Below are 72,089 nucleotides of genomic sequence, written 5' to 3' on the forward strand. Positions count from 1 at the left end.
CTGCAGTAGTCACTGCCATTTATTGGCTCCATCTTCGATCAGCAGTGATGGAAACATGACACCCGGGTGAACACGCTAATTGTATCCCCTGTTGACGAGGTGCGACAACTCTTTTTTTCAAATAGTGTCAGTGAATCGCTCTGACCCCTTGAGTCACTTTGTCTTGGGGACCCTACCAGGGACCATTTTCCCAACAAACCCGTCCACCACGTTGAGGTGAAGAGTAATTGGAGAGGAGTAAATTGTTCCAAATAAGTCAGAATCGAGTTTGAAGTGAGACAGAATAAGTAACGGAACATTTTCACTGGCCTCGTCTCATTGCCTATTTTTAAGGGGTTTGTCAGTGAAAACTGCGCAAACGACATTGTGTGTCTATTACAGGTCAGGCTTGAATGCTTTTCATTATCTTATTGAGACAGTGAGAGAAATTATTTCATATTGGATTTGAACAGTTTCTGTGTCCCTGACTTTTTGCCCAAATGACTGTATTTCCCACTCCCATTTGATGTCCAAATTCGCTGATGACACTCCAGTAGTGTGTTTAATCTCAAACAACGATGAATCTGCTTACAGGACAGAGGTGTTATCTGGTATCATGGTGGTGGACTGGTGTCACGACTTGGAACATTTCCAAAACTAAGGAATTAGTTATAGAACTGTTGGGATCACCTACTTTTTGTCATCACAAACCAAAAATTTGGATCGCTGGACAAATTCCTGGGAGTGAAAATGTCATCCACCACTACTATTCTCAAGAAAACACACAAGATATGTTTTTATTTTCAAGACAATTGAAGAAAAAAAAGTGTAGCACAACCAGGGATGGTTTGGTGCAGTTTTATAGAGCAGCGTGGAGAGCATCCTTACACAACAACTGTGTGATATTGCAACATGTCAGCTGAGGACTGCATCCAGAACTAGTGGATGTGCTGCTGCTGTATGTGTACAGATTATAAAGCTCTCTTAGGCACATTTTTTAATGCACTTGGAGCACTTTATCTAGTGGGTCATTTGATGTTGCTGCTAATTTCCCTAAAGGTGCTTGTGTTTTATCTATGGTGTTCTTATGTGTTGGATTTTATTTTACCCATTTGTTTGATGTTTTTATGATAATGTTATGGGTATGGATATTACCTATGTTTTTATTGCCTCGTTTTATTTATTATGTGCTTTATGATTGAGTGGCTTTACTATTTTTCTTTCTCTGTCTTTGTTTAAGTGAGGTCAGAAAGTGAATTCTTATTAATCACGATGATGTCAACCAAAGATATTTGGTATTGTTTAGTCATCGAGAAACCGTGAGTCAGCATTATCAGAGAAAGGGTTAACTGGAAATGTTAGCTGCTGGTTGCAGGAAGCTGTATGGGTGATGGCTTGGGAATGATTCCATTTAAAGCAGCGCTTGTATCTCACAGCAGGGATTGAGTTTTCTCCTCTGATATCTGCTCAGAATGCACACTGCAGACTTCCCTGTGATCTCACTTTGCAGCTGTTGTCATGAGCCTTTTATGATTTGGAGTGCAGATAGCTGGAGAAGGACCCAAACACAGATACAGATGAGGAGGCAGCCGGAATGATTTCATAATAATGAATGGCTTATAGGCATGGAGTCCAAAAAGCAGTCAGTGACTTACTAATGAGGAAGTGGAAACAGGTGAGCAGGTCTGGTGAGCTGCAGCTAATTACAAAAGACTCCTGTCTGGGAAAAGGCCCACTGATTCCACCCAAAAAACACCAGCGCTCCAATTAATTAAAAAGATAGGGGAAGCACAATGGCACACTTAAGGTGAATGAATTCCAAGAAAAAGAATGAACAGGCACTTGCTAGATAACACACCCCTGTGCTAATACCGCTAATGCAGGTTACAATTAGTACGTGCAAACAGCGCCTTTGAGTTAGTGGTTAATTTACAAATCTAAATTATGTCAATAACCAAAAAGAAACCAAATAGTTTTTAATAATGATATATTCAAATACTAATTAAAAGCGGTCTAAAAGAACAAACACTGAGGGCTTAAATGCAATAACAAGTATAATAGAAATTAAATACTAACTAATCAAAGGTTAAAAAGCAGTATACTGTAGCTGAAGGCTAAGCAGTAACAATTTAGCAAGTAAGCCAAAATTGGCAAAGCAAAGCAGCAGGGGATATTCAAACATTTGTCAGAAGTTTAGTAATACATATGTAGGCATTAGGCCAACCAATAACTTCCTGCCTGAAACACTCCCAGTAGTTTGGCAGTGAATGTCTCAGTGCCCAAGCTGAAAATCTGAAAAGCCTGGTGACCCCACCTTGGGGTGCACTTGCTCCATAAGCCTCGTAATTCGGAGGCTGGCTGGAAGGGTTAATTTTATCTGAGTTGTATGCTCAAAAAAGCAAATTGGTCACCTTAAGAAATTGTGTGGCCTTGCGTGCGCATGGCCGCCTGGCAATCCTAGCGCTTTAATGCTGCACAGGGCACGTCTTGCCAAGAAAAGCATTGGGATTCATAATCACGTGTAGCAGAAGAACAAGACCAGAGCTTCCCTGAAGTATGTATTTCCTGTCTGCCAATTAATTGAATCAGTCGCATTGCGCAAGTGGGAGTGTATATTTAACAGGACTGTTACAGTAAGAATGGGTTTGAGGTCATTTAGAAACAGTGTTTCCTTTTTATTTTTCCCCATGTAAAATCTCTCACTCACTACTGTAAAGATATTAATAACAAAATTCAACGTGACTCTCATCAAACAGTTTGTTTATGTTATGTGCTTTTGATTTTAACATCATAACAATAACCACGAAAAATACTTTCATTTTGTCACCATATAACATTTTCTTGGCCATGATGATCGACTGGAGCAGAACGTAATTGAGACTTCCTCCACTACCTATTACCCTTTCACCATTTTAGTTCCACTGATCCATCAGTTCATCATCATCATAGTTTCCATGATCACTACTTTGTCTTTGACAACCACCAGTTCTATTTTTGGGCATTGTGTAAGTGTGTGTAAGAGGATGTTAACTCCAGGAGACTGGATATAAATTCTGTGTGGACAAAGAAGTGTCGCTGTGGTCCCACAAGCAGTCACACACATCAGCGGTTTCAGACACACAACTTACCTGTCTTCTTCTTCTTCTCTTTGTTTGTTTTCTCCACTGTCTGTCTGTCTGTCCACACACACACACACACACACACACACACACACACACACACACACACACACACACACACACACACTTGTATGCCACTTAGGAGGACATTGTATTGATTTACTCATTCCCTGGAGACTTAACTGTACCCTGACCTTCTCCAGAGATATTACATTCCTTACCCTAACTATGACCTCAGGAAAACTTGCTAGTATTGCTCAGCATGTGATTTTGTCTTAGTTAGCATATCCTGGTGTGATACATTTAAAAAGTATTGACGTGTGAAAATACACTGAAATCTATAAGTTGTATTTGTACATATAAATATTTGTAATGGACAATACATGGCTTGAGGATTCAATCGTTCAATGAGATTTCCAGTTTACCAAAATGGTATATATTTTATATAGATATGGGTTAATGTCCAATGATCAATATGACCTCATTAATTGGCCCACAATTTGAAAATTTATCACAAAAGCAAGGCCGTCTACAGTGATGGCAAATTAAATGCAATGTAGTGTTTGACCATGAGACAAATTAGTACAGGAGAGCAACATCTGTATCCTCAGGTAACAGGTGCAGCAGAAGCTGCATTCAATGAAAGGCTCAGATTAGTTGATGGAGGTTGTTGAGGTCGTATCCAAGATCACTCTTCCTTCCCATTCACAAGGTTAATTTTGCTGCATCAAAATAAAAGCTTTAACAGAACAAAAATATGTGGGGAAGAATTGATAGAAAATGTTATGTATCACTAAATTAGCAAAGCTTTGTTGGTGACTATTATTCAAGAAAACAAGTCTGAAGGGATGAAGAATAAGCAGCAAAAATGATAAAAAAGACGACTTTCACTGAGCAAAAGTTTATAGGAAATTAAATGTTTTTGTCCGCCGTTTTACAGCCGCTCCTTTCGACCACAAAATCTGTGTAATTACCATCCGATTGGGTGGTAATGTTGAAGTTTCGACACCCTGAGCTTCGATCTGGCTTCACTGATCACAGAAGTCTCATTAAAAAGAAAATATTTAACCATTGAAATCGGTTTCAGGCCCCGGCAACCTTCAGCTAATGGATGGATGATTGGATATATTTTAACATAACAGGAAGGGATGTCCAGGTTGTTGTTTTTTTGTTATTCTACTGAGTTGAAATAAGTCCATAAAAATTTATTAAGAATGTAATAAATTGATATAGTGTGCAGAGAAAGTTGAAGACATATGTGATGAGTATTTTGCAATTAGACCGCATCATTTTTTCCGGGGGCAGTCGCAACATAAGCCATGGATGGATGTGATGTGGAGTGGGATTCCTCTGAGGGACGCTTTGGACAGCTGGTTCTGATGAAACTGGAGGGGAATGAGGTGGAGGTGGGTCGCATCAACTCTTACACTGAAATGAAAACTGACAGCAACCGAGAAAATACTTGTTGTTAAAGCTTGACAGCAACGAGACGATTGGCTTTCAGAGGTCATGGCAAAAGCTGGTTGGTTGGAGGGAATAGTGTGCTCTCAGGCCGCTAATACAACTTTCTACAACACGTGTCAAAGGTTCAGGAGCATTTCCTGTAGCAAGTGGCCCTTTAACCAAAAAGTTTAGCCATATTCTTCATAGTTTGTCTGTGTGTGCACCTGCTTTTTTGTCCTCAGATAGGAGGTGAGTCTCTATGACGTCTCTGTGGGAATATATCTTTATTCTCACAACACGGCTAATACAACTACACACACACACACACACACACACACACACACACACGCAGTGGGAGCTGTGTAAATCCATGTCTCAGGGCTATAACTCATTTCACATCTGTATGTGACAGGTAATGGTTGGCTACTTATCTCCCTCTTCTCTCTCTCTCTCTCTCTCTCTCTCTCTCTCTCTCTCTCTCTCTCTCTCTCTCTCTCTCTCCCTCCCCCTTCATCTTCCTCATCACTCACACCATTGCCTCCTCTCCGTCCTTCCACCTTCTCTCCCTCTATCCATCTGTTTTGCCCCTTCTCTATTTCTGTCTTTCCTCTTCCGCCCGGCTGAATGGTGTCTTTTCCTGTCTTCTATTTCTGTCCTGCTCCCTGTCTCCCCTTTTCTCCGCTCCTCCTCCTCTTCCTCCTCCTCCTCCTTCCCAACTCCTCCTCCTCCCTTGTCTCTCTCCTCCTTCTCAGGGGTCCTGTTCTAATTCAGTACTCATACTCCAACCTAGTTTTCTGCTTTCTCTAATCCCCTTTACACTGTAACTGGTTGTTAGGACGTATCCTACTGATATAGTAGTAGAGGCCTTCCCCCACATATCTAAAAATCTCTCATTTGGTCTCGTACCCTGTAACTTCTAGTCACCTCTTCCCATCTTTACTTCTCTCCTATTTCCTTCTCCTTCCCTCTCCCTTGCTCGTCCCTTTTTTCCTCTGATCTTCTTTCTCTCCTCTCTTGACATTACAAAGTCATGGCTGGCCGGAGGGGCAATTAAGAGAGTCTTTTGACAAGAAGTTTCAGAGAACCAGACACACTTTCTCAGCGAGGTATTAAGGAGCCGGCTGCTTATCCATCCTCAACACAGTAAACAACTGTGAGTCTCCTCTATTCTGCTCTGCTGCTGCTATCAGCTTGTCCAGCGTGACAGGGCTGCTCAACACACACACACACACATACAAACACTAACATCTGTCAGACATCGCATAACGCCTGTCAACAAACGTATACATTTTAGTTAGTTCTTAGTTGTAAAAACTGTAGTCATAGTTTGGTTTACTTGCAAAACCATTTTCCACCTTTTTTGTAATCACACTCAGGCACTGTTGATCAAAGCATTTCCAACCTTTATATTAGCTACAAAAGCATGTGTTTCTAAATCTTGTTCAGTTATGCATAATGGTGAGATGGCCTTGACTAATTCTAAACAGCTCCGGCTGCATTGTGAACCAAATGCTGAACTTTATCACACTGAGACTGCATCGTTCCACCAATGTGTTACTCTCACGTTTTCTTTTCTTGGTAATACGAACCACAAAATGTAATAAACATTCCCACTTTTTGCAGTGAAAAATGTGTGTCACACAGCACACGATATTGTATATCACTTTTTGCATGTAGTCACAACTCCCAGCTCCCCAGCAATTTTGAAAAGTAATGGTTTTGGAAAATTGGCCTCTTGCCAACTCTTAGATGAAAATATTGACACCACTCTCTGTGCGTCAACTATTGAACTAGGGCCAGCGTGCAGTTCGCTTAGCTTAGCATAGATTCTGGAAGCAGGGGGAATTAGCTCGCCTTGCTTTCTCCAAAGCTGAAAAATCCATCTACCAGCATCTCTAAAAGTGCAAAATAATACATTGATAAACAGTTACTTAAAAAAAAAATTTATTGCGGCAGCTGACCATGAATTGTGCATCACTTTCAACGCTATCTACCCCATCTCACGGGTTGATTCACAAGAGATTGCCCAAACATTCATTTATAATACACATTTGTTTCTTGTGTTTTTCCATTTCTTTTTTTTAAATGACATGTAGGGGAGCTTTATTTATTTTTTTATGATACAACTGTATCCTCTCTCTGTATCCCAAATTAAATGAGTTTCACCCTTTGGTGGTGCTTTGAGAATTACATGATGTCTTTTTGTTCTATTAGTTCAGGTCTAGCGGCTGAAAAATACGTGCAACCCTTTTGTGAATTCACCCCTCAATCTTTGTTGTTTCATCTGTAGAGAAGTTTTAGCACACATAGACGTTGATGACGCAATAGACATCTCTCACACAACATGATACATGCACATACACATGCATGTACACAGAGTTAGTTTCACACACAGGAGGACATGTCCGAGACATTGGCCTGCATTCTAGGCGACACCAGGCAGATGTGCCCATTTTAACCCTCTGGCAACGCCACAGAGCCAGGGACACACACATACACACACACACACACACACACACACACACACACACACACACACACACACACTCTGTGGCAGAGTAGGTCATTACAAAGGTGCATGCTTGTATGTATGTCTGTATACATGTGTATTGCAAAGTGTGCCTGACCTCTTCACGGCATCATACAGTCGCATCTGACTCAACAGGCTTCGCATGCACATCACCCCCCTGCCACCATCAGCAGCATCAGCAGCATATTTCCTGATGTGCAAACAGCAGCTTGTTTCAGTGGCAAACACGAGCCACTAACACCACATACAGCCAGTCCTCAGAGCTGGCTAACCAGTACCCGCGGTGCTATCATTTCAATGTTGTCACCAGTCATTCATTGTCTAAGTTGCTGCTTAAGCAATCGCGGCCTCTTGGCATAAAGGGCCCGTGACGATGTGTCCTGCCAGCGCTGCCTGTTAACTCAAATGTAGCACGGTGTCCTCCGTCTCACCCCCCACTGAGCTGGGACTCAGAGGCAGACACATAAGATGCAGCCGAATAGCTTCAAGAACTGGCAGGTCCTCAGTGGTTTTTGAGCCAGACAGAGAAATGGAGCTAGAAAAAAATGAAAATGAAGAGAAAGAACTGAGAGTAAAGAAGAGAAGAAAAAAGAAGGAAGAGAACTGATTGAATAAGAAAGAGTCATGATAATGAGCAGTTCGCCCTTCCTAGAGTTGCCTTGGTGGATAGTTGCCATCTCCACGAGAATGGCCTGGCTGATTAGCCAGACAGACAAATGGGGGGACGTTCATGCATCGCTACAACCAAAGATGAGGCTCCTAGAGGAGAACCAGCGACCGAGGGTATCTGAAAGAAAGATGATCATGTTCGAAGTCTAGTCAGAACCCTGTGGCGCACTCATTTCTTCCTTAATTAGATGGCAGTTTGAGCTAAGACATCCCCTCCCTGACTGAGGGAATGCCACGGGAACAGATTGATCTTGGATGTTTCGACTAAAATATATGCGTGTGTTTGCTCTGCCTCATTCGTGAAACTTTGGATGAACAGAATACATTTGAACCATGTGCATATGCAAAAATCCAAAGTTTTTCAGTGGATTCTTTGTCATCACATAAACCGTTTTGGGGAAATTAAATCCCATTTCAGGAAAACACAAAAGGTAACCTCTGGTTCTGAAAATTGAACTCAAATGGCTACTTGAGGCTGGCTCCGAAAGTGAGTTGGTCTCCTTAAAAGCCTAAAGTTATGCATAATTAACATTCCTCTTGTGTTAGCTTTCTGTTACCATCTCTTGTGTTAACAGGTCGGTTTTGACCCATGCCTTAAATCAGCTGTAAAATACACTAAAAACAATTATCTATCATCCAATGTGTTTCTCATCTCTTGGTTACCTTGTTAGGCTTCCTTATCCATGAACATTTTGTTGTATGTTTTAATATTTTTGGTGTGGGCCTCTGGGACTTTTCTTTGTCAGAATGCCCTTCGATTTCAATTAAAAAAATTGAATAGAATCATATAAATAAATATAAGGTTGTTGTCTTACCTTACTATTACTGAGGGGTTTTAGAACACATCTCTCAAATAAATTTGTTTTATTTATTCATTTAAATGTTATTAACTATATTAACATCTATGGTGTTATGGGTCAATTTCGACCGATGTATATTTACTTCAAGAAAAAGGCTAAAACGTTGTTGTTTTCAGCAATAGAACTTTAATACAAACACAAAATGAAAAGCAGAACAAGTCATAACATAAAATATAGATTTGCAACAAAAAAAATGAAATGAAGCACTCTTATTTTTATAACTGGGTCGAAATTGACCCTAACAACAAAAAGGTTCTAATTTCAACCAGAGCATTTTATAATTTAGTGAAATAGAGGTTCCTGACAGTCAAAAAGCCATGATGCAATAAACACATTTGATGTGGTTCTTTTATGCATTCAAACCCTAAAACGGGTCGGTGCCGACTCTAACACTAGAGGAAGGTTAAGGGAGCGGGTGTTTTGAGTGGCATGTGCTTTCTCAGGTTGCTAGCTGCTTGCTGCCTCTTCAGCTGTGTCAACCGGGCCTGCCTTTTTGCACATTTTTAGGATTCAGCGGGCGTTAGGCTGTGTAGTCACTGCCACTTTGAGCTTCAAAACAGCTCTTCCTAAACCAAGGATGAATTCAAGGATATGGCGTCCATATGTTATACAGTCTATAGGAAATATTGTGTACTTTGTGCTACCATTTGCTATTTTGCAGAAACACAAAGTACAGCTGGGACTGATGGGAATGTCAATCATTTGGCAGGTGTTTGATCATAATGTATTGGACATATTCCCACATCCTGTGGGATCCACAAACTTCTGTAGTAAACACAATGTCAGTTAGTTTTGGAGACATTTTACTCTGAACCAAAAATGGCATTAAAAAAATGGAAATGGCAATAGGTCACGGTCATTATGTTTCATTCACTGAGAGCGATGAAGTATGTAGTGTGTAGTTGTGAAGATCATAAACTTTTGTCTCGCTCTAATACAATTTCTTCTTTTTGTAATTGTCAGCTGACGTGAGCTAAATCGCTGTTGTTGTGAGTAAACTGCAGAAATGCTTCTTCTTATGGGTTATAAAAAAGAGCTTCAGGTGCATTATCACCTCCATCTATAATTCTGATTTGATTTTATCCCAGAAAACCGAGACATTTTGCAATCAGATTAGCGATCTGGCCAACAAAGACGCATGGTGAAGTGTAAATGAATCTCATCTGGATTCTTTCCAGATACAAGACACTTGAAATGACAAGTAGAAATGGGGACTCTGAGTCATTTTCTGTATTTGGACATTTTCCCCTGGGATCTTACAAAGTCTTGGTGGCATGTTCAAGTGGAAAACATCCTGTGACAATCCCAGGAGGGTTGGGGCTGCTGGAAACTTTGTGTAGTGTCCATTTGGTGATTGATCTATGACTCAGAGTGGCTTAATTGCTTGTCTTGTCCATCAAGCTGTAACTGAAACTGTGTGTACTTCATACTAGGTTTTGGTTGTCAGTGCCGGCCATATGGCTCACTCTCAGTGAGGTGCACCTAAGTAGCCAATCATGCATGCATCCATATTCCCTACATAACCGTGATGTGCTTATGTGTGTATTGTGTGTGGGAATACTTGCCTGTATATGTATCATTCTCAGACTCCTCCGCTGTGGTAATGATGGTGGGAATCTGGCTTTGAAAGCAGCTTGTCGGTAATAGAGAGCCATTCATAGTTCAGATATCCTTCCCAGCAGCCCCCTGGGACCAAAGAGAGAGAAGAAGAAGAAGAGGAGAGAGGGGGGAGAGACCGGAAGTCTTAACAATCTGCATAGAGATTGGTTTGACCTCAGCATCCACCCCCTCACCACTCTGCCCAAAGCCTGACTGGACAGAACAGATGTTAGTGGAGGTGGAGTCAAGGCAGGGGGGAGGGGGTAGAATGACAGCTGTACATTGTCTGTCCACGCCAGCTATTGTCTGGAATGGAAAAGAGGAGGAGGGAGAAAAGAGAGAGGGAATTGTTGATTACTGGTGATTGAAACTGCATTTTGTGCAGCACTTTGGCAGAACTGCCAATAATGTGATTGAACTAATTGCAGAATGAAGCAAGAGAGAGCAGAGAGGAAAATAAAGTGAGGGAAGAAAGGCGATGTGGAGTAACTGACTGCTCTCTGGACACGAGACTCCTCAAAAATAATAGCAACGGAGGCAATTAGAAAACATTTTTGAAAACCTGCATTCTATTGCCCATTATAATGGAAGGTCAAATGATGGATTTTTTTTAAAATTTGATTTAATAATATAGTTTTAAAGCCGTTTCTCCAAGGTAGGATTACATGCTGTTGATGTCAGAAGGTTAACACAGCAGTTCTGCTGAGTGGTTATTCAGTATGGACCAATTATAGGGGTTGAAATCTGATTAAAATACCAGTTTTTGCAAATTCATAATATAAAGCAAACATGGGCTACAGCTATTCATATGACATGGTATACTGTTATCTGCATTGTTTTATTTGTGTGATTTCTTTCTATTTATTTGCTTTTAATTCAAAGTGAAAATGCTTAGAAACATGCAAAGATTGGCCAGTAAAATAAGGTCTATACGCATCTATTCTTCCGGCTGTCCTCTGCAGAAGTAGATTAATACCAGTGTTCAAAACTGATGAGAGCGAAGAAAGAAGGCAGGATTAACAGAGTAAGAGAGACAGAGACAGATGGGTAAGCGAGAGCAAGCATACTGGATGGTGGACAGCCAAGGCTGACAACTTGATATAGGATGCAGAAAAAAAATGCTAGGTCAGACAAGAAACCCCAAAGGCAAAAGAGAAAACGCATGACATCCACATCACATCAGCAATATCAGTTTACCAAAAAACCCAAAGCAAGGCATAGGGAGAGATTGGGCAACAAAGTAGATGAGGAGACAGAGACGGAGTGGTAATATTGTTACTGATGCTGGGAGAAACTATAGTGGAGAAACGTCTTTTCCAAATGGCCCACTGCTGCAGCCAAGGGAGGGGGGCAAGTCAGCAGGGCTCCTGTCGATGCAGCAGAGGCCTGGAGAGATCGAAAATGACACAGCCAGGCTTCTACCGAGGGGGAAAAGTGGCGTGAGTTGTTCCAAAATCAGCTGTGCAGACACCAGTTCTGACCAATCCTGACCAACAGCACCCAATTAAAAAATAAAAAGTACAGCCGTTTTAAGAGGGCGAAGGCTTAGTCAGTTTATGTCTTGACAGAGTTTACAAAATTAAACTGAGAATTTTGAGAGATTATGGTCAGGTCATTTGTTTCGCGAAAAATGTTTATGACACACAAAGGTGGACGGTGCTGGTTGTAGAGACATAACCCACAGAGAATTATCACATGACTCTGCAAATCCCCTCAGCTCTATAAAGTGTTTCGACGTTGAAGCAAACCAATCTTTACCTTGCACTTTAACAACAACGACGTATCAAATAAAACACTGACTTTAGACACAGAAACTATATTTGAAACAAACATAACCAATGCAAGAATCTCTTGTTGAAACAGTTGATTTGTCATTGCCTTCCAAAAAGCCATATTGGATCTAAGGAGCCCGATTCGGCCCCAATATTACAGTCAGATTCTTACAGTGGCGGAAAAATGTGGTTATGAAATAAAGGATAATTCCATTCAGGCTATATGGGGGTGCTGAATGCCCAATTTTACATAGAATTGCTTGTTTTCTCCCAATAAAATAATTTGAAAATAACTGCTTTATATCAATCTCTTTTGTGTGCGTGAATAAATCACCATGTCGATTAGGTTGCACGATCCAAATTTGCCGGACAGAACAAAATGCGGCCACTGTTTCAAAGCACTCACAAGAACATAGCATTATCAGAGCGATTCATTTATTTTATTTTAAATTTCTGAACAATTCAAAGATAATTGCTGCACGTAGAAACAGCTTGTGGCTTGCATCTCTCTCTCTCTCTCTCTCTCTCTCTCTCTCTCTCTCTCTCTCTCACATTGACTGTCCCTTTCTGTCATTTCCCATTTGTCTGTGAATTGCTTGAATAGGGCTAAAACAACCAGGCAAAGAAAATGTGTTCTGTTTGTCTGTCCATCAAACTCTGTTTGAGTACAATGGACAGCGACTCCTTACACTCAGCACACGCAAGGCACGGTGAGCAAATCGATCAATCAATATTTCTTTTGAAGATCAGTCGACAACAGGTAAGACTAGACATATTAGATTCAACTATGTGCATTCTTAATCAGGGACACTTCGAAAGTGACGTTTACAAAAGGCTTCTGTCATCTCTTTGGTTTAAATGTGGCCAAGTTTAAACAAATGGAAAGGTTAAGATCATAATCATGGTTGAAAGAAACCTAGTTGTCTGTCTGGTAGGAGAAGGGAAGCCATTTGCAGTCTTAGAGGCAGGTCACACACTTGGTAGCCACAACCATCCACTCCGGTTTTTTAAGGTCAAACCCAGTTTTTCCTAAAAGCTGATAGTGACCATCTCTATTTCTTATCATGTATTATGTTTACCCAATAATATCTTGTCAGTCATTGCTCCTGTATCTAAAGAAATCTCTCCAGTCAGCTATCAGCAGTGTTGGGTGCAGATAAAATGCAGGGACTTTGCCACAGCTTTCGTCAACTCACTGCTCACATCTCACCCTCACATTTTATTGCTCACTTTATTGAACCATTGTGCCTCTGTGCCACAAACAAAATAAATCCAGAGAGAGAGAGAAAGAGCAATTTTCTAGATTTATGCTCCCCTGCCCTTTTTTGTCTCTCACACGCTTGTCTGCTAGCCAAATGCGGTGCGACTCTGCCGGGTCATAAGAGACGGGTGTTCATTTCTGCCTCAGGTCTAATGCAGGGCAACGATAGCGCACGGACGACATTAAATATTTACAACTACATCTTCTCCTCCTCTCCAGTCGTCTACTCTGAGCAAACAGCTCACTAGCAAACACATACTGCAGACACACACACACACACACACACACACACACACACAAAAGAAAGGTTAACTGGTAATATACACCATCACTCACTTTTAAGGTGCCCATTTTTTTGCACTCACAATAACATGAAACAATGCACAATTAGGACTCATTGGTTTCCGTTTCTATTCAAAAAGAAATCCAAGAGGGTCCTCTTGCAACAGGAATCTCAAAAAATATGGGCGAGTGGAGAAATCAAATCTGGGTGAAAAACAATCTGTTTCTTTGAAAGGCATAGTTTGTTTGGGTGGGGGGAATAGGGTTATATGCTTTCTTGTTAGATGGAAGTTAGATGGAAGAATAATAGCCAACTACTTGTATGTGTGTCCATTAAATTTTGAACATACTGAAATACGTTAGCTTAAAAAAACAGTCTATGTGCCTCTCGCTTTCAACACAAAATAATAATAATTCTTCTGAAAACTGTAAAAATGGTGGTTGTGTTGTTTTGTAGGTACATCTAAAACAGCGAATATAAAATGTACAAGTCCTTATAGAGTGCATCTGTTACATTACGAGGCTGTTGCAATATGTAGCTCGGCTAGCATGTTTTTTTTACGTCCTTGTGTATTACAGTTAGTCAGCCATAAAAGTGTTGGAGCTAGTCCACTTTAACTGAGAGAGGTTTCTGATGGCTTATGTAGTCTAAAGTGGTCTGCAGCAAAGGAGGAAGTAAATTCCTGACAAGTGGGAAAAAAGCCGTGAGCGTCTCCCGACATCTTTACCACAGAAACTGACCAGACTGAATCATCAACCGAGAATAACAGCTGTCGCAAAAATGCCCTGATGAGGAGCTCAAAAAGACAAAATGCTCACTGGAAGAGAAAGTAATTTGGACCACATCTCAGAGTGTGTGAATATGTCACTGGTTGATGAATCATGTTGTACAATAAAATTGCAACAATTACCAACATTAGACATATCACCAAATTAATTAAAGTTTCTGTTCCTGCAGCTTTAACAGCATGCACCTTCTCAGGAATGTCATCAATATAAATTCTCAAATAAAAATGATGAAAAAGCATTGTAGACCACCAAACAGAATTTAGGGGTAGGGTTACACTTTTGACTGAAAAATGTTCTCAGTGAACATTTAGGATCTGATATCTAGAGGTTGGCAAGTATAGTGATCTCCCATACCTATGCATCACTGACCATGAATAGTGACTTAGCTTTTCAAATAAAACAGTTTGAACCACATTCCTGGTGGTTGAGGAGTGATGTCATTTAAGACCTATGCCTAAAATGTATCATCTTCACCGACAACGAATCTCACTCCAAACTTAACTGAAAAGTTACACATGAGTACACTCATATTAAGAGAGCAGAAAGGGTCAAACAAGTGAAATCTGAAAGCAGCCATTCACGTGAACATATATTTAAATGCACTAAAACACACACACACACACACACACACACACACACACACACACACACACACACACACACACACACACACACAAAGATACATCCCGCCCCTGTATGTGGTGATCTCGGGGGTGCCATTGTGCATGGCCACTCGAGCAGGAAATTCACTGACAATGAATAAAATGGGATGTAATTATTTTCAAGCAGTCACTTGTTGAGCAAGACTGAATGAACTCAGAAACACATGTTGCTCTCGGACTCCATTATTATCGCACGGACGTGCATTTTACAGTAGCCAGACAGAGGTTATTGCTTCGCAATCAAATTGGCATTTTGTGAGCGCGCAGGTTCCATTGGCTGGGAGAGTGGGTGGCTGAGGAGCGATTAGATGGGAGTGTAGTGGAGTTTGAGGAAGGGGGTGATTGGAGCGAGATGAAAAATAAGCCTCTGGCTATCATCACAGGAAATGGCCTGAGACATCCACTTCTCTGTCTCTGCCACCCAACCTCCTCTTGCTGTCTATCTCTCACGCTGTTGCTATCTCTCTTGTCCATTCGACCTCTTTCTCTTCCTCTGCCTCTTGAGATTTCTTTTTGTCTCCATCTCCTCCTCTATTCTTCTTCCCCTCTCATTCACTTTTCATCTCTATCTCTCTACACTTCTCTCTGCAGCCATTATCTGTTTTTACTGCTCTTTCCCCACCATGTGGCTCCATCTGACGCTTTAGACCTTTGATTTTTTTTCCTTTCTCCTTCCCCGTCCGTGCGTCTGTTTGAATCTCCCTTTCCTTGTATCTCCTTCTCACTCTTTTTTATCCCCTATTCATTCATTCTGTCTCTATCTCTCCAATGCTGCTTTTTTTTCCGCTTTGCTCCCTCCGGTGTACCAGAACAGGTGGAGGACAAGCTGATAAGTCTCAGTCTGACACTTTCTCACCGGCAGCCATCATTTGCCCTCTGATCCTGTGTTAGCAGAAAGGCACCGTTACTGGTATCTGTGTGTGTGTAAATACGTGGATCACACCATATCTATGTAAATATGTGGCTGTATAAGAGCTTTGAACTGTTGACACAAAAGCAGCTCTGCCTCTCACACCAAAAGGAGCAATTCCAGTCGATTTCATCCAGTCCATTCTTGGTTCTTTGCATCCCTTTTTCTCAGCTGCTCTCATTCCTCCATCTTTTTCCCTCTCTTGGCTCAGTGTTATTCATCTCAAGGCTGAGCTCATAATACACACACACAAATCTTGTCGCAGAGACATGGACACACACATCGCACTCTCATATCTCTTATTGCCGAGGCTGGATGAGGTTGAGCAGGACCGGAGTCAGATCGTTTAACAATAATTATTCATTATTGTAATGTGATCAAACAGAGAGAAATGCTTTCTCTTTGCCTCAAAGAGGTCCTAAATCGATACTACAGTACTTTCGTAGTAAGCAGAACACAAGTTGAAGCAGTGTCGCTGTGTGTGTTTGGCCGTTCAGCGACGGTAATCCCTGCAAACCCTGATTCCCGAAAATTCCTGTCCCCTCAGAAAGTGCTACCTCAACACCAGGGTGTTTTGGGGGCGTTTCCATGGAACATAATTGAGAACCTTATTACTGTGGTTGAAATGCATTGACTTCCTCAAAAGGTTCCGAATCCCTGAGTTAGAAAATGGGATTATGACCGCAGATAGCATCCCAATTCTTAGTTCCACCTTGAAATCTCTGGTGGGTCTCTCCCACTGCAGGAAACCGCTGTCCATATGCTCAACACCAGAACAATTTGATTTGCTGAACCAATCTGAGAACTCAAAGGTCTGGAGCCAGTCACCAACGATAATGTTACACAGGTTGCCATATAACACAAGGCAACCTGTGAAAGGAGCAAATCAATAGTTTGATTAATAGATTGTGTTGATTTTAGATTTTGTTGTTTTTTGTGATTTTTTTTTGTCCCTATACTAAAAGACAAAGATGTGTGAGAATTTGTGTTTTTTGGAAGTATTGTATTCAGTAAAACACATTAAAAAACTGTGCAATAAAATACATCAAAACTGACAATGTGTCAGAGAAAGATTGATTCAACTCTGTTTGTGATGTTGCTGTACTGTAGCAATAGAAGGCTTTACACAGAGGGATAGCTTTTTATATAGAACATCTCACTGAAGAAATTCTGGTAATCTAAAGGGTATTTTGAAATTGCACTTTTCTGTCATAATATGTTAATGTTATCCAGCATCTGTATTTGTTATTTCTGTACAGTTATTATAAAAATACAATTAAGATGACTGACACACACAAACTGCCCTCTCTAATATGTAATATCTAATAAGTCTCTAATATATCCATGCCTGCCCATGCAGGCAAAGCATATGGCAGACAACACACACAAACTCAGTCAGCGCAGACCGACCTTGTTACAGTAACGAGTCACATTGCTCACCACACGCGAGTCAGCAGTGCGTTCACATGCTCCTCGGTACAACAACAAGGCCTCTATGCGGCTGCGTCCGTTGGGAGAAGGGGTTCAAAATGTATCCAAAGGGCTCCGGCTGAGACAACAGAGGCCCGTGTTCTCCTGCTGCTGCTGCTCTGCTCCTGGCCTGGTGCAGGGGAGCACCGGGGCTGCTGATGGAGAAGAGTTTCAGATTTCAAAAGGTTTTTTCCCCCCCTTCTTCTACCTAACTGGATCAGGGCAAATGCAAACACAACACAGGGGTGGGTGGGTGTGTTTGTGTTTATTATAGCATTTTGAGCAGAATTTGAACCATTCACAAAGCGCCCACTGTGTTTGTGTTGTTGATATCCGGACCGCATGCTCTGTTCTCATCACCACCTGATCCCAGCACAGACTGTATGACAGCACAGAGAGCATTGTGTCTGTGTGTCTGAACACGTGTGCTTGTGTGTATGCACAGAGTAAAAATGTGTACATGAGAGTGGAAAAGAGAGCCATATGGACCCTGTTATGTCACACAGTCCCGATTTGTCCCATGTGTGCTGTGTTATCCAGCTCTCTACTCACTGAGCTACAAGAGCAGCCTGCTTTTTAAAACACTAGCACTATGTGCGTGAGTCACATGGTGAAACCGAGGCTGGTCAGGGGATACCACCCCAGGGAGTGACGGAGGGGGGATTTAAGTTCTGAACCAGGAAGTGTTTCGATGAAAGGGTCTTGGGGGAAGTTGCTCTACCCCTCCTTCTCCTCCATTTTACTTTCCCTGCCAGCTTAAACACATCTGTCCTGGCCTGACCACACACCTCACTCCCAAATCCCTACAGCTGGGGCTGCCAGTCAACATACCTGCCTTCAAGTACACTTTAATATGGAAATTAGATTTTCTGGAACTCATTTGAGCATTTTATATATACGATTAGAAAACATTAAGCTGATCGGATGTGAAAATTGTAGAGTGGGATAAAGAAAGCCGCCCATGCTATCATGCAGAACAACTGAAGGTATAAAACTCGAAGTGCCTTGCCACCTACTAACTATATCTTACTTTTAAAGTTATGCATGCATCCTATGAAAGTGGGACAGGTCTGGCTTTAAAGAGGGCCATTCTACCTTCAAGTGCTCCTCATAAGCCTTTCCTTCCAGTCATAAATATGACTGACAGCGTAACAGCAGTCAAGAAAAAAACGACACTACGCTGAGCTTTCGAAATATAGCAGATAACATGCAGCCCAAATCAAATTGATGATATGATATAAAATCGTAAATAAAAACAGTGGGATCATATGGCACTGAAAGAGATAAAAAGAAAAGACTACATCATATTTGCCAGGTGTTGGAACACAAGTTCCCTGCTTTCTTTCTCCCAAAGGTCACACCTCTGCAGTTCAGACTACCACATTTAATGTTCTTCATACTTGCCGTAGCTTAGAATTGCAATATTTCCACCGGCATATGAAGGCAGCATAATTACTGAAGCTATGCTAGCCAGGCCCCCAGCCCCCATTCACCCACTGCCCACCCCTCTCAGGGTCTTATTGGGAGGGTTGTTGGAGAGCTGGTTGTGTTTTCTTTGTGCGGCCAGACCTCGCTATCACATTACTGCACACATGCTGATGCAGCAGCTCCCGCAGCCCCCTTCATCCCAACGCCGCCCAGCCTTTTTTACCAAGCCACCCAACAATGGAGTGAAACAAATTACTATTTAAATTCAAGTAATGCCACATTACAGTTTCCAATCACAGAAATAAGTTGTTACTTTTGTTATCGCCACTTTTAAAGATGAGATTAAAGTTGAATGATCCAGGAAATACATCCCACCCACCCAGTCGCCCTGATTAATTTTCATAGAATTAGTCATCGTCCCCTCACACATAGTGCTGAGCTCAGATGAGAAATGGCAGAAAATTTGGCTTAGCCTGGAGGAAATATTCTCTCAACTTTGATTTTATCAAGGCACAAGGAGAGGGAGGGAAATTAAGTTGAGTCTCAATTTTAAGGATAAGAGGATGCAAGTGACAATGTTACAGCTATAACTATAACAAATATTTTTCCAAAGGGGTAATAAACTAATGAATATTATATTTTTGAAAGGAGACCAAGACATTGTGAGTTACATTAACTGGCCTATTAATCATACTCCATATTGGCAGTTTGCACAAGTAACTCTTTTGACCCTCTTGTCCGTGTTCAGGGGAACCAAACACAAACTAATATTCTTGCAATAGGTTCACTCAATAAAATTAGGGACTTTATAAAAGGGATTGGATTTGATAATGTCAGTTGGTCTATGCTTCGCAAACCTCCTCCCCGACATCTTTCTGACATCGGATTGGGGAGGCTGTGTCCGACAATCTCGGGAACTTTCCGAAACTGACAATCCAACATTAACTTCCAGTTCACGCTGTAGCCAGCTGTGCAAAGGTGAGAAAGGAGCTGATGTTATCTCAAGCTATTTTTTGTTTGTTATACCCATAGATAATATCTCTATAACCACCCGCTTATCACTTTCTGATGGAGTTTTCATTTTTGCTCTTCCAGTTCCCTTAGTCAATGATTTTATTTAAATGTTTTTTGGTTACATACCTGAAAAAAGGTATGTGGTTATTATCAGCTTAAGATATTTTAATGTTTTCTTCTACAACATAAAATACAGAAGCTAATACCCCACTAATGAATTTTGAAGCGTTTAAGTGTCTTAAAAAAGGTGCCGAAATGAAGCTTCAATGCGACCCATAGTGAAGTTCGTTCATGACCTAACGTTAGCTTCTTTCTTCTGGTGGTCATATTTACGCTTCAGAAATCGTAAAAGGGATTATCCTTTTTGAAGATTATCTTGGGGAACAAACGAGCCAGTATCATGAACATTTGTTTGCCACAGAGCTTACTTTCTGCAGTAATCCAAAATTGGCAGTAAATAATCCATTGGCTTTGTGTTGAAGGAACCAGCGATGCTGACTTCCGGGTTGGCCGATAAAAACATGTCGTCCCTCCAGCACTCTATTGTAACTGTCTGCGATAGCATAGCTGAAACAATGTTGGCTCTGTGACAAGCAATTTCCCACACTTTTTTCCACCCTCTGTCTTTTCAGACAGGGAAGAGCTCTTTAACTGTATAAACACATCTGAACTTGACCTTTTCACAAGATAAAGATGATAGTGGACAGGACAGGAAAGCCACCAGGTCTGGGTGGGAACTAGAGCGACAGTGGTTCCCTCTGTTCCACCAGACTGAAGCAAAAGAAAATGGATAAGTCAGGGTGTTTATTTTTCCTCCCAGCAGAAAAGGCTTTCATTGATGGTTTTGGATATGCTGCCCTTTTGGAGACACAGAGTGGTTTTGACCTGGCCTTTCTTTAGTTTTCCCTCTCTTTCCTCCCCCTCTCTCTCAGCCAGGAGCTGGAGGGGAGCTTGTAAAGCCAGCAGCCATACATTGTGTTATAAAAATAATCCAGGTTTTATTGGGATTGCCATGGGATGGTGGCAGAGGAGGGAGTGAGGGTTAAGTGGTTATACAGCTCAGTTCACCTTACTAGAAAGAACTACACTGTTATATACTGTTCTGACTGCTCCACACACTCCGACACAGAGGAGCTACTGGAAATAACAGTGGTGGTTTCTTGAAGATAGAGCACAAAGGTAGGATTGTTAACGTGTATGTGCATTTCCGTGTGCATGACAGGAGGCAGTATGTGTGAATCAGCATGTGGGGGTATTAACAACATGCTGGTATTTAAACTGCTTCTCTCACAATGGGTCTTAAGTCTCCAGCCAGTGCCTACAGTCTGTCTGCTAATGGTACCAGTTCACTCGCTTACCCAGCAGGATGGAGACACTCCAATGGCTCTACGGAGTGCCAGGAAATGCTAAATATCACTAAACAATACTACGGATCCCCATGCAAATCCCTGTAAACATCCCCCTTGTACATGTGCAGGAGTGTCTGATAGAGATTTCCAAGAACTTGACAAGCCCTATTTGCAACAGTGGAGCAGATATGTCCGGTTGAACTCTGGTAACATCTCACTCAAGGTGGTTTTGGCTAAAGGTCATTGAATAAATGTGTTGAAACTCTATCCAGGGCATTTTCAGGGCGATGCAATCACAGCTGCTTGCTGCAGGCCCACATGTGGCACTCAGCTTGAAGGACAAAGGGCTCTAGAAAAAATTGATAGATTAGAAAAGGGCACGGTCAGTCATTTGTCTTTTGTTTTCCCTATCAGAAGCCCTCAGTGTTGCTCTGTTCCCCGGGACAACATTATAAAGCATGAAAGATTGCCTAGCTTATGGGCATTTATGGCAAGTGTGAGTATTTCGACTGTTTTTCACGGCTGAGCGAGTTGCCCTTTGGGATTGCAAAGATGCCTCAGAAAAACATTCCTACTCCCATGCTCCAGAGAATGCGAGACGTGGCATAAGGCGGTGGACTTTAGCAGCAAGAGAAAAGCTCAGTGTCTGTCCGGTTGTCCAGACATCTGTGGGGTCACAGCAGTGGAAAATGCCCCCGCTGGGATGGGTTAGGGTGTGGGAGGTGGACGGTGTCTTGAGAATTCAAACACTGTCAACTCTTCATATCTGTCTCCTCTCTAACAAGATGAACCTGTAAAATTAGCCTGTTGAAATGGGTAGCTGTCACGGTGGCAGAGGAGCACCGTGACAGGGATATTTGTCAACAATTGGATTATGGCAGATGGCTTTCTGAAACCTCAAACCAGTGTGATTTGATTTTCACTGTTGAACACTGATTGAAGAATGATTGCATTAGATGAACAAAACAAGCTTGATTTCAGCAATGTGGCAGGATGGTAATCCTCTCTGCCTGTTGCTGACCAAACCACCATCTTCAGTGATCAAGAATGTATCTCAGTGGCATCTGAATGATGTGTACATGTTTCAGCAATATGCTAGTGGCAGGTGGGGGAACACCAGCAGTCAATCCAAATAGAAAGCGTTTTTAGAACACCACAGTTAGGGTGGCCATAAGGGGGGTCCAAGCTTTATATTACAGGGGCATTAGACCTGCCATTACCCTCTCACCCTCTATAGCCCCCTGCATGTTTTTCTTATGCTTTAGGTCTATTTTTGATGTATTTTGGTCACCCTAATCTGCATAGACAGCTGTTTGAATCACACATTGGTGATCCTCTGACTAAGTTTTCACTTATCCAGTGAAATATCTCAACATCTACTAGATGGATGGGCCCAAAGGAATTAACATATGTTCACTGTACCCAGGCCATGTATGTTGATGATTTTGCTGATCCCCTGACCACTACCATTAGCTTTACATTTGTAGTTTTGAATGTCTCAAATTGTCTCAACAACAGATGGATGGACTGCCATAAAAGTAGGTGCTGACTCCCATAGTCAAAAGAGCATCAGCCTCAGTTGTACTTTGTGTTTGTACTTTTATGGACGTTTGATGCTAACAGTTAAATTGTACAAAACGTGTTGTATTATGTCAACCAAACTGCAACTTCAGAATGTCAATCCAAATTGCATTTCACAAATAGACATACAAATATTTTTCCAAGATGTTAGTATGTTTGTTTCCGAGCTGTTTACAAAGCTCTTTCACATCCACAATTTGTTTATATTTTTTGCAACTGTGAGTGTCTTTTCCATTTCTTTTGTGTATTGCATTGAGGGAGAAAAGTGTCCATCAACAGCACACTCAATCACACAAATGAGCTTTTCTTAGTCTGAATACTGACTGTTTTGCTGCTTAGATTTAGTATTCATTATTCTTGTTGTCTGATCATGCATTCGATGGATACAAAATGCACAGTCACAGAAACACATTCTTAGTGCTGGAGTTGGTAGAGCTGGCTTTCTCCAAGCAAACAAGTGGATGTGATGATGTGCATTCATGGCCAACCTCTAACATGCCTGAGGCAGAAAATGGCCTTTAAATAAAAAGGGCTCCATATTGTTGAACCAAGGATTTGTTTTTTGTATTCAGATGCTGGCCAAACTTCTGGCATCCCAAATAAGAAAATCAACACGTGGGCATAACCAGTTAATTTTCCGATGTATCCTCCTGCAAAAAAAACAGAACAGTGTAGGAGTTAAGCTGTCCATGTATAATTTCTCTCATGTTTGCCAATGTGTTTGCATATGCATAGCTGCCGAAGAAGACTCAACAGGCAGAGTTTGTAAAGAAAGTGATGGAGTTGAGGGGAAGTAAGGGCACTTGCTGCTGTTTATGATATTAAGCCAGCCAGGGGCGCGGCAGAAGATGGAGAGGAGAGGAGAGATACAAGGGTTCCTGGGGTCCCATGGGCCCCAACCCTGCATCCCTCAGCAGTTTATCCTACTGCGCTGACAGGCCTCATATTCTCACTTGGGGACTGGAGTAACCCCGCTTTTTACAGTTTCCAGAAGAATTTAATAACCTCCTGAAGCCATTTCCCTTCACATAATGCAGTAAAATTAGCATGCTGTTATCCTATCAAGAGAGAAAGAACAGTGGTGAGTCAATCTATGCAGATATCAAAATTAAGCAGCAGAGATCCAGCACTGATTTATAGGCCTGGAGACTTTGTGAAATTAGGTGAAAAAAACATAGGGCTTATCCAGAGGTTTATCTCTGTCATCCAGCTGATCTATCACCCCGACTTTTTAGAAAATTAAGCTTCCTAGTGTGTAAAAAAAGCACACACTAGACACACCAGAACACACTCTTCTAAACTGAATTGCCTCCCTTTGATGAAAGCACATTCTTTTCTTTCTAATCAGATCCCCACATTTCAACTGTAGGTCAGATAAAAAGGTGAGGAATGTTTATAAAGCGGTAATGAAAAGCAATTTTTAAACTATTAAATTTTTTATCTCCCTAAAACTGCTCTGATTAAAACCTTGCGTGTCGCTTCATATCACCCTTTAATGAATATACAAGTTGGATGAAATGATGTTAGGTTGAGCTGTAATTTCCTTCCTCCATCAGTGGAAGGAGAGAGCTACTCATCATACGGAGCAGTCTTTAATACACTCGTCTCAATAGATATTAACCACCAGGCGATTGCAGAGGCAGTGAAACATTTGGGCGATTCATTTCAGATGAAGACAGGAGATTTCTCCACTTCGCTCCACAAATGTTTACCCATGAAATTGCAATGAGATAAAATGTGACAGATCAGCAGCGTCTGAAAGCGGTTTTCTGTCAAAAAGCTAACGTTGCGAAAAGACCTTTAGATTGATTATGACAACTCTGGTTCTTCGCGGTTTAGAATCAAACTGCCACGGCTGGGTGTTAAAACCATTCATTACTTTTCATTTCCATCTCTTTACGATCCAGCTCAAGATTTAGTAACCTAATTCTGTTATAAAGCCAATCCTGCCTGCTTTAATTGTCAAGTTGTATACATATCTATTAGAGAAAACGTAAATATTGTGTTGATAATGATTTCAATTTAGACACCACAGGCATCTTTAGCATCTTCCACAAGTGACAATAGAGTCTGCGACACATTTCAACATCCAGCTGTGATGATAATAAAGCTGTGAATTTCTCTGCGCTATGAGGTAAGTGAGGTAGTCTCTCTGAAAAACAGTTTCCCAGCTCTAATCGTTCCCCAGGATAAATCTCAGCCAAAGTAAACCTAAAGTCTCATTGTGATGGAAAAGTCCAAACAGAGCAAACCGAGAAGAACGATACAAAAAAGAGCAGAGGCTCGCAGGAGGTGACCTGTGCTCTGCCTCATAATGAGACTACCCCGACTTTTCTCACCGCCTCGCTTTCTACGTTTACATGTGAAACAATGTTCCTGCAACTGCCTGCCACTCATACAACCTTGGTACCACCAGTTCTGAGACAGGCGAGATCTGGAAGTGAAGCGAAACAATGAGTCCACCAGTTAGGGATATATTAAAGTTTTTTTTTTTTTTTGTCCTGACTTGAAGCTGAAGCTCTTTAGGGTTTAGCTCCCATCAATACCAGCAAAATCTCTTTCTCTGTTGTTGCCGGGGAAGATTGACCTGAATTGTGAATCACTGGAGTTAAGCCCTGCTACGTTTACTATATGAAGAGCTGGATTTTCCGAGCCCGCCTCATACAGACCGTCCTGGAAGCTAACAGTGTGGATTAAGCTGCACTCTGCTTTGGGTTGATATCTGCTTGCACACTGGAGACATTTTTATTTTGAATCAGTCCTGCTGCCAAATTGAACTGCCACAGGAACATTCAAGTGTCACAGCAGAAGAAGAACAGATCCATAGGTAAAGTAAATAAGAAAACGTTTTTAAAAACACGACTACTGTACGCAATGGTTTGGCTTTTGTCACTAGCAGCTGATCCAAGTATTACTTTGCAAAACGCATACTTCAGCGGACTCATTAGAAACTTATTTGTGATACGTCAAAAACAAAAGCAATCTGGGAGAAAATGTTTCCATCGAAACATAATTGATTACATTTTTCGAAGATTGGGCTGGTATAGAACTGAAGCATGCAAAAAGTAAAATAAAATGCAGTAAAAACTAAATCCCTATCATAAATAGTAACTATAAAGTGTATGGAGAAAAATTAAGTGAGTAGACTATAAAGTGTCAATAAAAAGTTTAATTCAAAAATTGGACTTGAGTGAATGAAATTGGGTGTTGGGTTAAGTGGCCACTCCAGATAGCAGCTCGAATGCACTTATTTCGCTAGCGGCAGCAGAAGCAAAGTGTGTGTCTGATGAAGAAAGAGAGTAGTGCAAAAGATTGCACTTGGCAGTGTGATTGATTTATAGTCCAGTCATGCTTTTAGTCTGAAAACAGTTGTGATTGAAGAGACCGACAGCTTCAGGACGATAGATCAACAATAGTGTTACTTCAGCGGCTACAGGTGGAGCAGGTGGAGCAGGTGGAGCATGTCATGCAGGAGATGTTTTACATGATGAGTTCGGCCATTATCCTACTCTCAGTGGACCAAAACTGAGAGAAAATGATAATAAGTATAATAACTTGGTGAGATTGGTAATGTTTTCAATGTTTTCCTAAATGACAATTTAGTTTGTTCCAGCTAAGATGATGTGGAAAAGATGAGAACAATCATGTCCGACACACGGCCCTGACTCACACACTGTGGTCTGTTGGTGAGGTAGTTAATGGAGCCTGATACGTCCATACAGGGTTTACTCACTGCAGTCTAAGGTACACAGACTAAAGAATCCTGTGATTTATTTAAATACTTAATAATCTCAAAATAATCCATTGAAGCTCTTCTGAAGCAACATGCAAATCTGCATGTTTTTATCCCATCATATTACTTTCCCCCCCGAAAAAAACTGCCACTGGAATGCTGTAATTACTTGCGTATCCTTGTTATTGTTTATCAGATGCTATGAAAAACTGAGTAAGCGAGCACTCCGAGCTGCTGACTTGCGATCAGCTGCTATCTTTCTTTGCCGCTCTGTCAGCCATTAGCCTATAATTTATGCTTTCACACTCTCAAGGCCTCATGCTCAAAGCAACGCCATTGCTGTATGCGGGGGAAAAACGTTGGCTTTCAGTGTGTTGACGGCTGTACATTCACTGATGAACAGAAATGCTGACAAATTGAGTGTTCCTTCACATACACTGCAGGTGTTTGAACAAAAAAGAAAAAAGAAGGGTATAAAAAAGCTTCCATTGGATTGGAGGTGCAAATTAAACTGGAGTGCAAATTATAAACTGATAAAGGTTTGAGAGAAACATCCAGAGTCAGAGTGACTCTGGATGTGTTCGTATGATACACAGTTCAAACGAACATTTCTGACCATCTCACTAAAAACCAAGTAATTAATATAATGGTGATGTATGATGAAAAAACAGAAGCTGGAGTTGCTTCTTGGATAAAGAGTCAAAGTGTGGAATAAAGACTGCAATATTGTCCAATCAGCAGCATGGATTTCTAAAGTAAGACCCGGGTGGCTTTCACAGGCTTGGGGGGTTTAAAATGTAAGCTTGTAAGAGAACAAGTAAAAATACAATGGAAAGTTGTTCAATGTACTGAAACTTTTATTTATTCCACACCGACTGCTGAATAGGCAGCGCAGCACATCAATAACAAATTGAACTTGAGGTCAGCCACAGAACTTCACACATGACTGCTTCTCCACATAATACTTCTGAAGTTTATTTTATCTAGCCTCGGGTGTGAATAATCCCTGAAAATTAATTTTCATCAGTGTTTCATTTTGAAGTGCTATTGACCCACATATACAAAGAGAAGGGTAGGGTCTGTTCAGGATTCCTTGTTTAAAAAAGCTTTTTTTATTTGAATTCCTAGAAGGCCATATTAAGCACAACTTTCTCGCGGGAAACCCACATGTTCTCAACAGTGTCTCTTGATGTGGCCCGAGGCCGTGCTACTTCTCCTTTTCATCACTGAGCTGTTTTTAACGCACTGCGGAATGAGAGTCCGACTCCAAATTAGTGTACTAAATCCAAACTCATTAACTCTTAAACCACAAAAATCTGTGCCAGAGCTTCTACAGCCTGATGTGTGCGTGGGATTATGAGCATTATAATTCAGCCTTGTTTATTTGGTAATCTGTCTGTGTGAGGATTTGGGCAACTATATTTACAGCGTTTCCATCCGGCAGCATGTGAATTCAGACGGCGCAGACAGTTTATCATCAGGCGGGGCTGCGAGGTGCGAGACGCACGCTTGCAGACGGCAGTAAACAGGAGCTAAAGTGCTGATTGTATTCCTGCAGGGAAAGTAATGACGACGGATACATAGTTGAAGATGTTTGGCTCTCGTCTTTCGGTGATGGCCGATGTCAGGCGTAGTTTATTGATTTGTGCAGAGGTTAAAAGGCCCCATGCTGTCAGGAGCTACATCAATACTGACACTGAGACCAAATTGAGTATTTTCTGTGCTAATCCATATAGATTGTCATTCTAATATTTGCCTTCTAATCTGCACACTTAATCTTTGGAATATGACCCCATGTTGTTTTTGTTATTTCATGTTTTTGTCTTCTCTGCTCAGGATTCATTCATTTCATGTCAGATCAACAAACACTGCTATTGTTCCTTCATTCTATGTTTTGTATTCCAACAGCCTGAAATTATCTTTTCATTCTTGATGGCAACCTAAATTGAGTAGTTTGTATGAGTTTACAATGAAATATACCACTGTGGGCCTGAAAGGACACCTCCCAGCATGCACCAGGGCAAAACAACAATAGACAATTGTCTCATTGTTCCTGCATTGTTACTGGTATTATTTTGTTTTTACAGTGTGTTCTACACAGCTTCCACAATACCAATAGTGTTATAGTTATTTACTAAAGGGGAATTCCACTGATTTCACTCATTTAGTTCAGCTCACAAGTCACATGGAGCAGTACTCGGCCTGTGAGAACAGTTGCGTAATGTCTTACTGATGGCTCGAGGGGGATTTGAAAGTCTGAAAAAATTACCCTGATGACATCATCAGGGTGATCTCTGTTTGAGCCTAGAGAACAAACTTTAAACAGAAATACTTGTATAAATTCAACTGCAAAATGTGTTTGCCTTCTTATATATAAAAAAAGAAGACATTTAACCCATAACCAGCCTCACAGTCTCCCTTATCTACACATCTCCACTCCAATCCCAAACTGCAGTTAAGATGTGATTGCTTCTGCAAGATGAGAAGTCTTTTAACTTGTCTTTTATGATAAATTATCAGTTCTCAGTTCTGTGAGCCATAGTTTCAATGTCGGTACTTATTTATTTTTCCAAAACAGTAGGATATGTTTTTTTGAAGGGATAAGACCATATGCCAGAACAACCAAAGCTCATGTGAAGATGTATAAATAGCACAAACATTCCCAATCGTTTCATGTCATTAGCACGTATTTTAGGCTTCTCAAAACTTTTCACGTGTCATTTATACGTCATTCATCTCAGAGTTGATGAAAACAATTTTGTACTCTTTCTGTGGTCCTCAGTCAGGACAATGAAGTTAAAATTGCTCTTGATTAACAAGCCAGAGCTTCAAAACATGGCGATGTAAAAAAAAAAAAAATCCTTCACTCTTGCAATGACCTATAAAGACTTTTAAGACGTAATATAAAAATACTTTGATACTTCAGCCGATGAATGTGAAAACTATGCACGGTGAAGCTCAATCATCCAAGTGAAAAAACAATAAGCAAAACACCTTTTTGAGTGGAGGAGGGGAGGGACTAAGGCAAGTTTATTTAAATAGCACATTTCAGCCTACAAGGCAATTTAAAGAGCCTTACATAAAACATCAAAGGACAAAGTGCAAAAGAAACATGCTATAAAACACGCATTTAAATACAATTAAAAACTGTAACTTAAGAGCAAAGAGGATACTAAATAAAAACAAGCTCAAAGAGAATATGATAGGTATAAAATACAAAGACTAAAAGTAACCGTGCAGTGTACGAAATTATTTAATGAAAGGCAGCAGCAAACAGAAAAGTGTTCAGCTTTGATTTTTAAAGAAGTTAGACCTGCAGTCTCTGGGTTTGTTCCAGATATCTGGTGCATAAAAGGTGAACGCTGCCCCTCCATGTTTAGTTTTTAATGTGAGGACAGAAAGCAGACCTGTCCCAGGACGACCTGAGAGGTCAGAATGCTTCATAATGTAGCAGAAGATCAGATATGTAATTTGATCTGAAACCATTCTGTGATATGAAATACATTATTTGACAGTCAGGAAGTCAGTGAAAAGACCTCAGAGCTGGTGTGATTTGGTCCACTTTGTTGGTCTTAGTGAGGACTTGAGCAGTTCTGAATAAGCTGCAAAGGTCTAATTGATTTTTTGGAGAGATCTGGGAAGACAACGTTACCATTATCGAGTCACCTGAAGACAAATGTATGGATACGTTTTTCCAAAAGCAGCTGAGACATGAATCCTTTAATCTTTGAAATATTCTGAAGGTGATAGTAGACTGACTTTGTAATTGTCTTGCGGCTGTTGAAATTCACATCGAAGACCGTAACTACAACAAGATTTCTGGCTTGGTCTGTCAGTTTTAAATCAAATTTGAGCGCTGACTTCTTGGCTCCAAAAACTATTACCTCAGTTTTGTCTTTGTTTCCCTTTATCGTGCAAGTAACCATATATGGTCATTTTCCTCACAAAGTATTTCAAAGAGTGCCCGATAAAGGGCTACTTAAAGAAAATTCTGGCATATCCAATTGTTGATTTGTTCAATGCATTTACAGAAAGCTACTGGTGATATGGGTATGTAAATGAGTGGGTCATTTACATAATTATGGTAACATACTTTGTGGTTTTGAGACAGTGTAAGCATATGTTAAAACAGAAGAGGCCCAAGAATGAAGCCTTGGTGATCTCCGTATGCTATTTATGCCTACTCAGATGTGTAATTAGTTTAAATCAGTCCCTGCACTTTAGGATTCAAACCAGTTCAGTATTGTGCCAAAAAGTCACACCCAGTTTTCCAGTCGTTATTGTGGTCAATCGTGTCGAAATCAGCACTGAGATCTAGTTATACTAAATCCAACATTCTGCCATCGTCTGTGTTTAAGTGGATGTCATTGAAGACCTTAACAAGACCAGTCTCAGTGCTGTGGCGTACTGGAAAGCCTAATTGGAAAATCAAAACAGTTAGGGAAAGAAATATGAAAGGGAAAGAAATATGAATACTGGAATTCAACCAGTATTTCAGCAGTGTGTTATTGCTGGATGTTGTTATTTTTACTCTTAAATCATTGTATTTTCCTTAGCTCGATGTCCTAATGACAATGAACACAATCATAATATTGCTGTATCAATACAGTATTGATTTATCGTGGGAGCATTTTCTCTGCCATAAAAAAAGATGAGTAACGAACAGGTTTTGAGCCGGTGCCTTGCTCAAGGCTTCGGGAAGTGACCAAGAACCCCAATCTAACAATGGCCTCTTTGACAGCCAGGCCACCCTGCTCCCCAGCCCCGTTAAAAAGGACCTCGAAGTGTCTCAGGTCAGGCCACACTTTGCCAAAAAACAGACCTTCACTTTCCACACAATGAAACTGTCTTAATCAAGCAGTGTAATGGCTGCTGGGGGCCCCTCGTCTGCGGGGCCCTTGTTGCGAGAGGCTAATGGGCGGAGACCTGCGTGTGTGCCTTTTTTGAAATCCTCCCAGGTCCCTGCTGTGCTGCGTACTGCAGAAGTAGGCTGGGGGGCTCTCACACACACGCTGCAGCACCACACACACACACACACACACTATTTCCAGTGGAGATTGGCACAGAGACGCAGCGCCACGACCACGCCGGCATGTCTGTGTGTTCAGTGCGGACTACTGCTGAAACTTCTGCGCAGAGAGGCGGACGGACTCATCTAGCTCGTCCCAGATAGTGGATTCAATTCACGCTTTCTTTTATTTCTTCCCCCTTTTTTCCTCTCTTCCTCCTCCTCCGCCTCCTCCTCCTCCTCCGCCTCTGGTTTCGTGTTACAAAGCCTTGGGAGGGAGTTGCGTGGAGAGCCTGTTCCTCTGTGTAGGAACTGAATGACAGGATCATATGGCTCGATTTGCTTTATAGTCCAACCATTTGAAAAGAAAGAGAGGAAATGAGGAGCGAACAACTGCGGGCGAATTCATCTGAAATTGATGAGGATGTGGAATAACTCGTAACTCCAATTCAGAAAACAAATCCGAGATAACGGGAAAGAAGAGAGGGGGAGAACGGGATAACTGGATCGGTCGTCAGAGAAAGACGGAGAGGAAAAGCGCAGGACGCATTCATTTAATCATCACCACCAACACCGTAATCACAAGGTAAGTTTGTAGCCCTTTATTTTTGTCGTAATGGTGGTTGCAGTTACTGCAAAAAGCCTGAAAGTATAAAGCCAGACGAAGGAAGCAGGCGCAGAAACATCCTGATCCGGAGTCTCCGGATCTCCAACTGTTGCCATGAAGCCTCCTTTTCTTGGAAATAGGACGCCGTCAGATACACCGCGACGTCTCCACGGGTCATGTCGGTGTCGTACGTTGTGCTTTTGGGGCTCAATGTGATGCAACTTTATCGCCCGTTTCGCGCGGAGTAAACAAAGCGCACTGCGGCCAGGAGAGGCTGGAAGAGAATCAACTCCGGGGTTTATCTCCAGCTCCACAATCACAGCCCAGCAATAAACTATAACGCACACCATCGCACTTATCATCTGTGGTGTGTGTGTGTGTGTGTGTGTGTGTGTGTGTGTGTGTGTGTGTGTGTGTGTGTGTGTGCGCGCGCGCGCTAACATGCCATGTATGCGCCACTTCAAGCCCTTGATGATGTGCATGTCTGTGTCTGGAGTGTTTGTGCTGCTGAACTTTTATGAGCCTTTATGAGCTTGTCAGTGTCTTTCATCTTCGATGGCATCAATGTAATATTCCCATCCAGGCTTACTTTGAGACCTGTGTTGGCTGCCGGAAGAGAGAAGTTTTAGTCAACAAATACTAAGAATTCTATGCTCACATAGATGCATGATTGTAGACAGCCTCTTACTGAGAACATACATACATGTTTTAATAGTTAATTTTTGTAGTGTATATATATAACAATCCTGGCTTACTTCCAATGCCATTTCTTGACTTGCTGCCTCCCTCTTGCTCAGCTGCCACTCAAAGAAATACAGCGCTTATGGTGACAATATTGCACTAACTTGAGATATTATGTTGAAGTGCTTTTTCACACATCCCCCCATTCCCTGATTTCTTAATGAAGTAAGTATTAGCTTCAGTTGAGTGATTATTGTAATTACTAAGGAGGAGGAAGAGGAAGAGGAGGAGGAAGTGTAGGAGGGCAGGCGTCCACGCTGGACCATAAGCATGGATTTGTGTAAAAAGGTGTGGTGGTTTAGGAGAAGGAGTGGGGGGTCTTTCTTTTCCTTGTCTTTATTTTTTTACAAGCTGGATGGTGCCACTGCCAGTTAACTCACAGACTGTACAGAGTGTGGCCCTCAATATAAAGACAGTAAGGGTTGTGGGAGAAGTTAATGGAGTCATGTTATTGCCTTGTGGGATGGCAGATGACTTTATACGAGTGCTTGAGGATCTTGCTTCGATATTTGTGCTATTCTCTCAACAACGTTTGTCGTACTTCTTTCTTATAAGGTGCGTTATGTCGGCAGATGGTTTGGTGTGTTTGTGTGTGTCACCGTGTCATGAAGATCAAGATTAATGTGAGTAATATAACTGGTAGAATTCAGCACATGAGGCGCACGTGGACATTTGCAGTATTTTTAAATTCACAAACCTTTAAGAATGGACATAATAATCCTTAAAATAAATACGCTGAGAAGATTATACAACACTGGTAGTCTAGTTTGGTTGTTGAAACATTCCTCCTGACATCTGCATTATTCCCAGGCAGAGAAAAAGCCATGGAAATCCAGTTTTATCCAGGGCAGTTGCAACAAAGACACACACACACACACACACACACACACACACACACACACACGCACATACACACATCGCGCAGCCCTCTGGCCCCAGATGTTAATGCCTCCATTGAGAGAGCCACAGGACTCCTGCCGACTCGATCGCTTCATTGTCGGACAGACAATGGACTCCACATCCTGACAGCCAGCCTCCTTCCCATCTTCCCTCACACACTTCTCATGCTCCTCACACACACACACACACACACACACACGCACACACAAAATTAAAAAGCACACAGTCAGGAAGACAAAGGACCACATGCACCCTACATACATGGTAACAGCGATGCTTTTACAGACGGATTCAGGCGCACACGTGTGCACATTCACATCTCATAATATCTTTTAAATGTTCTGTTGTGGCATTTTAGTACAAGTTAGACAATTCTGTTATCTACAGCATGTGAGTGTGTGTTTTCGTGTGCTCCTCTGGGTGTTGTGTTGGACATGTGTTCTTGCTGCCGTTCACTTGCCCCCGGGCTGCAACAAACGACTACTTTCATAAAAGACTAATCTGCTGGTTGTTTTCTCCAGTGAGTATTTTGTCTATTAAATGTCCAAAAACAAAGAAAATGCCCATCAAAGTTTACAAGAGCCAAAGATGACATCAGATGTCTAGTTTTGTCTGAATCGCAGCTTTAAGCCAACAGATTATCATTTCATTATCACATACAATAAAGATAAAATGCTGCACATCCTTACATTTGAGAAGCTGGTAAAAACATGTTGTTGAGTCAGGATGAATCAGTTCTCAAAATAGTTGCTGATTATTCAATGAATTAACCAATCACTTCAGCTCAGCGTCACTGTCTTTGTCAGTCTATGTGTTGGCACATCTTTGTGCATTCGTGCACAAATGTGACATAAACTCTGTTTATGACACCAAAGGGCCAACATTGCGTCACAGTCGTTACACCGTCGATGCACCAGATGTCTGCTGTCTGCTGCGTGTGCTTGTGTTTGTGTGTGTGTTTAATTGCCATCCCGGTGTCACATGCATCGCATCAGTGCAACAGATACTGTAGCCCACATGGTGTGCAGCTGAATGCACATTAAACCCCTGCGATAACGCGGTGATTTCTGATAATTTAACACAAAAGCTGCATGCAGGAACACACACACCGACCATTCGGGCTGTGTTCATGCATGGTGTTGTGGGAGCGTATGCATCTGAATTTTCTAACAATCACGTATTTCTGATGGTGGGAGAGGCTTTTTTTTTCTTCACATCCTCCGCTGAGCAACAGTTGATATGTCAGCTTCCCACAGTGAGCTTTTTTCCCTTAAAAATATCCTTTTCATTCCAGCAACGATTTAATTCCTTTTCTATCTGCCCTTCTCTCCTTTCAAAACTCTCTTTCAGGAGCAGATTTGCTTTTGTTTTTGCTGTTTCAAACTGCCCTGTGTTTCCTGCTGAGTTGAAGGGAGTTCACATCTCCGGCCATGCCCTCTCTGTTTTGATGGTTCGCAGTACGTGTGTATGGGTGTGTTTGTGTGTGTGTTTAAATGTGTGTTTGTGTTTAACAGAGATATGGTTCATGGCAGGCCAGATGCAAGGTCTGGAGAGCAGAAGCAGATGGGTCGTGTGTGTGTGTGTGTGTGTGTGTGTGTGTGTGTGTGTGTGTGTGTGTGTGTGTGTGTGTGTGTGTGTGCGTGTGTGTGTGTGTGTGTGTGTGTGAGTGGGTGCGTGTGTGTGTGTGTGTGTGTGCTGTAGGGGAACAAGCGGGAGGCGGGGTTGTGCTGGACAGGCTGATGTTTAGAGAATAAGGAAGAAGTTTGTTTACAAGACCATCATGGTAAATGGGCTTTTCATGCTTTATCTGCGTATGTGCATGCATTATTATTAATATTAATGAACTACCAAGGAGCTATAGAGACATGGCAATATATATGTGTGTGTGTGTGTGTGTGTGTGTGTGTGTGTGTGTGTGTGTGTGTGTGTGTGTGTGTGTGTGTGTGTGTGAGAGAGAGAGAAGGTGTGATATGAGCACAGCTGTGGACAAAAATTGTCACTGTGACACAAGAATGTAAAAGTCTGGTTCCCTCAATCGCATTCACACATGAACATGAAGGTTTTTTACACATTAGCATGTCATTGGCATATTGAATATATTGTGTCTACCATTATCAACTTGTGGCTTAGTTTCAGTGTTGTGGTTTTTGTCAAAATGAAGACTAAAAATCATGAATCTTGTTGCATCCTCGAACTAGGATGTTGCCTCTTGTCCTTCGTCCCTAGCCTCTGGTGTTGTTCCCTTATGTTGGGGGGGGGGGGGATTACAAGAATATTCAGACATAGAATATAAGTACAATCATGTGTAATGTTCACACTACATCTCACATGTGACTGCAAACGGTATGTGCTATATGGCAATTGTCTTAATGCAGTTATCATACAAACACATTAGTATCTTGTAATAAGGAAATGATGCACTACACACATCAAAGATTATCTATCAAAAGGATTTGAAATGCCACCGCTAATCACACTTCACACAGAGTAAGTGCAGTGTGTTTTAACGTTTAACGTTTAATACTTGTCTTCATGGAGCTGTCTAAACAGCACCTGCAATTCATATAAATGTTTTGCAAATGTAGCACCTCGTCTTGTGGGACAAACGTCTTCATCATCCACACACTCAAAAGTAAAAGAAATTATAGTGTGCATAGACTTCACATTTCTAGTGTGAATGCATTACGTGCTAAAAAACCTGTTCAGAATCTGCAGATGGAATCGTGACACAACTTATGACAACGCAGAGTTTCGGTATCAGATTGTTATTTTTTTTGTTTTTCCTTTTTCTGCGCATGTGTTGTGAAATTTCCCAATTAGTTTTTATACTTCTTATCGATGCGCCACATGTATTGTCAAAGTGTTGATGTTTGCTCATGTTTCTTTATCTGTCGTGCCTTCAGCTCTTCCAGCTCCTCTTGGCTCATTTGTGTACCAGAATCTTTCCAACATCTCAAAGTTGATGCTGCGACGTATAATTTATTGATGTTAAAATGCTCCTGAAGGCACTACTAATAGAGAGCACAAACAAGCCGAAGCACGTACACACACACACACACACACACACACACACACACACACACACACACACACACACACACACACACACACACACACACACACATCAAACTGCACAACCTCCAGCCCCTCTCAGTGGCTTTAAAGCCTGTTGAGAAGTTTCCATCAGACATTGAAAATGGATCCAGAGGGTTTTGGCAGCGGCTGTGATTGCCGTTGTTCCGAGACGAGAAGCGTTTTGCTCCTCTGCCGCTTAGCCCTTCCCTCTGAGCTCTGTGTCTCTCTCACCCTCTGCCTCTCTCGCCCACTTGTACACACTTTTTCCTCCCCTTTTTCTTCTCTCTCACTCATTTCGGCTCAATTCGAGTAGCATAATGAGGTCATTTTTGCATTGCCAAAGTGTAAGCATTACCACTTATATAGCTCAACTTCAATTGAACAGACAAGTCCATATTCAGCCCATTGTGAATGAAAACTATGCTTGGATAGAGAAAAGTAGTATAATCCTTTTGGTGGCAAAATAGTCATGTCAGTATCCTGAATGCCTCGGAAGCAGCCTCCATGGATCGTTCTCTCAAAATCAATTCAGTTAAATTAAATGAAGTCGTATTGGCATTATCGTCAAAAAATTAGAAAAGCAGTATTTCCAGAATAATAGAACACAAGGCAGTTATAAATATTTGCCACTCTCTATGAATGATGCAGCCCCCCTTTGGGGCAATCAATAAATAAATAAGCCCTGAGGAAGGGAAAGTGTTTCCAGTAAAGTCAGGCTAGTGGAAAATCCAATATGGTGCATATACTGACGTTCCTGGAGCCAAGTCTGTTGAGCAAGTACAGTTGGATGCACCGAATATGTTCACTCTTGCAATGCAGGAAGTTGTGTTTATCAAAGCTTTTCATTCTGAACTCTAATTTAGCCTCTTTTCGAGCTGATCGATGTAATTAAAATAGAAAAGTCAGAATCCTAGCAATATGAGTAGAATGGACATTGAACTGTTTTTAATCATAGAAAAAGAATATGGCGGCCAGTGGGGCCATTACATGTGGTTACAGCTTGCCGGGGAGAGAGTGGACGCAGATATTGAGGCCAAATTACAAATCCTTGGTTAGGGTTAAGGATTAGGGTAAAACTATCAGGGTAAGCCAATCACAGGCAGAGTAGGGCAGGTCCTGCCTTCGCCATGTGGGCTTTATAATACTGGACTCTGATGCCTTGAGCCGTTACCATTCCACTGCTCATTTTAGTTGTCACTGAGGCGAATCTCAGTGAGTTTTTGTCAGTTGGTTTAGTTTATATGGAAGATAGCAATGCATTGCAATACCAGTTGTACTCATATAACTGGACCCAGCTATGGCCATCCCGCTACGTTGTTTTGAATCCATTCTAATCCTATTCTATATCTATTGTCAGAACGCATCAGTCAAATCTAATCACTGTTGATGATGACATGACATAAAGGTCTTTTCTCTCTATCTGCCTTTATTTGCCTCTGGGGGTCTCGAGAAGAAGCTTGATGGATGCTCCGGGTGGCTCGTGTCCTCTGCATTATTTATGAGTGGTTGAATGTGGCAGAGGAGAGTCTTGACCTGCTTGTTTGTTACCAGCTGACCACTGTTGGCCATCTGCTGTCCGCCAGCGTCACTCTCTCTCTCTTTCTCTCTCTCTTTCTCTCTCTCTCTCACACTCTCTCTCTCTCACTCTCTATCTCACACTATCCATCTCTATGTTGATCTGCTTTATATGTAATGCTTTCATCAATAAATGGGTTTCCATCCAAGTTTGTATGTAAACTAGTACACGTACAATTAGTGCGATTAAATGGATTGTTTTGCCTACTTGTGATTGAGCTGGGTTTAATGAAAATAATGTCAGAGAAATTGATGACAACTCAGTATTTCACTGAATTCATATTCATGTGTATTTGAACATACAGCAGGTTTGACTGTGAGCAATTGTGAAAGTGCATGTCGTCTGAGGAAACATTTTGCAAAGCTAAGCGAACCCAAACCCACCTTCTGGCTCCACATACACATTTAACACTCGGGTGTATGAGGAGTATGTTATCAGTCTTCTTGTCTAACTCTCTGCACAAAGGAAGTTCAGCATATTTCCCAGAATTTTGAACTATTCCTTTAATGAGTTGCCATAACAGCCTTTCATCTGTTTAGCAGTATCCATCCATTTAGAGTATCTTTGGCCATGCAATGTGTTTTGATCTTTTAACTGAGTCAAAGGCAGACTCAGGGAGAGAAGTCATCATTTTGATCATAGAAATCATATTTAATACTTTCCGGTAATTTCCTCTTCAGATAGCAGCTGCACTCATCGTTCCTGTTTCATCCTGCCCATGCTGGCCGTGGTTGAAATTGTAAAGCTGGATCTGAATCGAGATGTTAATATGGTCGGCCAAAACCCCTTTGTCAGCGAGCCAACTGTGTTTCGGGGGCACTGTGTAAGGTATTTAGAATGTTTTCTGAGGCCCCCGATGCGCCTCTTCATCGGTTGCTTGTTGTTCTGTTTGTCCCGACTCAGCAGATGTTTTATAGCTCAGTCGTCTGCACTGTGTTTTGTGTACAGAGGACCGCCCGAATTGTTCTCTTTTATTATTATTCTGGTTTTGGTGACACGTCAAAGCTGAATGCAGAGGTTCCTATTGTTTACTGTCACTGGCAACAATGTGTGTGTGTGTGTGTGTGTGTGTGTGTGTGTGTGTGTGTGTGTGTGTGTGTGTCTGTGCTTTGCATCGAGTATATGTGTATTTAGCTCTTCCTTCTTGCTGTTTTCATGCATTGTTTACTGTGTGCATGCAAATGAGTATGAATAGCCAACAAAAGATAACAGTAAAAAATATCGGCTCATGGACTGGATATCTGCAAGTGTGTGTGTGTGATGCAGATGCAGTGGGCTTTAGGTGGGCTGCGGTGGGTATGTAGGCCCCTCCCCTCCTCTTCCCCTTGCTAACCAGAGCATGGTAGTTTGTTTTTATGACAGCCTTTTTTTGGCATTGTTCTGGTCCGATAGAGCTCACCCTCCCTACCGTGGGACTGGCCGTTAGTGGGCAGGAAGTGCCGGGAGAGCCCAGCTTGAGCCTCCACACACACACACACACACACACACACACACACACACACACACACACACACACACACAGACACATACTGTATTGCAGACTCCAACACGTCCAGCCCCTCCTAAGCTATCGCCCCACACTCACACATAAAGTTTTGAAAGGACAATAAAAAGTTGCCCTGCGGCTTGCAGGCTGGTAAGCTGCAGCTTATCCAGGAAGGAGCTGTGGCCGGGCTAATGGCTCTCTCCAGGGTAGGCACTCCAGAGGGGCCCTAGCAGGCATATCGGAAGCAGGAGGGCCCCTACATGGCCGCTCTTTTAGAGCTCAGTTGAGCTTGCGTTTGGGAGTAGCTTAGCTACTTAGCTTTTGGGAGACTGAGAGCTACTCTTGCCTGTGTCGTGCTGTGTGTCGAGTGTCATCTTGGCCTGTTGGAACTCAAAGTTAGTCGTTAGCCCTCCTAAATGAAAATGTAAATGTTTACCCAGTACAGCACCTCTAAATGGAAATTGAAAGTTAACTTAGCGTTGCACTTCCTAATGGAAACTCGGCCCATCAAGTCTATGCTTCCCTTTTTTGTTGAACAATCGATGTTAGACCTTTGTTGCTTTTACGACCAAGTATTTCTTTGCAGCACCGTGGGTCCCTTTTGGCAAGTGTGAAGAGGATGCCGGACAATGTGTGGAAAACACTTTCATTGGAGATGTCTCAGTCCCAAGACCCAGCATGATTTGTAGAAAACGATTGAAAGTGCCATGAGGAGGAGTGAGACGCCTTGTTCCCTGGCCAATCAGATTTGGGCTCATGGATCCTTTGTGACAAATGCATTCTCTAAACTCATGAGTCACTGCTCCTTTTCTTCATATACAGTGTTTACAGCTTCATATGCAGCTGCTAACTTATGAAAGACTTTCTTTTTTGCCTGGAATGAAAAGTAAAAACAGGCAGCACAGTATCATGCCTGAACATCCTGCAATAAATACTATGCAGCGTTAAATGTCCTCGCAGTGAGATCAGACCAAGGGCTGTTTGTTTTCAACATGTACATTTTAGATAAGGCTGCTAAATGTGTTCACCCCTGCTACCACCAGCCACCCTGGTTAGTCTCCAGGTCTATAGACCGCCATGGAAATGCAAAACAGTGGAAGGAACCTTTTAGTTCTTTGAAAGGTATCCAGGGACTGAAATTCTTCAGAGGAAATGCGGCTAGAGAGAGACAGAGCCTGTGTTTGCTCCCTCACCCGACCCTATCCCACTCCAGACTCACCTTTGACCCACCCGGCTTGCTGTACACCCCCCCCCCCCCCCCCCCCCCCTCTCATGCTGCTCTTTTCCAAGCCACTGCTCTCTGCATGATGTCTGGCTGTCTGAACTAAGGGATGGAAAGAGAAGAAAAAAAATCCAGAATTGCTCAATGGATGAGGCCACAATAATATGAAAGATGGGCATTGGGAAGGGCTGGCAAGAAGGGGAAAAATAGAGAAAGGCATATGGGTTGCCAGGTTTGGTCCACACCTAGAGAGAAAGAGAGACAGAGATTGGAAAGCGAGAAAAAGCCAGCCTGCCCCGGACAACAGACCTGAGAACCCAAGATAAGAGTCGACCAGCAGTCAACAATTACACCATCAATTTCCAACCTGGCTTTCACCTTCTTCTCTCGCGCTCTCTTTCAATCTTCCTCACTCTTATTCACTTTTCTCCCCTTTAGTCTCCACTGCTGTGCGCCCGCTGTATTTTTGTAATAGACCTCGCCTGTTACACTCACACACTTCCGCATATACTGTATAACGCTCTCACACATTCAGGCTTTCCAAGCATAAATAAGGTTGTGCAAATGTAATCTTGTAAAAAAATTGGCAGGAAACTCAATTAATTACAGTTGTTTGATGGGAACATTTTCACATCAAAATAAAAAGCATATTAGAGACAGAATTATAATCTGTTCAACTTCCTAACAATAGCTCAAGATTTTTATTATTTTACTGTGGTATCAAATTCGGTATCAAGAATCAAAGAATCTCTCAGGTATTGGTACAGACGCCTACATTTCTGTAATCAGGACGTCCTCGACACTGTTCACTTGCCGAGACAATTGTTGCTTGCTACTTTTACATCTAAAAAAACAAAAGGACCTGAACACTTCTTTTTTTACTCCTCAAACTTTCAAACACACACACACACACACACTCTCTCACAGGCTCTCAAACACACTCGTAGTGTTCAACAATGCAGACAAACAGCAGACAAATATGGAAGGCCACTTGCATTTTCTCACAAACACTTACCTGTACTCACACATTCACACATTGAGTGCCGAATCTATGCATTTCATCAGCACACACACGAACACACTTGCAGTACACTCACACCGTCTCAATCTTCTCTCTCACGCTGGTGGCATATGGAACAGTTTATCTTCCCAAATTTTTCTTTTTTTCGTACCTATTAGGCAAAGTCTTTTTTTAGGAACACCAGGGAGCAAGAAAGACAAACTCTTTATTATGATTTTTTCGCCTGAGGTAAGAACAGCCACGGAGAACAGACTCTCTCTCACACACACACACACACACACACACACACACACACACACACACACACACACACATGCATGCATGCACACACGTACACACGCACAAACACACACACACACACACACACACACACACACACACACACACAAACTAAATGTAAGCCCCCCTCTGCTTCTACGCGTCCAAAAAAATCAATAACACGTCTCTTCTTTTTTTTAAAGCCTGAAAACTAATGGAAAGAGACAGTGGGGGAGTGAGAGAGTGATGCTCATGTACCCCACAAACACACATACACACTTACTCTCTTTCCATCATGCTCACTTTATCGGCTGATTGTGCTTTTTCCTTTTCTTCAGTCCATCAGAAAATAGATAGATAGATAGGTCACTATATATATATCTATATCTATATATATATAGATATAGATATAGATATTGATAGATAGATAAATGGGAGAAACAGTACAGTAAATATATATATATATATATATATATTGCATATATATATATATATATATATATATATATAGATAGATAGATAACAATGAGAGAAGCAGTACAGTAAAGTAGGAAAAGCAAGTGCGAGTCGTGTCAAATTGAGGCCACTGAGTTAAATCACCTTCCCTTTTTAAAATTCATTGACCATCTATCCTCCGTCTCTCCATCCCTCCATTCCTCCACCCCCCCTGTCCGCTCATATCTCTGCAGCTGAAAAGCTCTGCTTTGTGTACCAGGATTAAATTCCTCAAATTTGTCTTTCACTCCCTGTGGGAGAGGAGCATGCTTTTTAATTAATTGATTTTGAAATTAAGTTAGCTGCTCTATGTGTGTGCGGTGTGTGTGTCTGTGTGGTGAACAGGGCATGTGTGTGTGTGTGTGTGTGTGTGTGTGTGTGTGTGTGTGTGTGTGTGTGTGTGTGTGTGTGTGTGTGTGTGTGCGTGTGTGTGTGTGTGTGTAGTTGTGGCGGAGTGTTTCTTTCTCTCTCGCTCCCTCCCCAACACTTAGCCAAACAAACAGCCCCACCCCTCCACTACCGAGTGTTTTCGGGTATTCATTTATCTGTGACTTTTAGGTTTATCTGTATTCTGAAAAGCTGCCAAAATGGAAAAGAAATTACTTGTGGTTTTATGGGAAGTTATGTTCTGGTATTTTCAATTTATTTACTCTTTTGTTTTTGAACAGATAGTGAGCTTTACACATTCCGATAGGATGGATTTTGTCACCTTTGGACAGAGCCTGGCCACATGTTTCTTAATGCTAAGCTAAGACGATCAACGGCTGGCTGTCGGTTGTTTCATCTTACTCTCAGCAAGAAAGCAAATAAGTGTACTTACCAAAATGTCAAACTAAATACATTTAATAAATGTGTGTAAGTGGAAAGAAACAAAGTGCATGTGTGTATGCCAAAAAAAAGAAAGACTTAAGGACAAAGTACCAAAGGGAAAGTGCCTTGTTAAGTCAGTGCTCAATATTACAGTTGGCTGATACTGATAAAAACAATGTTATTGGCAGCCGTTTGAAAACTCCCCATGTCCACAACACGCCACCATTGCCACTGCATGGTCACTATACGTCGGCACACAGCGTCACGGACAATAAAGTCACAGCTACACATGCACACAACGTGTATCAGTGTGGAAGTCTTTCAGCGTGACGGAAGAAGATATACAACTCGTAATTTGTTATAAATGCAACAAAAGGTTTATTTAAATTGTTACTCTGCAACACATCACCATCATAATGACACACCATGGCATTTTTGTTGAATATGTGCAACAGCCACAGTTACTGCTGCGGGATTACTGGTGTTGTGAACAGATTCAGACTTGACAAACACTGCTGAGCTGCTGTGATAAATGGTAATCAGAGCCAACATGAAAAAAAAGCTCCCTGCAGAGTAATTACATGCTTCTACATCTCTTCAACAAACCACTTCACCTGTTGGACCCATTCGTCTTTTTCCCAACTAATACCTGCTAAACAATGTAGTTTTGGCTCCAGCTGCTAAAGTTATTGTTAAGATGTAATGTCAGTCCTAGTCTATGCCATCCAAAGATCTACATGTTAAGTCCTTAAACCCCCTGAGTGTTACAAAGCCCTATAACTGAAAAAAAACAAAAAACATCTGTAATATAAAATCGTAGGTAGGTTAGTCATCTAATGTGAGGGATGTGCCAGGTAACTTTTAGACATGTCTGTGTGAGTTTTCACACTTCATAATTATCAGTGTGAGGGTGTGAGCTGTGTGCGTTCATGTGTGAGTTCTCTCTTCTGCAGCGGCTTTGTTCAACAGAGCTGCTGTGTTGCTGAACGTCTCTCTCAAAAGAGTCCTCTCTGGAGCTGCGTTTGCCAGCGCGGCGTGCTGCCTCAGCGCTCGTAGCGTGAGGGTTGTGTTGCTCATCAGCGGGCCGGGTTGTAGCCTCTGCGTCACAGCGCTGGTGCTGGATCTGCTGCATGTCGTCAGGCCCTCGTCGTCTGTCGCAGTGTGTGTTTCTTTGTCTGTTTAAGCGTGTGTGTGTCTATCTGTTTCTTTGTGTCTGTGCCAATGCCTTATGTCTGAGTCGGTGTGGCTGTTTCTTTGTGTCTGCATCTTTGTGTACGTGTGGTAACCTGTGTGCATCTATACCTCTTTGTGTCTGAGTGTGTGTGTGTGTGTGTGTGTGTGTGTGTGTGTGTGTGTGTGTGTGTGTGTGTGTGTGTGTGTGTGTGTGTGTGAGGGTGTGTGTATGTGTGAGGGTGTGCCTTTGTCTAAGTGCTTTGTGTCTGTTTCTCCTTTCATCTTATTAATTAATTATATATATATATCTGCTTATTGGTATGTGTGTGTGTCTCTGTATTTCTGTATGTGTGTCCGCCTGTGTGTGTGTGGGTTACCACAGCTGTATGACAGACAGAGATCGTGCTAGACTTTATTTACAACATTTACTAGAAACTCTGCTGGGTTTGTCTAAACTGGCAGATTAAGATGTGCGCGAGCACACACACAAAGACACACACTGAGGAGACTGACTCACAAAGGCACCAGGGTTTGGGTTTGGGAAAAAGAAGGGTGTGTGTGTGTGTTTGTGTGTGTGAGCGTGTGTGTGTGTGTGTGTGTGTGTGTGTGTGTGTGTGTGTGTGTGTGTGTGAGCGTGCCAGCGTGTGTGCCTGCGTGGGGGCGAGCTTTGCTAAAATCAACAAACACATGCGTTGTAGCATTCCGACACATTCATACACACTGCGTCCTCAAATTTTCATACATACTGCGTCACACCTCCCACACGAAAACACAATTTTAAATGATCCAAAACACACACCCAGACAAACACACACACACACACACACACACACACACACACACACACACACACACACACACACACACACACACACACACACACTCTCAAACACCTGAGAAAGCACACCAGGGTGTTGTTATGAAGACATCAATGTGTATCTCTGTCAGAGTGTGTGTGTGTGTGTGTGTGTGTGTGTGTGTGTGTGTGTGTGTGTGTGTGTGTGTGTGTGTGTGTGTGTGTGTGTGTGTGTGTGTGTGTTTGCGCCCTGGTGCAGTGTTAGCAGTTGGAGTGGGTTTATCGAATTATTGGTCCTAGCAAAGGGGACGTGGGATTGGATTCCTCATCACTCATTTAAATGGAGGGACTGCACAGTCGACACTATTCAGACAAGAATGAGAGAGAGATTCAGGGAGAAACCCACCTGAAACAATTTAAGGAATAGTTAAAAGTAAAAATAAAGGACTCAAATTACATGAAAAGACTGACATCGATCTCACATTAATCTCGTAATTAAACAAACATGATACAACATGGTAATTCTGTGTTATGAGTGTTTTTCAGAGCCAGATGTGTTGTTTTCTTCTGCTTTCAGACTTTCTGCTGAACTAGGCTAAACACATCCCAGCTCCAGCCTGGCCCAATATTTTCAAATTTCCTGTCTCATGAAAGGAAGCAAATAAGCGTGCTTCTCCAACTATTTAACTATTTCTTTGTAGAAGTGGTAGTTTTTCCTTTTGCTTCCTGTCTTTATGGTAAGCTAACCGTCTCTTGGCTGTTGCTTCATATTCAGTGTACGGACATGAAAGTGGCGTCAATCCTTTCATAACTCTTTGAAATAAAAGCGAAAAAGTGAATTCCCCAAAATGTCGTATTATTCCTTCAAATAAAAGTGACTGAATTGAGACAAAGAGACAATGTCAGGCAGCTAAATAGACTGAGGGGGAGCAGAGAGACAATCCAATACTCACAGAAAAAGAGAGAAAGTGCCAGACAGACTGAAGAGAAAGAGGGAGGCTGAAATAAATGAAAGAATGGAGAAAACTCATATAGAGCGAGTGGGAGCCGGAGAAGTGTCTAAGATGATGAAAGAGAATCAAAAAAAGTGAGATAGAGTGATGCAGACAGGAATAGGAAAGCAGCAAATACTGCAGATAAAACAGAAAGAGCAGAGAGTGTGATCGTTGTCGTCGGCCGCTCTCTGACTTCTGCTTGTTGACCACAGGCCTCCTCTGCACTTCATTTATTGTCAGACTTTATTTGATTTCTTTGAACCGCTGTCATTTTCCCCCCTCCCTGTTTGCTACCCGGGCACCCTGCCGCTTTTGTTTTTCCATTGCAGCAACAAAATGGCCTAGTTCTTTCCTCTAACCTTGACTTAAAGGGCCAGGCAGCGCTCTTTTACTCCTTTAGAGAGTTCGTGGAGTTGTGCTGTTGAGTATTTATTTTTATCTTCTTTTTTTAATATATATTTTCCATTACTGTTGACGTGATGTGGTCAGTTTAAAAAGCTTGACTTTTGGATCTGTTTACCTCCGTGACTTTAATTTCTTTTAATTTGTTTGAATTCACAAACATGTGTCCTTTTAGCGTCTCGGTATGTGTCCTAATTTTTAGGTAATATAATAAACAAAATAAGTAGCTGTTTCTAGACTTTGACATCCTTTTTAAAGATACCAGTATGTACTTGCACGCTGCCAGTCTGTGTAAACAGTCAGCCCACCACTGGGTTTGGTTATGGGCAGATGTGGCTTCAATTTGCCTGACTGAAGACATTTTTTCCATCTCAAATTGACTGCTGAGCTTTTGATTCGAGGGCTGACAGCATGTGTCGGCTACCAGTGAGCTTCGCATTCATTTAGAGGCAGGTTTGTTTATGCTGATGTTATTCAAAATGGTCTGCAATTAGTGACAGTTGATGGAAAGTTGAAAAAGCTCCCCAGCGACAAAGCTGCATGTGATGACAGTTTGTATGAATAAATTGCGGCTTCTAAAAAGCAGATCTTTAGGTTTTGGTGAGAATAATATCAAGCTGATTTGATTGAGTCTCCATCTGTGATTGTGATGCAGATTAAATAATGATTTTACTGTGCAGCCTGCAGTGAGACTTGCCCTAAGAAGCTTCTAACTCACCTTAAAGAATTATGTTTGTATGGTTTTTATTGTATGTTGCATGTGTACGGTGTAAAAGTAGCTTCAGAGAGTGTTACGCCCCGACAAGAAAGCTCTGAATCCATTTAGTTCTTCAGCTATTGTTCCATGTTTCAATGCTGAATATCATAAGAATAATAAGTGCTGACAATCTCAACCATTTAGAAATAAAAATCAAACTCCATCAGCCTTTCCCCACTGCTACTTCCTCACAACATTACAGGGCGAGCATTCTACCCATATCGAACGGCCAGCAACTGCATTTAACGGGCAACATTACTTTTTAACACGGTTTCTCACTGTCCATTACCACCATTGATTCCAGTAAGGCTCACATTGGAATTGGATAAGATGTAAGTGAGCCGGTTGGAGTGGAGAGCTTCACCTCCTCTCCTCCGGTCCTGACAGTTTAAAGCACATTGAGCGATTGGCTCCCGGCCCGCTGTGATCTCATGACGAGGTGATATAATCCTCGTTGGTCGTGGTGTCTGGGCTGCCAGTTGTTTACCGTTTACTGAGCCGCAGAACACTGAGATGAATATAAATGCATGGTGTCTCATCACTTCTATTCTCGAACGATCATTGAGTCGACATCTATAAGTACGTAAGAATATGTGAGCATTTGGTGCAATAGCAAATATAGTCTCCCTCAAGAGCCTGAGGACACTTCAGTTCTTCTTTTTGTAAGAGGGCAGCGTCTCAAGATACCCCTAAAAATAGTGTTTTGGGATGTCTACCGGCTTCAGAGGTCTAAACGCTATAAACCCAGCTGGCCACGTTTGTGTTAGTGCCCTCACTGTATGTGCCATTGCTCCACTCCGCGGCAACCCAAAGAAGCACAAATACCGTAAAACTGCTTCGTAGGGGTGGAAAAAGAGATCGCTTTTTAACCGAACGTTAATGCAGCCGAACCAGAGCGAATGGTGAAAATCACCAGCTGTTCTGCATTTACTGAGCAAGAGGATCCACTGATGCTGAAGTGTGTCACATGTTCTGCTCCTTTGAAGAAATGTCATGCTTTATAATTTAGCCTAGCACCAAATGTACATCATGCAATATATAACTTATTATGATTATGATTATACAGCAGGGAAAAATACAGTTCAGTTCATAAAGTTTGTATTTGTTTGTTTTACTTGCTTCAGCAAACACTCCGAGTTATGTAATTCATTCCAGAAGAATCCTCTCCAACACGCTGCATCATGGGATGTTCTGTGTCTTGTGTTTGTCAGCAGCACCAGCAGTTTATTTGGAATAACTAGAAGAAGATGCATCTTGTTTAGCGCGATAGTGACAGCCGCAGTGGCTTGAAAAGGAAACGAGTGCCACCTACAGAAGTTCGTGCTTCATTTGAACAACGGAGCAAAAATATATATATATATCATGTCGGTTAATGATTTCAATGAAGCAGAATCCTTCTTCGGTATCAACACTGCATGGACAAACACAGCCCCTTCCTTCATTTAAATGAGGAAACCGCTTTGGCACCGCGGGGTCTGGACGCAGAGGGCTCCAGCAAAAGAAACGGATGAACCCGGCTCCACAGGACTGTTGAGGTGAAGACAGAGCTGGACCTGAAGGCAACACTCTTTATTTACAGGTCCCAGACTTATGCTCGTGAGGTGTGTGTAGATCCAGAAAGCTCAAGCTTGTAGAATATAAACTGCTGAAATTAGTTTCATCAGCACACGTAAGGGACAGACTTAGTCCTTGATGCACAGATAGGTAGACGTGAGCCATCAGAAAGAACTAAGGACGCTGTTAGTGAGAAGGGCTACCTTGCTTTGCCCGCTGCTGCTGCTGCTCTTTCTTAGGCTTTGATGCAGATTTTAGTTCCTTTTCCTCCGCTCCTCTTCCTCCAACTCCCCTTACACACTCAGCACACACCTGTCCTCCTTCCTTAGGCGTGTCATGTAGAGAACCATCCCTCTCCTCCTGTCAGTGGGAACAAATGAGCCGGGGCATGCTTCTTAGTGTGTCGGTGTGCGTCTCCTCTGGCCTTCCTCTCTTTTGCTTCCCCCTAAAACACAAACACAGAAAGAGACTCGCACACATGCACACACACACACACACACACACAGACACACACCTGTTCTGCGCTGTTACTCTCTGACAGATCACTGACACGTCATGTCTAGGCCATCCTGCACTGTGTGTGTGTGTGTGTGTGTGTGTGTGTGTGTGTGTGTGTGGTTACAGACAACCCCCCCCCCCCCCCCCCCACACTGTGTCAGTCTGGAAATTGCCATTTCTCAAGGAGCTAAGGGAGGAAGGGAGGGTGGGGTAAGGATAAAGGGAGGGTGAGGGCCTTGATGTGAGTGTGTTTGTTGTCAGAGGGTTTATTAATAAAGATGACCTGTGTGCTTCTTTTTCTCCTTTATTTATGTGTTTCCCCTCTTTGTGGCTCCTTTATCGAGCCAGTCAAATTATTAGTGTTTTGAGAAGAATAATTCAATTTGTATGTATTCATACATGGATTTTAACGCCTTCTCCTGTCTTCTCTCATTCTCTTTTATCATCTTGTGGCAACAGTCTGAGGTTGTTGCACTCTGTCTGCACAGGCTCATAATGCGTCTTTACGTGCATGCAGGCTCATCTGTGTGTTCGTGTACGTGTGTGTGTGTGTGTGTGTGTGTGTGTGTGTGTGTATGTGTGTGTGGGTGTAACAGGGATAATCCGTCTTGATATAACTCCTTTGTGTCTCAGCGTACGTGGATGTGATTATGTGCTTCATTATGTCGGGCTAAACAGGTTGAGTCCACCGTGTGTGTGTGTGTGTGTGTGTGCGTGTGTGTGTGTGTGTGTGTGTGTGTAGACGTTGGTTACCTGCTGTGTGTGTGTTACAGAACAGATGTCCTCCTCACAAGAATAGGAAGATGAGTAATTCTCTTCAAAGTGCAGGGTGTTTCTGCCTGTCATCACCATGAGTATGATTTGGTTAAAGGGTCAGTTGACTTGTATTTTTTCTCCGTCCATTTATTTGCTTTCTGTTACTGTTGTGGCAGGATGGTTTGTGCTGGATTCAAACAGCTTCTCCAGCATTTTCACGACATACTCAAGTTGTAATGCAGTTTTCCTGTAAGAGCATTTTAGAATTTGAGGAAAATGAAGCCCCAAAATGCCACCTGCATGGCTCATGACGGTATCACTAGATAAAATATGTGTTTGTTCTTTGGGTGAACTGATGCTTAAAAGATAGAATTAGGATGAGCAAAGTTGGGCGAGTATGATATACTGTATGTAGAGTCAGGTTAGGTTGAGGCAGACGTGGTCAGTAGTGGAAGGTGATATCATTTGTATAGTTGTCAAGCTCCCCTTTGTATCGGTCCCCCAAGGCCGGAGCCGCCGCCTTAGCGGGACAGCCAGCCCTGCAATGGGCCCCCAGGGGTCCTGGCAGTTACCATGGAGGGGGAGGGTGGCCCTCATTTCTACCCTCTGTCTGCCTCACCGCGATGAACACAGAGGCCATTAGGGATAGGGCCCTCCTGTAGCCTAGGAGAGCCACGTAATGAGATAATGCATGGAGCTCCCGCTGTTACTGTCAGACACACACACACAACCACACACACACACACACACACACACTTGCGCAGGGACAGATGTGAGTATGCACACATGCACATATTGAGCTTCACAAACACGTACACCGCCCAATGGAAATATGCATGTGATGGATGAACACACACGTTAGGAGTAGATGCATGAATTGATCCACGCTCACATATATTAACCTTCCTCACCGTCAATAATCCTCCACCCATGTAGGGTTCCCTGGCTATTTGCTATTTCAGCTGCGGCTCCGAACCTCAGCCAGTTACATTTTGTTGGACAGACAGCAGCAGCAGTGAGAGGAAAGCTAATGAAACAGGATATCCCTGCCTCTGGTTATTCCACAGGAGAAGAAGAAGAAGAAGAAGAAAAATGACTCTGGCTTTGACCTTGATTGAGTCTATGATATCGCAGAGTATGCAGAGAGCTGTATGTTTACTCGGTTTACCTATTCACTGGCAGCCACCATTGTTCTTCAGGGCCCACGCGAGACCTGAAATACTGCGTACTCCCCCACAATGGTTGGGTCTCCTTCAAGGAGACACTGAAGGTCATAGAAGGTCAGTCGTCTTTAAAGAGTTCAATCACATGAGTCACGACCAATGCTGTGAAATTACGGAGGAGAAAAATACTTTTTCAAATATACTTTTAATGGATGCTTCTCTACTCATGCATTCAAGAAAATAAAAGCGTCTTTCTCCAACAGGCCAGAAAGTCATGAAAGTTAGCCGTTACATAAATGGGTAGGCGACCTGCAACCAAAGAAGCAGAGAATGTGTATTGTAGGCATTTATTATCGGTAGAGATATGGCATCAACGGGAAATGGAGGCTTAAAAAAGAAATAAAGAGATGCCAATTTCACCATTCAGTTATATGACTTTGCAACCATGTTTCATTGAGAGAGCGATAGCAATAGCAGGGCAACTGAAAGGGCTTGTTTTTGCCACTGACTCAGATTGTAATATAACTTTACAACATTTTGGAAATGACCCCACAGAGATTGTTATTGTGACTAACCGAGTCTTGCACATATTGAAATATTGCGACCTCGTCCACATTGTTGAAATTCACTAAATATTCAGCATTGACATCGGAAATATTCTAGATAACCCGAAGCTCTGATTGCTGTAGTCCATTAGAAACTCTCCAACTCTCGTGTTTTCAGTGTTGTCGTCTGCAACAGCTGACCTGTATTTCTAGATTTTTAGAACGAGACTGAAAATACTGTTTGACTTTGAGGTAAAAGTATCTCAGACCTCAATAAGTTTACTTTATTTATTTATTTGCGGTTCAGGGTCAGCGTATCAAGTTGTGAACACAACCGTGACATATTAGGAATTTAGTAAATTCAAATTTAGCAACATTTGTATGTATTTGGAGCCATGTTTCAGGTCCAGTATTCATTCTCTTTGTAGCTTTATTTTGGTCTTCACAACAGAAAGAAAGCTCTTTAGCTGCTAAATGCTCCACTGTGTTCTCAGTAGCTTGTTTCTATGTGTGCTGTTTGGTGCTAGACAGGTAGAGTTCCATGTGTTTAGCAGGGATTAAAATAGCTGCCTGATGAAAACAGAGGGGATGAGACTTGGAAGAGTGAACCGACACGGAAAAGTTGACAGCGGCCCTTTTTCAGCATTCACATCATTATCTGACATTTCACAAGATGGAAAAGTTGACTTGTGTTTTGACACCCATAAAGAGTGTGCTGGGAGAAAAGCAGAAATCTAGAGTGAAAGTGGTCCAGTGAAAAAGCCCAGTGTGGAGCGCTTTCATCAGCAGGACGGATTTGTCCGGCTTTACTCCTTTATGGGACAAATATTGGGATAAATCTCCTCACCAGCCTGGGCCTTGTTGTGAAAAGGCCACGACCCAAGCCAGTGCTTTACAATCACATCCTCCCTCTTATGTAAACAGATGTCTCATACAACCCCCCCACACATACACACACACACACGCAAGCACACACACACATGCATGCATGCACACGGAGCACTCACCCCAGCACCTCATTTTGCAGGGCTTTCCTCTTCTCATGTACATACACCTCACAGCTCAAGAATACTACTAATTCAGTTGAATGAACTCTCTGCCCTCATGTGGGGATTTCATCCCTTTTAACTTTCAAAACAGATTAATTGTCTGTGATAGAGAGCCCTTGTGGGTGTGTTGTGGATGTATTGATAAATGTTTCCTCAGTTTAGCTCACACTCCAGGTGCTGCTCAGTATTTTGTGTCCGCGGTGGCTCCTGTGTGTTCTGGCACAGTGAGAATAATAATCACGGCTCCTCAGCTCAAGCCCAATATCTTTTGCCAAAAGCATACAAAGCGGGCAAGCACAGGAAATGAATGGATGATAGTGGAAAGGTCCCACTTTACTGAAAGAAATTTAAAAAAATCACAATCACTTTATGTGTCGACATGCAGAGTTTTTTTTTTTTTCTTGTCACGCTGCAGAAACAAGAGGACTTCAAACCCTCTCGTTCACATTGCCAAAAACTCGGTCGGTGTGTTCTGACCGACTGCAGCGCCAGAGGCTTCGATAGCATCTGGGCTGTGGGCTGCAGTTGCAAAGTTCAGGGCTGGCAAGGAGGGCATTTTCCTCTGGTACTGATGATGTTAGAGCAGTCATGAAGTATAAATATTTTACGGTTCATCTTAACAACGGGCGCGCAACCATTCACCGTTTATTTTCCTGACGGAAAGATATTAGAAGCTTTGAAGGCGAATAAGCAACTCTTCATTTTATTAAATTATTCCCAGTTTTAGTCTGCAGTCCAATCAATCAAAGGCTATCTGGCAACCCAAAATTAATTCTTATTAATGGCTTAAAACTAATCTATAGGTTGAGTAAATTCTTAATTAAAATGGATAAAGCTATTTATTACAACTTATAAAAGTGGTATCAAATTCATCATCGATCAAACATCAGTCGTCTTCAATAATAATCGTCAAAGCCCCATATCTTTCAAAGCATATAAAAGGAATGGTAACACAGAGCAGAAACCATATTTCACACGCAGGGCAGAGCATGGAGAAGACAAATGGTGGACCGCCAGCTGAATATCAGTCATTTCTATAGCACACTGAATAATCGATCTCTCAGTGGAATATGGATGGACGTCCCTCATGAGGGATCTCAGTGGCAATTGACTCTGTCGTGCCTCGGCGCTGATAATGACCCCAGTAAATGGCGGCCACCTCTAATTTTAGCTCGTAAATCACATCCAGTGGGTAACAGGCTGCACTTAGAGGGGTCACAGTTTACGACCGAATCACTCGGGACGACAAAGACTGTAAAGTCAGGCTTTGCAGCTTTAAGGGGTGCGAGTGGTGGAGGTGGTGGTGGAGTGGGAAGGGGGGTGCAGTTGATGTTCATTGCTCAGATTTCACTCTGACCTTGGCCAGATGTCCACCAAGATGGAGTGTGTGTGTGGGTGTGTATATGTATGTGTGTGTGTGTGTGTGTGTGTGTGTGTGTGTGTGTGTGTGTGTGTGTGTGTGTGTGTGTGTGTGTGTGTGTGTGTGTGTGTGTGTGTGCGCATGTATGTATCTGTGTGTCGTCAGCCACGCTTTCAGAGAGTGCTCGGTGCTAATAGGGACTGGCAGGCATTTTGTTGGGCTTTATTGCCACATGCCTCTTCCAATCCAGCCGCTGATTAGAGCTGCCATTACTGGCACACGCACGCACACACACGCACGCACACACATGCACTCTTACGAGGCAAACCCACACACCTTAGCACACGCTTAAAGCTCGGGCCTTTGCATTCCATTAGCATCCCAGTGCGTTGTCTTGCGCGGCGATCAAACGGAGCACCGAGTTGTGCTCTTGTCGAGGCAGATTGGAGGAAGCGACGGGTACATCGTCCCTCCACTTTTATTCTGCTCATCAGGGTGCTGTCAGCTTAGACAATGTCAAATTTGGTGCAAAGCAATTAAAGGCCCGGGCTGTCACAATTGGGCCTGATGGAAAAGGCTCCTCCACATCAACACACATTTAGGCACACTCTGCCATGCTCACACACGGCGTGGGTATACGACACATCCACCCACACGCGCACACACACACACACACACAATGTATGCATTTACAATAAGCATGCAGGCGATTAGCTCAGAAAGTACAGGTTTAAACTGTTAGTCATTGCTGATTCATAAGCGGTTGGCTGGCTTCCACACAGCTCCTCAGTGTGCTGCCTGTCAAGCACACAGGCAGCCAGCAGCTGGATGTGTGTGTGTGTGTGTGTGTGTGTGTGTGTGTGTGTGTGTGTGTGTGTGTGTGTGTGTGTGTGTGTGTGTGCGCGCAGGTGTTCATGAAATCCTGCTTTTCAACCAGACCCCTCTACTCCCCCTCCACAACATCCCTCTTCCTCCTTTTCAGCCTTGTTTTGGGTTTTTGGTATATATAAGTATATGTGTGTGGCAGTGGTTTGTGTGTGTGTGTGTGTGTGTGTGTGTGTGTGTGTGTGTGTGTGTGTGTGTGTGTGTGTGTGTGTGTGTGTGTGTGTGTGTGTGTGTGTGGAGCCTTGCAGGCTTTTGGCTGCAGTGTTCCCCTGGATGAAGCCAATGGAAAGCTGAGGCCTGGATGACTTACTTATTTAGGAAAAATCCAGAGATGGCCAGTATGCTGCTGTGCTGTCACATAGTCGTGTGTGTATTTGGGGGGTGGAGGGCACAGTCAGAAGTCTCAGTAGCAGCACTATATTTCCTGAGACGAATTCATGAGATTTTTTTCCCCAACAGCCTTTAAAGTTATTTTGCTGCTGTTAAAGCTTCAGCAGACACACTACCGGTGCAGTCCCAGGTGGAAACGCTGAAGGGTTAAACACTCCACCAGAAGCAGTTAACACACACACATACACACACAAACGCGCACTCTTATGGTGAGTGACTCATAGTCGTGAGGGTTCTCATTAAGTCTAAATTCACTTTCCAGCACATTTAATTAAACTAACTCGATTTTTGAAGGACCTGCCATCAAATTGATTTTTACGTAACCTCCTTTTTTATTTTATTGCAACCATCAAAAGAGGATTCATCCAGTCTTTGGTTGCTCTCTTTCTTCAGAAAAGCAGGTCAATGGAAGGTTTCATATTGTCACTGCCGAGTGATGAAGGATTACTTGATTTCTTACGGGTTGAGAAAATCCTTCTACTTCTTTGGATAAATAGGCCATTTGAAACATGATTAAAACAGGGCTGTTTTAGTTGAGTTTGGAGATATAGTGATTTTGTTTTGTTTTCATGTAACACGGGCATCATGCCATTCACATAAATTTGCCTTGAAGGTCTAAATGAGAGACGCTTTTCAAAGATTTCTGATTTCCATGACGGGGCTTTATGGGGTTTCCCGCGTTCAATCAATAAAGTCTGATGGACGTCACTGCTTTTTCTGTCGATATATAGTGCAGGGCAGTGTGCACACAGTGTAGCAGTTTCCAGTGTCTAGTTTATTGATAGCAGGGAATGAACTATGATGGTGTCGGAGGTTTTTTGTTGGCTTTGTATGCGCCCTCTGTGTAACACTAGCTGGCCCATACGTTACAGACAGTATCTGCTTGGCTCTTGGCGCTCTCATCGTGATTAGTGAGCCATTGATGTGACATGAATCTTAGCCTCTACACACACACACACACACACACGCACACACGCACACACATGACCTACACACACCGGCTGAGACTTGGCAGTTATGTGATCTGCAGTGGGATCCAATGAATGTGAGCAGCCTTAAGGTTCAGGTGTGTGTGTGTGTGTGTGTGTGTGTGTGTGTGTGTGTGGCTTTGTATGCCAGAATGTGTGTTTCATGTCCGTATTAGAACCCAAAACAGCAATTATAACAGAAAATCAAGGCAATGTTTGCATATTTTCTGCATCAAATTGAACAGCAACATAGCTTATCTTTAAGAAAACAGTTCATGCAAAATGGAGGAAGCTTCTGTAGCTTGTTGGCTGTTGTTGTGTTGCATCATCCCCTTTTATATAACGGTTCCCACAGTTGTGAGACAAGAGTTAATTGTACAAGATGTTCTAGATAAAGTGTGAACGGCCACTTAAACCACTTGCAGAGGAAGTCGAGGACGCATTACGGTTAAATGGTAAATAGACCTGTACTTGTATAGCGCTTTTCTAGTTTTGTGATCACTTAAAAGCACTTTAACATGACATGACATCATTCACCCCCATTCATACACTGATGGCTGTGGTTAAGATGCCACCTGTCAATCAAGAGTAACTAACATTCATACACCGTAGGCACAGTTTGTATCCTTTAGTAATCCCACAGTGGGGGAATTTTTCTCTGCATTTGACCCATCCTTAGTAAATAAGGAGCAGTGGGCTGCTGTGAACCACTACGGGGGTTCAGTGTCTTGCTCAAGGACACTTTGACAACTGGAGACCGGGATCCGACCAGCTACCTTGTGGTTTAAGATTGACCACTCTCCCCATGAGCTACAGCCGCCCCTTAATGTAGGGTTAAGTGTCCAAGGACGCATTGACATGGGCAAGCGGAGCCGGGGATCGAACCACCGATCCTCTGATTGAAGGACGACCCCGCTCTAACACTGAGCCACAGTCGCCCAGTGCGCCGCTCTCCCTTTGTTCCTCTGTTTTCTCTCTGGTTCGCAAAGCTGGCTTCATCAATGACTTTAGTTATAAGTGTGTCAGACATCTTGTGCGATTTGGTATTTACTAAAATGGTCACTAAAGAGACACATTTGTTCTACTAGCTGCTGTAACTTAATGCCATCTATCAATTAGCATTTTTTTATTGATCTGTCTATTGTAGCTGAATATAATGGCATCTACAAGAGCACCTCGTATTAACATTTTAAACCTTTAATAAACCTAAACAACAATTTAATTCTTACCTTACAACTACAGCTCCCATAGAGATATACCACTTCATTACTTTGGTTCTCTAGCATGTCCCTGTCTGGCTGGCCAGCTTCAGTAGTTCACCAGCTGTCTGTGTGCATGGAAGCAGCACAGTTGTTTGCATGTGTGTGTACTTATGAGTGTGTACAGAATGGCGGCCAGGTCTTCTCTGAGAGAGACATTAAAATGATTAAAGCAGCCTTGCCAATCTCACGTGGACGTATTTGCACGCGCACACAAATATCCACCCCCGACACTCATTATCCTTCTCTTGTTCTTCTCCTTTAGCCCAATGTGACCTTCATCTGAGTCAAGTGTCTCAATTCAACATTCACAAAGACGAGAGAGGGAAAAAAACTAAACAACTGAAAGGGAGATCAAGAAGACGCGCGAGGGAGGAGAAGAAAACAAGTAAGTAAGGAAGAAAACTCTGAAGAAAGTGTGGAGAAGAAAAAGTGCATTATCTTTTCTGCCTCCTCTGAAACCTTCCTCAGCAAACAGCAGCACCGGTAGTGTGAATGAAAGATGAAAATGAGAAGGGAAAGAAAAACCATGCAGGAGGGGGTAGTCGTTTTCAAAAAAGGATGAGGAAATTACAGGCATTTTCAGGTACTCCTGGAAAGAAATTAGACTGGAGCGAGACAAAGGGAAAGCGTGCTCGAGCCGGGAGATAAGACGAAAGCTAACAAAAAGTTGAATTTGAGTAGGGTATTGGATTTCAGATTTCAGGGCATTTTCCTTCAGAAAGATGCTGAAGGTTATGGGTTTGGGAACGTGTGTGTGGGATGTTCGCACCTTTTCCTTTTCCTCTTGTATGTGTCAGTGAAGGGGAGGCGGCCATATTTCGCCGAAGGGTAAAAGTTGAAAACAAGGAAGAAAGGAGCGGGAGAAAAGAGAAATTTATGGATTGCAGCTCTGCTTGTAGCAAAGTGAATATGGCCGAGCATGCACATAATTTAAAGTGTAGTTTAGTTTATGATTTATGTTTCTTGTACTTAATTAATTTGCATCAAAGTCGATAGTTTTAATCTCAATGCATCAAAATATGTGATGTCATTTACACTTCATCTCTATATTTATATCTAGATTTAACATTTGAAAAGGTATAAAGCTAGATATCAATCAAAAAGATAAGGCATTGAAGGATTTACTTAGATTAGCGTCACGGTAGTGTTTTCAATTTTCAAGCAAGTTTCAATTTTGTGTGTAAGTGTTGAGAAGACTCCACGCTGCTCCTAGCAGAGCACGAAGGAGGACAAACTGTCTGCTGGCGCTTCCACTTCACCTCCATTTACTTCTGAACACAGGTCATAGTGGGACACCATGAAGGTGATCTCATACATCACCATGTATGTGTATCTGAGAGAGACTGGTGTGCCATTCAGTATGTCCTGTCTTCTGGACCATCAGTTGTCTGTTTGATCAAGCGAGTACTACTAGACTCAAGTCATTATTTGTATCCCAACTTCCACAAACAGAATACAGAGAGGGATGCACTTAAGCACAAATACCGCGACGATAACAACGGCCAATTCGTGCTCACACACATACTGCAAACACAGAGGCTTGAAAAAAAAACAGCCTTTGGCAATATTTCTCTATTCCTCAGTACTTATTTTGTCTTTAAGTGTGTGTCTCTTTCACACACTGTCACAATATCCCTCGTTCTCTCTAATAATTCTGGTAGTGTCTCTTTCTCTCTCTCTATCTCTGCGTCTCTGTGAGGATATTGGTTGACGATCATGAATAGCTTTTCCCTGACAGGGTGCTACCATGGTCATCCAAGAGCTTTGGGAGGAGAGAAGGGTGGGAAAGGAAAAATAAAGGAGGACATTAGAGTCAAAGGAGGGAGATGAAGAGGGCGATAGAGGGAGGAAGAGGGATGTGGAGGTTATGCACATCAAGGCTGGGTGACAGGTGTCAGGTATCCACTGATCAATGTACTGCACACGTCATATAACAAGACATACAGCTCCAGCAAGAGACGGGCCTTTGTTCCCACTCTAGATAGTTTTTTTGTATATTGTATTATATTTTAGTAACAGAACTCCCCGTCTCCCTTCAGTTGTGTTTTACATTAAAACACTCACTTGCAGTGCCTCAAAAGGCATACAGTAAATCTTATCTGTCCTGGTAGGATTTTAATATTCTCGAGAAAGTGTTTGTGTTAGTTTTAACCACCACCAACATCTTTTTACATTTATGTTTGTGTCTGGTAAAAAAAAAAGTTAAATGCCATTGTTAATGAATAGAATTTAGATAGGTTGGTACTATTCTTCTAACATAATTACTCATTACAAATGCAAGTTTGGGAGCTTTATTTTGTTTTTGTTGTTACACTGCCATCTAAGATACTCAACACTTTTTGCAACGTTTCACATTAAAAGTATTCCAGCAGCTCAAACTGTGAATGTGAGGCATGATATGCAGGAAATGTTAAGTTTCACCAATAATGGCTTCACTCTTAACCAAACGATCAAAAGGGGTAGAAGGGACTGGAATTATTTAATGGATGAATGAGAACAGCATTTCTTTCCAAAAAAAAGAAAAAGAAAACAGAGCAGCATAGGGATTGTTGTTGCTGTGTTAATGTTCGGTATGCTGAAAGGTTTTTAGGCTTGCTAATCACATCAGCCATTATTTGAGTAACGGCTCCCCTTTGAGATTTACAGTATATTAACTTTGTTGCAGTAAACACCCAAGAGGCCTCTGCTGCCAATTGTAAGCATATTGACATCGCCCAAGTGTCCTGACACACAGGTTCCCCTCCGCCAGGTTTGATGAGGTGGAGAAGCGTGCGCCTGCCGCGTCTCACATTCCTCCATCCTCCCTCCCCGCAGCAGCAGCCCTTGTCTCTCTATCGATCCCAGCTTATCTTCCCGTAAACCTGGACCTCTTTTCTCTCCTGCTCGCCTCCCTGCCTCCTCTTTACCCTCCTCTCCTTCCTCCTCATTGCTTATCGATCAGCCCGAGTGTTCAACAAAGTAGAGAGCAGGCCGTGGTTAATGTAGAGCCGGCCAGAGGAGCGCTGTTTGCGGTCTGTGTATCGTCTTTCTCGTCTAATGCTCCCAATCAGGCTCTAATAGACCCTGGGTTAGTGCAACGAGGCCCACCACTCTCTTCTCACTCCTCTCACCTTTCACTGCGCCTCTCTTCTCTTCAACAAATATCTGTCTACGCTGTACTGTGCTGTATGTCTGCCAGGTGCATTTTCAGCTGATGAGTGTTGATTTCCCTAACTGTATAGCTGTCGTTGGCAGTTTTCTTTTTGTTTCATACATTTATTCATCCAAAGAAGGATTTCCTTCTGCTGAGTATGCACACGCTTCTTTAGCAATGTCCTGCTTTGCAATTCTTCTACAGTAAATGCACATTCCTTCCTGGGAGCTGCCCAGTAGAACCACAGTCTGCTAATTTTGGCCACTTGGAACTGCCCAGCACCAGAAGCACAACTCTTTCATTGTGTCCGGTCTTCTCGCAGTCACTGAGCACATTGAACCGAGCTTGGTTAAGTGCTTTGCTCAAGGGCACGTGCTTTATTAGTAGCTGTTGAGTCAGGTAAAAGTGTTTCTCGCTATTTCCTTTGCAGCGTTTGCTTGTCTTCTAGGGATTTGAATGGCTTATGAATGAAAAGTGAAACAGCAAAGTGAAAGAATAAAAGTGCAAATGCATAATCGCTGTGGGAGACGAGGGGGTGGGGATGACTAGTCACCAAATGCCTCCAAAAGCTAAAAAGCTAATGTTCTCCCCTCAATAGTCAGTGTAAAACCAACTGCAAAACACACTGGATGCTCACTGAACGGCTCCCGCTGCTTGGTGCTCGTGTGAACCAGCAGCAGTGAACAGAACACAGCTGTGCTTGTGGCTCGTGAGCACGGCCCAAAGTTGTTGGCTATTCTGTGTGCTCCACAGCGTGTACAGTTGATCACTATGGCAGGTGTGCTACAACATCCCTGCTGCACATGGTAACTATAAACCACTGTGTTACTGCTCACATCTGGTGGCTTATGTTTCAGTGTAACAGGATGGTCTTAGTTTCATTTAGTCACTTGGCTTTGGAAAGTTGGTTTGTCTCAACAGTTCTGCTGTGAGCCATTAGTGCTTCATTTGATGCAATGAAGGCTGTTCATTAACAACCTCAGTGGTGTGGCACTCTGCAGCTCACGTAAACACAGTTTCACAAGTGTGCCGGATAACTAACCGGATGACCTGCAGGTAACAAAAAAAGACAAAAAAAGTTGTGTGTGGTTTGTCCGTTCTGGGCTACTGTAGAAACATGGCGATCCAACGCGTTTTCCATTAATTAGTCTCCTCCTTTCGGTGATGTATTTTTCTCTGTCCATCACAAATCCTACTGCAGAGCCCGAGTTACACAACTACTGATTACCCTTGAACACATATTGAGAGAAACATTATAAATTCAGATCGAAATGCTAATACAGAAGGCGGCTTGGGAGGCCGAAGGAGTTAAACGGTGCAGCAGCAAGATTGCAGTGCTCAGTGTTGATGCATGCAGATTGAGTGTAGAGTGTCTATATGGACCTTAGGTTATGGCCCATTTATGTTTGGACGGCATATCGATGGCCGTAGAGCAAAACCTCCTATCTGAAAAATCCCCTTTTTTTAGAATACAAAAAAAAAAATTGTTGTTTTCCTGCAGAATGCTATTTGGTAAGGATAACCAATACAACATTTAAAAAAATACAGAAAGTGCAGATAGGAGGTTTCCACCCACGTTTTGGCCATCAATATGGAACATATGACTATAAAACACCTTCCAACTAGTTCAATGTTCTTTCGAAAGCTGTAAAACGAGATACGTGTAAAACGAGATACGTGTATAAATAAAACAGTTTTATGTGCCTAAATAAGAAACTTTGCCATGGAAGCCTGAGCCATCTAAGTCACTAACAAATCTGTCGTGCCTCCTCCTTTCAGCAGTGTTTTTTTCTCTATCGGCTGTCATTCTATTTATCTCTCTGTCAGGGTAACCCTCCCTGCTGGCTTGCTACTGAGGTATGTGGGTGGTTTCTATAGGAGCCCAGCTAGGTGTAACCTTTCTGCCCCGTGGCACCTTACTGGGATCCAGGGCTGTGGGCTCAGCGTGAACTCCTGAACTCTTCTCGAAAGAAATGCACAAAGAAGTGACCTGAAGAGAAGGGATGAGGACATAGAGAGTGGGAGGAAAAGAGAAAGAGTGCTACCGGACGGACAATTAGACCCCTTCGGAGCATAGTAGGCGGTCTCCCCAAGCCAGAATACACTTGTTTCAGAGACTGGCAGGCAGAGAGTGAAACCAGAGCGAGAGGGAGATAGTGTGTGCGTGGGCGTGTGTGTGTGTGTCACAATGTTTTGCATTCACACGCCCAGCGGTTGTTTTTCCGAAATGAGACAGTACGTCTGGTGCCCACAGGCGTCAATATGACCATTTCTATTATTCAGAGCTGATTACAGCGCTAAATTGTACAGCAGTGAATGCTTTTTAATGAGCTTTGAAAGACAACAGAGAAAGTTTGTTAGCTTTTTTGTTTGTCTGAACGTGGCCGGCGGGGGAAAAGAGCATATTTGCTGGAGTGATTTTATTAGTGCGCTGGTGCGCAAGGAGCAGGTGGCAACAGATGTGAGTGGTGAGACTGAAGATGTGTAGCCTATGTGTGGGTGTGCATATGATATATTACTGTATATAGTTCATCTATCTGTACAATTATATTCAATATTTAAATATGCACTGTGTGTGTGTGTGCGTGTGTGTGTGTGTGTGCGTGTGTGTGTGTGTGTTGCCTTGAGCAAGGCTGATCGACTACATGGTGATCATTGAGTAGCACACACACACACACACACACACACACACACACACACACACAGACTTATATATGTGTATTGATGAAAGGTCCCAGCGCCATCCCAGCATCCCCCCGGCAGGCAGGGCACAGGGCACGTGGGTTTCATTTCTCACTGCCCTCATGTGCGCACATCAGACACAGCATACGGTGCACTGACAGCACAAGGTCGACCGGAGAGAAAAAGGAAGAGAGAGCCCTTGATAGAGAGACTGAGAGAGAGAAAAACACAGACTGTGTGTCTGCTCAGACATATGTAACCTGGTTAATGTGGCTTTTCTGAGGTAATCTTATTTCATACATCTCAAGTACGAAAAACATGGTTTCCACAATCAGGTTAAAGGATTACGAGTAATCTGGTTAATATAGGTAGATGGTGAATTTATTCCTGATGTTTAGGGTGGGCGATGTGGAAAAATATGATATCATGATCTTTTTTTCTCCTTCAAATCTAAAAATATATGGTCTTTTTTAAAATAACAAAACACCACTCAAAATGGCCTTAAATATTCATCATTTAACTTTCCAAAGATTTCGAGAAATCCACATGAATCACTCTTCCTATTTGCGTATATTAGATCCGCCACACAGCACTTTTAAAACCGGTTCGCCTGTTGCTCCCATTATTTCCTTCTAAAAAGGGTGAAGAACATCAGGATCAGATGCAGCGAGTTGAGTTTTCACATAATTATTTCTGGTCTAATACCTTTATGCCAAATTCATGAAGGCCACGTTGCTTCCTAAATTACCATTTGGCGGGTTGGCCGTGCTATTTCTTAAACGGAGTCTGGCACAGTGCTCACTTCACATAAAACGCACCAGGCCTTTATTACATTAATTCCAGCAAACGTCACAAAGAACATTGAGGGCCTGTTTTAATCTAATATTCTCTGGTCCAGCTCAGCAAAAAAACACTGAAACGGCCAGCAGGCTCGTGTGTTATTCACGGCTGAGCCTTTGAGTTTGAATTTGTACCCGGTGCCAAAAACGTTATTTTCACACCAGAGTCTCCTCTGCTTCATGCGTGGAGAGCCTGAACGGGGGCAATGTCTTAAGGTATTCGATCTATAATCCTCACTCGTCCCTGACTCTGGCTGCTTAACGTAGAGATAGGGTTTATTGCATTTGGGAAGATCTTAATATAGCGGCAGCGCTAATCATTGAGCAGCACTGTGTCGCTCTATGCTGGCGATCCACTGGAGCTATAGAAGTGCAGCTGATAGAACGTGCACTTTAGCACAATGCTAACGATCCCTCTGTAAAGGCACATCAGGGAGACACTTTAATCGTTCGCGATATAAGATTTTCATGTCGCACACCCCTAACTGTCTACATTTTTGTGGCAATTTTTCTGTCACCGTCTTTGTTTCTCAGGTTCAGGAAGATAACATCACCTTTCTACATCCTGTCGACAAAACGTGGATTTATCAAGATATTTGTTTCAATATACCAAAAATATATATATATTTCAAACTGGAAACAGGATGGAAAGTTTCAGAAAGAAAAAGTATATCTTCTTACTGATTAGCAGCAGAGAATGATACAGAGTGGAATTAGCTGATTTAGTGCTTGGCTGGGATTAAAACCATGAGCCTCTTGAGTACAGGGTTGAAAACCAATGATTAGAAGCATTTGGGAACAGAAAAAAAAACTAGAATTGGTTTTCAGCACCTTGAAGTAGAAAATGATGGTAGCAATAGAAGTTAATAGATTCAGTCAGATACCTCTCAAATATTGAGTTAGCTATATGGCTAGCCAAAAAAAATGTTGTTACGTTCAAGGAATTTGCTACAGTGTATTTATCACATAAACATAGTGGGAGAAAAACAAGTAAAAGTCAGTACAAAAAATCAAGAAACAAAGAATTAATAGAAGAAAAATGAAAATGATTAAAAATGAAGCCTTTATGAAGCCAGTTGCGGATGGTAATAAATTGTTTTTGTGGGGTTTTGGTCCTGGTGGGCAACAGCGTCCTGCCTGCTTTGGGTTCAGTGTGGGAGTGATCTGCCACAGTCGCCAGAGTCCTGGAGGTGCACATGTCCTGGAGGGTCACCTTCTCCGTGGTGTGAATGATATGCATTCTAGATGGTGATGGTATTTACCCACCAAGCAGATGTAAGGCAGCATGAGCATTCATTTTGAATTATGTTCACCTGATAAAATTACTCTTCTTTTAGCTCTATTTTGGTCTCCACCACCTCCTGAGAGCTGTGTCTATCTCTTAAGGTGCTAAATGCTCCACTGTGTTCACAAGCTAGTGGCTACCTTTGTCTGCCTGCAGTTTTGTGCTGGTTAGCTAGTGTAGAGTAGGATGTTTTTATAGCTTTTTCATTGTAAACAGCTGCCTGCTGTGACTGGCAACAAAGTTAATGAGAGAGTGGTGACACTGAGACAAAACATTAAAGTTACGACCGTAAAGAATGACCTGAAAAGACACTCTATAACACTAAAGCTGATGGGAACTGCAAAGTCTGTGATAATATTCTGTGAATTCATCAGTGAAAAGAGGCCCTTTTCAAATTTCATGTTGCCATTTGGGCCATAATGTTAAATATTCATTGGTGCAGCTTGAATATCTAATTAAAAGCTTTCCAAAGTTTTCAAAACACGTTTGTGTTATCATGTTATTCTGCCCATTAATAAATGCAAACTATATCAGGCTCAATAACACTACTCCTGGATTCTGCATAAAAAAATTGTCATATCAGTCAAATTGGGGATCAACTATAATTCAATTTTTTTTACTGAAAGTTCAATAGTTAAAATTAAATATCTCCATGCCATGTCCACTCCCCAAATGATTGGATTACTTTCTGACTCCATCAGACGTGCGTTCACCGCCACAGACCAAAGGCACAGATGGTCCTGCCGTCGGATTAGCTGGACGTCAGTCTCTCTGGTTTCATCTCGACTGCACCTCCTCTTCTATCGCTTCCTCGGGTCTGAGCAGGTGTTTGGCCCGCAGTTAGAGTCCAAATCAGATCCATTTCATCTGTAATCAGCTGGAGCCCCTGGCACTGATGGAAGAGATCAGAGCGCTGATCAAAGAATTATAAGCCGACCACGCCTGACCAGCCAACCATGCCATGACACGGACAAGGCGAGGTGGGGGGGGGGTGGATGTGGGCGAGCGAGCCAGAGCTACAGTCGGGATGAAAGGAGAGAAGATGGAGATTTGAAGGGCTGCAGAATCTCCCAGGGGAGCGACATGAAAGAGCAGGGTTCTTGGGGGAGTCGGCAGCGCGAGAGGCAAAGATGTTGCGCTTCGCACTCTCATGGGAGGGCTTCTTTTTCTCTTTTTTTTTTTGACATTTCCATCAAGTGGAAATGGGTTGTTTAAAGTCAAATACGGTGCTTCGTTCCACTTCAGTTTGAGGTAATTAGGATAGGAGGTGATTTTAAATCACCACGTGAAAGGAAAGTCAATGACATTAACGTGATGCAGTTGAACTGCGAGATGCCCCGCTGCTGGTTAGCAAATCATTAATTGTATGCAAATATGGGAAACCATGTGCTCAGGTGCATGATATTTGATAGGTGGCTCACATATTAATGGTAGCAGTTTTAAGGGGGTATTCCAAACACTTTTTAAAAAAAAGATGTTAACATTGTGTTGGATGTTTCAGAAGGAAGCTGCTGCTTGCTTGATCACGTACTTTCAAATCCGTTTCTACACACATTCACACACTGCAGCATGCAGCTGATCAAGCAGTCTTTCATCTGCGACGGCACATCACCCACTCACACAGCCATATACACACAGCTCTTTAATGTGAGTTGGTCAACAGAAAGACGCGACACCCATTTTTTCGCACCTATATTCTCAGATATGCGCGTTAATGCATTACTTAGATGTAGGCTCACTCATGCTTGCTATTGCTTCAAACCGTGCCTTCAAACATACTTCACCTGCTTTAAATTTCCACCTGTGCCTTTGTACAAAGACTCCCAGATGCTGAGTACGGTGTGGGTGTGTGTTTCACTGTCGATGGAGTGTCCCTGTCTGCTCCATTAACTCTACACTCTGAATAAAAGCTCTGTTGTCTTCATCTTTCTTGTCACTGTATGGGGAAAAGCTCCTCAGTGTAATGTGGAACTTTTTTACAGCCCTGTTGCACACATGGCTCTGCAAGACTGTGAATAAGTAAAAAGTAATAGCATACAAAAAGTTGAAGACCTTGTTGACTTTCCCCACTTCATATACGTATATATCATAAGTTATACATTTAGCAGGGAACGCTGTAACATAACCTTTCTTTCTCTATGGTTTCATAGTCATTTTGCTCTGGACTTGAACCCAGAACCCTGAAATCACCTCTTTGATATATTGCACAAGCAGAGCCATTGTATATTTTGTACATTCATTTTTCAGGCGTTATTTAGCTAGAGCTGCTGAGCGACCTAAAGCGTGTGAGTTCAGTTTCAAATCACCAAAACAGTTTTTGAGGGCTGATCTCTGATCTCTGATCAAAACGTTTCAGCTGGATACAATTATATAAATTGGTGAAATTATTATATAATGCATCTGCTTCCAAGGCTGTCTGGTGGGTTCACAGACTCTCAGATAACATTGTGAACCAACAGAATATTAGCTGAACTCAGGTTACAAAATTTGCATTTGGCAGTGTGGAAAGATATCGTGTTTTTGCACAACTGATCTCGAGTGCTCTCCAAAAAGTAAAGATCAAAAAGCTGAACCCTATTTTTCTTCTGAGTGACATCCTCTGCCTGTGTGATTTCTCCCTGGTCAAAGGTTGTAAAAACACCAGCTCGCTTTTTAAAGTTATATTTGTCTATTGTTTAGTCCCAAAAGTCTTTCAAATCAAGTCAAAACCACATGTTGGTGCAATGTCATTTGATTGAAATAAGTTGATTTGTACTAGAATCAGACAAAACGTTCTCACTTATACAAGCAAGGGGCTAAAGCAGCTCTGCTAACTCTGCTAACATCTGCATGCTAACATGCTCACTGACCATCTAACATGCTAGCATGTTAACATGCTAACATGTGCTAATTAGCACTAAACCACAACTGTAGCTGACATTGATGGGAATCGTAGTTTTGCAGATATTTGGTCATAAATGAAGAGACAACTTTGACGTGATAATGGCGATAGATTAAAAGTCAGGCGATTGCCAAAATAGTTTTGTCAAATTAATTAAATATTAAACAGATGTGTTGGCTTCATTGTTGGGGAGCTGTTATGCCTCTGCGCACACTACAGCTGCAGCCTGCGAAAAACCCTCATGGATGTTATTTGATTCCTAAAATCAATGAATAATTGTGATTAAGAATCGTGATCTCAATATTGACCAAAGTTATAACATTTCCTTCTGAGAGTGACATGAATGTTTCATGACAATCTATCCTATAGTTGATGAGATGTGATGAGAGAAGTAATCACTGCAATTCATTTGACATTATTCTCCATTTTAGAAACTTGGTTTTAATAATAGTTAATACTGAGTTTCATTGTCCCATTATGCTCTCTTTAATATTTCAGAGGCTTTCAGCACTATCCAGTGGGTTTGTTGGGATCTTTTTTTTAACTATTCAACTGAATGAATATTGAAAAACGGCTATTGGCAGCTTCCGAAATTCGTACAAGTCCAACCATTCATGCACCAGTGCTGCTCCAACATCCCACTATAATGAATTCATAGTGAGGGCAGCGCGGCATAAAAGTCCTGGAGCCGCTTTCATCCCGCCGTCCACAAGGTGTGAAATCGTTTGATCCAGTTTGTTCTGTTTAGGTGAAACAGCTTCGGTGTGTGTGTGAGAGAGTTTGTATTTGTGTGTTTTATAATGCTCCCGGAGCAATAAAAAGGTGGAGGGAAAGGGGAGGGGACGGGGTTGCAGGAAGGAAGGAAGGAAGAGAGCTGCCGGTAGCTGCTGTGTTTGTTTTGCAAGGAAGCGAGAGAGGAGATGATGGGTGGGATCAGTCCTTTAGTCCATTCGTCCATGAGTGAGTGGTTGTGTGTGCGTGTGTGTGTATGTAGGGGCAGTTACGGGTTAATGGACATTAAGTCTGTTCCAGTGTGACAGTCGGAGTGGATGCGCCCTGGATCTCTAACTCACAAAGGGGTCAAAGGTTGAGGTTAAAAGTCAAACAATGCCTGGAAGGACTAGCAATCAGCTGGGACGGCACCAGAGGTCACTGTGTGTGTGTGTGTGTGTGTGTGTGTGTGTGTGTGTGTGTGTGTGTGTGTGTGTGTGTGTGTGTGTGTGTGTGTGTGTGTGTGTGTGTGTGTGTGCGCGGTAATATCTAAGGAAGTGTAGGAAAAGGCTGCCAGGAAAGGAGTGGTAGGGAGCATGAAGGGCAGAAAAAGGACAACACAAAACACACATGGAGCGATGATGAAAAGAGGATGTAGGGATGGGGGTTGACAACGGTATTGTATTCCTTTTTCTCCTCCGACATCTGCTCACTTCGAAGAAACAACCCTGGTTTGCTTCTCGCGACAGGTACTCATCTTACCTCCCACACCCACACATGTGCGCATACGATGACACAAATCCACAAGCACGGCCAGAACACACACAGGAGCTCGGCAAGCTAATCAGAACATGTGGCCTATTTCTCTCTACGGTTTAATGAGCTCTCCATTGTGGAGCGCTGACTGATATTATTAGGCTGCCGTGTCTCAGCTCATTAGCTAAAGCAGTCTCAACAACAACACCAGCAGCTAAAAGATGATTTGATACCACCTGCAGAGTTATGTGACACCACAGGCCCTAAAGGAGGCAGCGGTGAGAGAGCGAGCAAGTGAGGCTGAATCCCGCTTCCTATGACACAACCAGGAATCATAAGTCAGTTTGATAGAAAGAAAAAGAAGAATACATCCCGTCTTCCCTTAGCGTTTATAAAGTTCCCCATAGGTGTGGCTTGCAGATTCATTGTGCAATTTTAGCGGCACATTGGTGACAAGTGAAGAGAAGTAGTCTCACAACACTGAATAGAAAACAATTCGGCAATCATCTGTTCTTAGTTGATTGTTATTGCTCTATGGAGAACGGCTCAATTTCATGTTTTGGCACTGTGTGAAATCCCTCTGCTACATGCTATTAAAGCAGCTAAATGAATCGCACTTAACTGAAGAATATGCCTTTTTTGTTTTTTAAATGGTTTATACAGTTCTTCTAAAGCACAATTTTGAAATGCATGGCTTTTACTTGAAACTAAGGACTTTATTTATTGAATTTATTATTGCTACTTTTACTTTAAAGTAAAGAATAGTACATAATCTGTATACTTCTTCCAGCATTGCTTATAGAATACACTAGACGTGGGTAAGAGTTGCTTTTTGTTAAATACAACAGACACGTTTCAGTTGACATTTATTATGCAAAATATGTTGTTTTACGCCAATGGCTTTGAGCTGTTCTTTATTCATTATCTAAACATGAACTATTTCTCCAGCCCAATAATGTCATCTGAGTTGTTTTTCTATTGTTGACAGACCCACACATTAAAGCTAGGGTGACAAATACATTTATTTTCATTAATTCTTTTATATTTGTTGAAATAACATTCCAACTGCCATCAACAAATTAAATAAATTAAAAACAAATTCTCTTCCAAAAATAAGGAAAACAAATCTGAATTGATCCTTGGGCTTGCCATACGGCCTGATCCTGTACTGAACTACACATGTATCTATCTATCTGATGCTGAAACCTGCACAAGGTATCTATGAAGGCTTCAACTGGCTTTACACTTCAAGTGAGCAAGTCTACAGACAAGTATGCCACGATGACCTTTCTCTCAATGCGCTTTTTATGGTTTTGGTCAAAGAGCTTCCCCATCACGCATTTAAAGTTTAAAGTTGTCCTAGCCTATTCATGATCTTTCACAAGGTTTTTATTAACCATTGTTTCTTGGATTTGAAAACCAGCATTTAGTTGAACGCTTTGGCAATATTCAAGGTGATGGTTATGCAGAGAAGAGGAAAGAGAGGGACACGGAATGAAAGAAAAGCAGGAGAGGCAGCACACAGAGGAAGAGGAAATGACAGCGATGTGTACATTGAAGATTTTAAGCGTTTTCTCTGTCTTCTCTGCTATCCTCCTCT

Source organism: Taurulus bubalis, assembly GCF_910589615.1.
Source record: "Taurulus bubalis genome assembly, chromosome: 8".
NCBI classification, from domain to species: Eukaryota; Metazoa; Chordata; class Actinopteri; order Perciformes; family Cottidae; genus Taurulus; species Taurulus bubalis.